We start from the raw sequence: 72089 nt of genomic DNA on the forward strand, positions 1-72089 counted from the left end.
CCCCTTTTACGTCATCTATCGCTGGGTTCATGTCTTTTTCCAAGACCGGCCCACCCTCCATGCCCAAGACTTTCCAATCTATTTGACCCCAAAAATTTCTTAGGCCACTGAAATCAGCTTTTCGAAAACTGGCACTTTAACAGAATTTTCTCCTACAGATCTATTCCATTCTATGCTAAATCTGATTTCTTTATGATCACTGTTCCCTAGCTCACTCGGATTGGGTGGATATATATAGAAGCTGCCTCGTATGCGCCAATAGACCTTCTGCAGTTACCTTGTTCTTATGTTCTTAAAATGGCTTGAGTGGTACGCCAAACTAAATCAACCTACATCCTTGTGTGACATCTGGAGGCAGATCAACAAGGCCAAAGGAAAATCGCCTCCTGCTCCGCTTCATCATGTTCATCCAGAGGAAGAAGCAGAAAGGTTAGCAAATCTATTTGCTTCAAGAGCGAGTTCCACTCAAGTTTCTTTAAGCAACTCTGACTCACCAACTAAATGGGGCCTAACCAGAGCAAGATATAGCTGAAGAACAACACCAGGGGTCTTCTTACTAACGCTTCGATTAATAAATCCCAGTGTCCTATTTGCCTTATTACGAACACTCATTCATTGATCTTTTGGTTATAAATTCTTACTAATCATAACTCCCAGATCCCTTTCGCAATCCGACTTCGCAATCTCAACACCATCTAGCTAGTATCTTGTAACTCTATCATCATTACTTAGCCTCAAATCTTTACATTTATCAGTATTAAACTGCATTTGCCAATCTTTTGACCATTTCAAAACCCTATTTAGATCGATTTGAGGTGATAGTGAGTCTTCTTCCGTGTTAATTTCCCTACCGATTTTTGTATCATCGGCAAATTTGCAAATGTTGCTACTCAAACCTGAATTGAAATCATTTATTTATATTACAAACAACAGAGATCCCAGGACAGAGCCTTGAGGCACTCCACTTACAACATTTTCCCACTCTGACTTAACCTCATTTATATTAACTCTCTGTTTCCTTTGGAATAGCAATGCCCTAATCCAACTTAATATAGCACCCCCAATACCATGAGCCTCTATCTTTTTCATCAGTGTTTCATGTGGCACTGTATCAAAATCATTGGTAAAGTCAAGGTACACAACATCGCAAACCTTACCACTATCAACTGCCTCAACAACCACTATCAAAATTGCTATCATAAAATGATAGCAATTTTGATAAACATGATCGGGCATTTGTAAAACCATGTTGTGACTCATTTATTAATTTATGTTTTTCAAGATGAAGACGAATGGTATTTGCAATTATCGAGTCATGTTACTTTCACACAATAGACGTTAGGCTAATTGGTCGATAGTTTGACACAAGTGATCTATCTCCTTTGTTAAAAATTGGTACCACATTAGCTACCTGCCATGGCTCTGGCACTCTGCCTAACTCTATTGATTTATTAAATATGGTAGACAATGGCTCGCAAAGCTCCTCTTTGCATTCTTTAAGCACCCTGGCAAACACTTCATATAAGGAAGGAAGGAATAGGAGGAAGTAGGAGGACGAGGAGGGCGAAGAGGAAGGAGGAGGAGGAGGGCGAGAAAGAAGGAGGAGGAGGGCGAGGAGGAAGGTGGAAGAGGACGTGGAGGAAGGAGGAGGGCGAGGAGGAAGAGGAGAGCGAGTAGCATGGAGGAAGAGGGCGAAGAAGAAGAAGGAGGAGAGCGAGGAGGGGGAGGGCGAGGAGGAAGGAGAAGGAGGCGGGGAGCGAGGAGGAAGGAATTGGAGGTCGAAGAGGAAGTAGGAGGAGAAGGGAGAGGAGGAAGGAGGAGGAGGGCGAGGAAGAATTCTTTTTTAAGAAAGAATAAGTAAGATAAGGTCGAGGAGAAAGGAGGATGTCGAGGTGGAAGGACGAGGAGGAAAGAGGAAGAGGGCGAAGAAGAAGAAGGAGGAGAGTGAGGAGGGGGAGGGCGAGAAGGAAGGAATAGGAGGTTGAGGAGGAAGTAGGAGGAGGGCGAGGAGGAAGGAGAATGATGTTGAGGAGGAAGGAGGAGGAGATCGAGAAGGAAAAAGGAGGAGGAGATCAAGGAGGGAGGAGGAGGTCGAGGCAGAGGAGGAAGAAGGGGGAGAGGAAAGGAGGAGGAAGAAGAAGGAGGAAATCAAGGAGGGAGGAGGAGGAGGAGGAGGTCGATGCAGAGGAGGAAGGAGGAGGAGAAAGAGGAGGAAGGAGTAGATCTAAGAGGAAGGAGGAAGAATTAGGTAACGGAGAAGAGGAGGGGGAAGAATAGCAGGGGTAGGAGTAGTACTGGTAAGAGGGGAAGGAGGAGGAGGAGTAAGAGAAGGGGGAACAGGGGAGGGGGGAAATGAAGGGGAAGAGGAGGGAGAGGGGTAAGAGAAGGGGGGATGAGGAGGAAGGGGAAGAGGAGGGGGAGGGGTAAGAGAAGGGGGATGAGGAGGAAGGGGAAGAGAGGAGGAATGAAGAGGAGGGGGAAATGAAGGGGATGAGGAGAAAGGGTAAGAGAAGGGGGAATGAGGAGGAAGAGGGGAGGGGTAAGAGGAGGGGTTAGAGAAGGGGAAGAGGAGGGAGGAGGAGTAGGAGAAGGTGGGTAAGGAGGGGGAGGGGTAAGAGAAGGGGGGATGAGGAGGGGTAAGAGAATGGGGATGTGGAGGAAGGGGAAGAGGAGGGGGAGGAGTAAGAGAAGGAGGATGAGGAGGAAGGGGAAGAGAGGAGGGGCAAGAGAAGGGAGGAAGGGTAAGAGGAGGGGGAGGGGTAAGAGAAGGGGGATGAGGAGGAAGGGAAAGAAAGGAGGGGCAAGAGAATGTAACACGGGGAGGGGGGGTTCTTGTGTTCTATTCTCCCCCTTTCTCTCTCTGCCCGTATTTTAACTCTGTTCTCTAAACCAAGGGACCCCAAAACATTCACTTGAACCGACCCCGCGCCACGTGGTCTTAAGACGATTGACCGACTTAAGATTCTACAACCTGTATGACGTGACATAGGCTTCTAGCAAAACCCTAGGGTCGCCTTTTCGCTGCCACCACCAGACCAGCAACACTGAACAATGATCGAGGTCTGGATCGATCATGCTAATCAATAACTTTGGGGCTTGATCCCCACTAGTAACATATAACTTGGATCTTACGTTAAGCTTTGGAGATATTAAAATCAAAGGGAATAACCGATCTCTTAATCTTTGTATTAGGCTTTGCGCCCCAATGAAAACTCGGCCTCGTGGGGACCACGTGACAAGGACATGAGAATGGAAAACATGAAATGAAATAAAAATGCCAATTACTAACTAATTAATTTATTCAAAAACTAAAACAAAATCTAAAGAGGTGCACTCCCTAAGCTTAACACTCCCTGGCAATGAGCTGACCTATTCCCTATAACAACTCGTAAAGCAACTCTACCTTTTTGGCGACCATCTAGATGTTCGTGCTAAGGTCTTGAGAAGAGGTGGAGTGGGCACCTTCCCTGTGTTGCTCCTGAAACCACACTGTCCCTGCTCGGCTAGTCCTACCCAGACCAGAGCAGTGTATTGTTGTGCCTGGTATCTAAGTTACTTGCAAGGCTTAAGTTTAACAATTAACCTCTGTTGCACTGAATGATCCAGATTGGTTGAATTATTTTAACTGAAATTAAGCAACACAATCATCTTAAGGAAGAGCTATTCCCAATCACAAAATGGCTATTTAACCTTTGAGAATTACTGAATGGGGAAACTCCGCTGACCTGTGACTGCCAGGTCACTGAGGTCATTCTGCGCTACAGCCTAGTCCTGGCTCGTGACGTCACTGATGGTGACTTAACTCATTCTCCTAATAATTAGAATACTCTTGATACTATAACCATGAATATTATACAATACAATTTTAATACAAAATGAATGAAGGCTAATTTCTCTAAATATGTGAATACTTTAGAATGATTCATTATACGAAACTTGTGAACAAAGGCGCCAGTTATTTTCTCCATCAATCCCCCCAGGGGATGCTCCCAGGTCACCACGTGGGTCCAGCTTCCCATTCTCCCTTGTGTAAATAAACATTCTGGATAATTCTTACAAGAAACCTAGTTTGTTACAAGAAGGGGGAAGGGTAAGAGATGGGGGATGAGGAGAAATGGGAAGAGAGGAGGGGTAAGAGAATGGGGATGTGGAGGAAGGGGAAGAGGAGGGTAAGAGAAGAGGGGAAGGGGAAGAGAGGATAGGGCAAGAGAAGGGGGGATGAGGAGGAAGGGGAAGAGGGGGAGGGGTAAGAGAAGGTAGGGGAAGAGGGGGAGGGGTAAGAGAAGGAAGGGGAAGAAGGGGAGGGGGTGATGGTCACGCGCGGGTATAAACACTGACCCACCACGGTGATGGTCAGCTGGTTCTGGGGATCAATGAACCCATGGGTCGGTCTCGATAAGGCCTAGTGGTTGGTAGTTAAGTTAATGCTGATGCTCACGGTCAAAATTCCAAATATAATTCTAAACAATGTGTGTACAAAGAACTTTAGACATAAGCTCTTTGTGGTGGGGACAATAGTTACATATACAGTACTCAGCCAGAGCATCTAGGCCAAACAGTGTTTGTGTGCAGGCGATGAGTCACAATAACATAGCTAAAGTATGTTGACCAGACCACACACTAGAAAGTGAAGGGACGACGACGTTTCGGTCCGTCTCAAGTCGATTGTGAATGTCGTTATCAGTTAGATAACTGATACGACGAAAAGATGAGTAGTATTTTTAATAAATATTTTATCTCTGTATTACTAAAAAGGAACTTAACAATATGCATTCAGCCGAACAAGTCTATGTGGGTGGGGACGGGGACAGGTTGACTAGTTTAGCAGTAACCAAGGAGGAACTTATTAAAAAAATAGTGAAAATCAATCCAAACAAATTCCCAGGGCCAGACGAAGTGTTTGCCAGGGTGCTTAAAGAATGCAAAGAGGAACTTTGCCGGCCATTGTCTGCCATATTTAATAAATCATTAGAGTCAGGCAATGTGCAATAGTCTTGGAAGGTTGCTAATGTAGAACCAATGTTCAAGAAAGGAGAAAGATAACTTACATCAAACTATCGGCCAATTAGCTTAACATCTTTTGTGGGAAAGTAACTTGAATCGATAATTGCAAATACCATTCGTCTTCATCTTGAAAAACATAAAATATTAAATGATTCACAACATGGTTTTACTAATGTCTGTTCATGTTTAACAAATTTGCTATCATTTTATTCCTACACAGTTGAAGCAGTTGATAGTAGTAAGGTTTGTGATATTGTGTATCTTGACTTTAACAAAGCTTTTGATACAATGTCACATGAAAGACTGATTAAAAAGATAGAGGCTCACGGTATTAGGAGTGCTATATTAAGTTGGTGTGACGGTGTTCCACCCCTATATTTCTTCCTTCCCAGCTTAAAAGAGTCATATCTCCGTAACCTGAGTATTCTCTGACGTTCAGGGAACATTTTCATGTGTGGGAAAGCATGGAGCATGATTAAGCTGGTTGTAAAATAGCCAGTTAAGTTTGATACTGCAAGGGGCTTATGCCCTTTTGGGGCACAAGACGGTGCCGAGCCATCCTGTTTCCCGCCAAGACGGGTTGACACCTCCCGGCACCTGATTGGCCAGATGAGGTCACGTGCCGGAAGTGACCAATGACGAGAGCCCTTGGGCGGTGTGACGTCACGAGACGGAGGGCTCTCAGGGCGGCTGGCGCCTGGGCGGGAGAGAGTACGTCACGAGCCGCCCTAGAGTGTGGACGTGCTCGAGTGAGCTCCGGATCTAGAGGCTAGAGAGCCCTTACCAGTAGATTTAAGCTTCGCTTCAATACTGCAGATAATCTGGGAGGCCATCCAACTTCTGTAGAGTGCCCAGAAGCGAAGACGGGCCGGATTAGAGAGCCAAGAGCTCTATCAGGAGTTTGCAGCAGGGATGAACGTTGGGGCTGGATATGTCTGGGACGCCCAGCGGACCGCATTACACATATCAAGCGAGAAGCTACGGCCGGGCCGAATCTACTGGCAGTGAAGCGAAGGGAACTGTGCTGGACTGCAAGGGTTGGCAGTGCCAGTGAGAGTGGAGGACGACGATGGAGGTACCTGTCTACAGTACCCCAGAGAAGAGGAGGAGGAAGGCAGTACCTGTCGGGAGTGAGCACGGCGAGGACGCGATACCACGAGGACGACGGAAGAACCTGTGTGTGCGGGAACTGATTGACGAGAGACCAGAAGCTAGGACCAGAAACCTCAACATCCCCCAACAGAGGACGAGTCGGCTACGTGGTTGGAATGAAGTAAGGTAGATAATTGTCCCTCCCTTTACCCCTTTGATCTAGGCGAGCTAGGGTATTTTATATATTGTGAACATTTCTACTTATCATTTTATTGTCTAAGTGACAGAGTGTTAGGCTAGGAGCCAAGAGCTCATGTAGGCTTGATGGTGGTGGAACATAAATGTGTTGATGCGGTGATGTTAGTGATCCTGGAGGTAGTAGCTGGTTTGCAAGGAGCCAGCAACGAACTTTGAAACGCCCAGCTGATCGCGTTGCCACAGGCGCGAGGTGTGTTCCGCCACCTGACAGTTGGAGCCGTCAGCTGATCATGTTGCCAGAGGCGCGAGGTGTGTCCCGCTGCCTTACAGGTGGATCCAGTCAGCTGACCATGTTGCCAGAGACGTGTCATCAGAAGTGTTGCCGACAGCGGACGATTCTACTTATAGACATTTCTTTATGCAATTTATATGTATATATATATACCTTTTCTTCAGTAAACTTTTAAACTAACTGATGAGTTTAAGTGAGCCTCCATTCTCTAGGACTTTTTTTGAGTGAGGTCATTTTATGACACCTTGCACTGCACATGATATTGCATCTGTTGGAAATTTCCAACACCGAATACAACACTGTTGTATTCTCATTAAATATTACTAATTCTACTAATCATTGTAGTAAGTAAAATTAACACAACGTAGAATTCACATGTACTAATAATTACATCTGTACAATAGGCTAGAATTCTTACGTCACCCGACGCCAGTATTGCGTCAGATTTCATTGTAATAAACACATTTATGTCCAATGTGCCTGAGAATTGAATTTGATTCTCTATAACAAACGGTGTTCTGTGTGATAATTAATTACAGATAAATTGACCTCCAACTAAAGCCGAATAGAGCGTTAAAGTCATAACAGTTATCTAGTAATAAAAATTAACGTCACACGTGAATGCCCTGGAGAGACATTAATTCTTCTCCATTATATGTTCACTCTCACTGAACTGGCAAATAATAATATTTAACTCTTCCAAATGATAAGCCCGTCCTAACTCGAGCATTTCAAGCACAACCGCGAGAAATGCTAATACCCATAATAATAACTTGGTTAATGAAAGCAAGACGCGGAGCGGGGAGGGAGAGGACGCCAGTACACGTGTTGAGACGCTCCCGAGCGGACCTGTTCACGTGGTGCTCACGAGGAGACGCCATTACCCAGCCATCAGGGTAAACGCTATCCATTCTCCCGAAGAAAGTCGCCACTGTGAGGCGTGAAGAGCCTTGCAGACAATATCTTCACCTGGTGTCAGTGTCATACAAGAAACCTATTTAATCTGGTTCTTTGTGACTCCACGTGACCGGCCAGTGAAGCGCGTCATTATCCAGGATAGGCTAAGCCAGAGCCTGGGACGCGAATTTCGGCAAACTTAAACTTACACAGTGCCCATTTTAGCTAAGTATCTTATCCTTATTTGATGCATCTGATAGGGTGTAGAATTATAGCTGGGTAGTTTGTCGTGACGATGCATAACAACAACAAATCACAGGTCATTATCCTTCACCCATTATTAATATTAATTTATTGAACATAGAAACCCAGTAGTTTAATTAGTTGCTACTGAAAACATTTATTTTGCAGCATGTGAGAAGAATTCTCCTAGCTGCCCACTCCCATGTTATCCAGTTCCTAAGGGTTCCATGCCGAGCCCAGGAGAATTAGAGGAAGCGTCGTGACTCACGTTAAAGAATCGTCATTAAGCTAAGATTCCTTTGTATTCCTCTAATTTATTATTTGTAATTCTTTATATGCAGAACTCTGTTTATTGGATTGACATGCGTTTATTATGATTATTATTATTATATTCGTAATCTATGTTCCCATTAATGATAATGACAATGATTTCACAATTATTCATAGGATTAGATTATTATATCTTGGATTAGCGAACGAACCACACTAGTTCCTGGACGTACTGAGTTCCAGTAATAACCCCCCAATGTAGGTGTTTTAGGTTTGATTCATTTAATTATACAGCCCATTAATTATTTCTATGATCATATTCTCTAGTATTTTATCCATAGTTACTGGTTCATCTAGGAATTATCAAATGATCATAATTTCTCAGTTTCCCTCTTTACTATTAAAGCGGGTGGTCCTTCGTAATTTAATTTACTACATTAATATTTAAATAATTAGATTCAAGCCCCAAATGTCCCACATTATGGTCCTTATCGAACCGGATAGGCATTAAATTTATAATTAAAATATTAATCATTAATAACTAATCCTTGTGTGACATAAGCTAGATTAACTATTTAATTAATTGTGTCAACTAACAGTGTAACACATCAGTTAGTCTAGATCACACTAACATATTGCTACTTTCACCTCATGTATAAGGTAGCTTTAGTGGGTCATAGCCAATTACCCACAACACTTAGACCTATACCTCACACAGAGGTGAGAATTTTTAGGTCACCAGAAGCAACAGCTCATAACTTTTATAATAACCCCACACTAACACCTGCGTTAGAGTGGCCTCACCATCTAACCATTATATACTTAGGTGGTAATGACATCCATCCCACTCGTCATCCAGCTGAGGTGATCAAACCCCTCAAAGCCATAATTTCTTCTTTCAAGCTCATCAGTAAATCGGTAGTATTCACATTAGTGGAACCTCGCCAACCAAGTCAAGATAATCGTTGGGGAGTAACCCCAGAATACTACCAGAGAGCTGCTAAGTACATAAATTTCAGGCTGAAAAAACGAGTGAGATTGGATGCCACATATATCCAATTTACAGCCAGACCTTATAGACAGAACCTGACCAGAGATGGTGTACACTTGTCAGGTGAGTCTAGGTTGCATGTGGTTGACAAGTTAATTAATACCATCAACCATCACAAACGGCTGTGGCTGGCGAGCCAAACTTAACTGTACATAATTGTTTCACCTGTGTGTGCAAGAGCACTCTTATAAAACAAAAAAAACAAAAATACAGCACAACTATATTCACCTTACTGCACCACAATAATCTTTACCAATGTTATTAGGTAGAATTTAGGCTGAGATTGTGCTGAATTTCGTACAAGCCCAGACTAAATAACTTTATAGTTCTTAGTTAGGAATTATCACGACTAGTCCTAAGCTAGTCAGTACTGTATGTATTATACTATTTGTGCTGACCCTAAACAGGGTGGGATTAAATTTTGAGATAACTCTGATTGGAGTGTCTCCATAATATTTCTCTTGTATGCATTATTTGTGTATCTATTTTGTGTATTGCTGGATAATCTCCATTAACTCTGATGGTGATATAGAAGAGCTAACCGGACGAGAACTAATGGTGAAGTTCAGACAGTGCATAAAATATCTAGCTATTTGTTGTTAGGTAGGTAGGTACATTCAACCTCAAGTGAGGTAAAGTATAAATAGCCACCTTAAATTAGGCTTCATTTAATGTTACTTGTTCACTAATGAACAAGTACCCAAGCTTCATTAGTAATACATATACAAATCCCATGAAGTTTGGACCTAAGCCCAACATGGCTACTCCTGAGCAATTGAGGAGAACCTACATTGGCCTTAAAGGTCATTTGACCAGATTAATTAACAAGGCTGAGGGCTTAACTAAAGATACTCCCATTGACTCTTATCACTTAGAGACATCAGTTAGAGTGGCTGATCTGAAATTTGATCAAGTCAAATCTGCAGGTCAATCTTACCTTGATCTGCTAAATACTGTAGAAATCGATCCTGATCAAGTAAGTCAGATTGTAGACGACATCTCCCAGTATGAAGATGAGACCCAAGATATAATTTTCAGGCTATCTAAATTAGCAAAACAATCTGGATCCAATACCAGTAACACAGGGTCTCACTTCAATAACCAACTAACAGAGGTTCGTTTACCTACTTTAGACTTACCTACATTTTCAGGATTAGATACAGAAAATTGGGACAATTTTTGGACTTCCTTTGAAGTTCACATCCATAAGAAGCCGTCTCTAGACAAGGTTTCTAAATTTTCATACCTACTTAGTCTTCTCAAAGGAGAGGCTAAAAAGGTCATACATAACCTTACTCTTGATGAGAGTAATTATGAGGAAGCTATAAAACTCCTGAAGTTGAACTATTGCAACAAAGAGTTAAGTATAGCTACCCTCTATTATCAATTGCTAGATCTGAATGCACCAAATAGTAGACCAGAGTCACTTCAAAGCTTCAGACTAGAAGTAGAGCCTCTAGTAAAGGCCTTAGGTACTAAAGTTAATATACCTGCTTCAGAATGGTCTATCAAGTTACTATTACAGAGGAAATTACCTCGAAATGTCTTGACAGAGCTCTGCTCACATTATAATACCGAGTTTCTCACTCTTGACCAAATTTTCGAGGGATTGAGGATCACGGTTAACAGGTTGAAGACTCATGATAAAATTAAACCTGAGTCTAAACCAACTAGTACTGATATTTCAGTCAAACCTAAACAGACTCAGAGTAAGTCTAATAAATATAAATCCAAAACTACTCCATCCACTGGGAAAAGAAGTGGAAATGTAAGTACATATTCGGTGTCTCCTTCTGAGATAACCAATGACTTGTCTACTAAAGAGACTAAGTCTATTACCCAGAGAAGGTGTCTGTTCTGCAATCAGGGACACACCACTTATCAATGCTCTGTTTATCCTACTTATAATGTTAGGGTTAAAAGGTTGCAAGAATTGCACAAGTGCACCAAGTGCATGGGCTCTCATGATCCCAAGAAATGTGCAGTGCAGCTACGTTCCTGCAACCGATGTAACCAAGGTGTACACCACTACGCCTTATGTAGAAAATCTTCTACACCAACCATGACCACTGGGGAGAATTCCACGAATTCTACCGCAGTGCAATATTGCAAAGTGCATCAAGAAGTAAATGTACTTGCTACTGAGTCAGGCAATAATACTACTCTGCCTACAGCTCAACTTAAACTAATAAACCGAAAATCTAGAATTAACACTAGAGGTCTTTTTGACCAAGGTTCACAGAAAACCTTCATTACACAACAGTTGGTAGATGAGTTAAATTTAAAACCTGCCAAAAGTGTGAGGTTAAATATTTCTGGTTTCTTGTCAAATAGTGGACCTCGTGACTACAAGGTAGTTAAAGTATTAGTAAGACTTGGATCTTCTACTAGTCCAATACAAGCGGTAGTAGTGGATAAACTTCCTACAGACCTACAGGTCACAGGGTTAGCTCGCACTGCGAGACATCTTAAACGAAACCGCATGAGGCTAGCAGATTATAAAATAAATTCTGACTACCTCACAGATGTTGGAATACTTATAGGCGCGGATCATTATTACAAGTTTATAACTGGATGCACTAGACAACATGGAATGAATTTGTTGTCGTCCGCAGGAGGCAAATTGCTTACGGGACCGGTGCTTTTCAGACAAGGTCCAGCGTCCACAAACCAACAATCCAATAACATAATCGTGGCGTGACTAGGCTTGGAACAGTCACCCCTACGTTTCAGGGAAATATCTGAGGATATTGAGTCTGACCCACCAATACATCGTTTGTGGGATTTAGACACTTTAGGCATTATCCCTGAACAACCAAGTCCTGATGATACGTGGACTTACCAGCAATACCTGGATACAGTTGTCTATTCAAATAAACAATACTGGGTAAGACTCCCATGGAAGTTGGATCATCCACAACTTCCAGTTAACTATTTTATGGCAGCCTCACAATTGCAGTCTCAATTAACACGACTACAGAAGCAGCCAGACAAACTGAACATGTATCATCAACTTATCCAACAACAACTTAACAGTAAATTCATTGAAGTTGTTGAACACGATGACCGGAAAACAGGTCATTATTTACCTCATCAAGCTGTGGTGAAAGACTCATTGACAACACCTATTCGTATTGTCTTTAACTGCAGTGCTAAAGTAAAGCCAAGCAGTGTGTCTTTAAATGAATGTCTCCAAACGGGACCTAGCCTAACACAAAGGCTACATGATGTGCTGTTACGATTTCGCACAGGCATTTTTGCCTATACAGCTGATATCAGCAAAGCCTTTCTCCGAGTAGGTTTGCAGGAGGAAGATCGTAACTACACAAAATACCTCTGGATTAAGGATCCACTGGATCCTAACAGTGAAGTAATCACCTATCGTTTTGCCTCAGTATTATTTGGAGCTACGTCCTCACCGTTTCTTTTGCAAGCAACATTAGACACACATTTGAGGAAATCAAACAGCCCCTATAAGGCAGACATTAGCGACAACTTGTATGTCGACAATTTCCAGGGGACAACTAATGATCAAGCTGATCTGGTAGAAATCTACCATGAGGCTAACCGTGAACTATTAGGAGCCAATATGCCACTACAGTCATGGGCCTCAAACAATAAACTGCTTAACCAGGTAATCGAGAAAGAATTTCCAGATTATCAGGTACCCAGTCAATTAAAGGTTCTAGGCGTGGAATGGAACACCAGCACTGATGAGAGGAATGTCAAGTCAGTGCAAACTGATAATTCAACCCTTACCATAAGAACACTGCTCTCGTTTGTCAGTCAACCATTTGACCCTTTAGGCCTACTTAGTCCTATATTAATAAGGGGCAAACTCCTAATGCAGGAGTGCTGGCAGAAACATATGGGATGGGATGATCCGTTATCAAGTGAGTTACAAGCTAAATGGCAAATACTCTCAACGGATTTTAATCAGTTAGGCGTTTTGAAATTTCCTCGTAATGCTTCAGGACCAAACTTACCCACCAATTTGCACGTTTTCTGCGATGCCTCTGGCAAAGCATATGGCGCAGTAGCCTATTTAGTTAATAGTGCACAATCAATTTTGCTCACATCTAAAGCAAGAGTTGCTCCTATTAAGAAGAGATCTTTACCTCAGATGGAGTTGACTGCATTGCTGGTGGGAGTAAGATTGGCTCATTGCCTGGAAAGACACTCAATAATATACACTTTGGTGAGATTGTAGTGTGGTCAGACAACGAGGCAGTCTTACAATGGGTAAGAAACAATAACAACAAAACTCCCTACGTCAGTAATCGTGTCAGGGAGATTCATGAGTTATCTGCTGGATATAAATTTAGACATGTTCCTACTAAGGACAATCCTGCAGATTATTTATCTCGAGGGTTAACGATAAAACAACTTGTCAAGTCTTCGCTGTGGTTCAATGGACCTTCATGGCTTGTTGGTGGTCAGTGGCCCAAACAAAAGCCACAAGTCATAGTGACCAATATCACCACTCCCATGAAAGAACCAGAACCTCAACGAATATTAGCCGTTGATCCTCACCATTATTCTAACTTAAGCAAATTATTACGAGTGACTGCACATGTGTTTGATTTCCTTGCTAAGGTAGGAATTCGACATAAGTTTCCCAATCCTATCCTCTACTGGATCAAACGTGCACAACAAGAGACATATGGAAGCGAATATGAAAATCTTCCAGATAAATTAACTAAGTCTCTAGGTATCTGGTATGATGCCAACACTCATAACATACTACGATGTGGAGGACGTTTGCTTCATGCAAAAATTGACTTGGACACAAAGAATCCAATTCTTCTACCTCGTCACCACATCATCACTAAACTTCTTGTCTTACATTACCATCAATATGGTACTTTACATGGTGGAGTGTTAGATACTCTCACCAACCTGAGACAAAAGTACTGGCTTCCTCAAGGTCGTCAGACAGTTAAGTCAATTATTAAATCTTGTGTAATCTGTAAGAGATACGACGCTAGAGTATGTCCTTACCCAGGACCTCCACCACTCCCAGAAGAGCGAGTGGTTCATCTTCGTCCTTTCGAAACCACTGGTGTTGATTACACAGGAGCCTTACTTCTCACTGGTAACCCAGATAATATACCAGTGAAAGCGTACATTTGTCTCTTTACGTGTGCTACAACCAGAGGCGTACATTTAGAAGTCACTTCAGACATGAGTGCTGAGGCCTTCATCCAGGCTTTCCGCAGATTTGCTGCTCGCCGATCTTGTCCCAAATTAATGATATCGGACAATGGTTCCAATTTTGTGGCAGGAGAAACTTGTTTGCGAGAAGTCTGGAACCACCCAGAAGTACAGTCGGTCCTACAGAGACGACAATGTCACTGGAAATTCATTGCACCGAGAGCCCCTTAGCAAGGTGGGTTCTATGAGCGAATGGTAGGCACAGTCAAGAAGTGTCTAAGGAAAACTTTACACCGACAAAAAGTCAGTTACTCAGAACTCCAAACTATTGTTGTGGAAATCGAGGCGCGAGTCAATAACCGCCCAATAACCTACCTGTCTGATGATTTCACCCAGAGAGAACCTCTGCGCCCCTCACACTTGATCCATGGAGGTCTACTGAGCCCTCTCATCCCTTTAGCCGAAGAGGACCCTGTAGACCCGTCACATGTGACCAGAGGAGACTTGGTGGAAAGCTACCAGCATCTCTCCAGAGTTATTAACAGGTGGAATGAGGTGTGGACTCGAGAGTACCTCACAGCTCTACGAGAGTACCACTACGGAGCTTCGAGTCCTTACAATAAAGTACAGCTTAAACCAGGGGACCTAGTACTAGTCGACAGTGATGGACCATGGTCAGAGTGGCCCATAGGCAAAATTGTTGCCATTCATCCAGATCATCAAGGTGTCCTGAGAGTAGCGAAAGTTTTATGCCGAGACAACACTACTCTAAAAACTTTAGAGAAGCTGGTTCCTCTCGAATTGACTGAGCAAGAATATCAGCCAGATCCAGTTTCCCCAGTAATTTCCGAGGACAATAATCCTGATCCTCCAAGCAACCGCCCCACTAGAGCTGCTGCTCAACAATGTAGGCGGAATTTGCAAGCCTATTACAACTCTGAACAAGAGTAATTCCCTTTACATTCCACTTAGATAACTATGATGATGCTGCAATGTGATATCCCGTAACAAACCATTACAAGTCACTATGACCCAAGATATTCCCATCGCAGTAGATTCTGTTGTTTAAATTGTGTGATTTAAAATCATTAATTACTGTGTAGGCTATAAATAACATGTTTCATTTGACATGTAAATAGCAAGACTTGAGTTCTTGTAAGTCCTTGATAAATACGGGACGTTTGTTATGTGTGTACTAACATACTAACATATTAACCTACTAGTAGGCATCCTTCAGTCTCGGGAGACTATGGAGTTGCGCCCTAGTTGTCAATCCTGGTGCAGCGTCTGGTGTGACTGATGAGGCCAATCCGAGAGTGGCAGTCCATCCCACACCGAGCACAAACGAAGTCCGATTCTGGTCTGTCTTCCTGGTTACCGGCTTTCCTTCTCTGTCTCTTTGCCTCCGATTCCTTGGCAAGTGACTCCTCGAACTTGGAGAGACCTCGTTGAACAGACTGCCTCCAGGCTGAACGGTCTGTAGCCAGAGTCTCCCATATAGCAAGATCGACGTCCATGGCTTTCAGGTCCCTTTTGCATACGTCTTTGTACCGTAGCTGGGGCTTGCCTACTGGACGCTTTCCCTGCCTCAGCTCTCCATACAGGAGATCCTTGGGGATCCTGCCGTCGCCCATTCGCACAACGTGCCCGAGCCAGCGCATTCGTCTCTGTTTCAGCATTGTGTACATGCTGGTGATTCTTGCTCTCCCCAAGACGTTGTTGTTTGTCACCTTGTCCTGCCAGGTGATGTCCAAGATGTGTCGAAGGCAGCGCATGTGGTAGGCATTCAGCCGTCTTTCCTGACGGGCGCGGAGTGTCCAAGACTCACTGCCATAAAGGAGAGTGCTCAGGACACAGGATCTGTAAACCTGAATCTTAGTATACTCAGTTAGCCTATTGTTGGCCCACACTCTCTTTGTCAGTTTGGACATGGTAGTAGATGCCTTACCGATGCGTTTGTTTAGCTCCGTATCAAGAGAGAGGGAGTCAGAGATTGTGGAGCCCAGGTACACGAAGTCGTGAACAACTTCCAGTTTGGAATCAGAGATGCCGATGTCAGGTGGGGAGTCCACTCCTTGTCCCATGACTTGTGTTTTCTTCAGACTGATGGTGAGTCCGAAAGCCTGAGAGGCCTCGCTGAAGCGGGTTATGAGCCGTTGGAGGTCTTCAGCTGAGTGGGCAGTGACTGCTGCGTCGTCGGCAAAGAGGAAGTCGCGCAGACACCTCAGCCGAACCTTTGTCTTGGCTCTCAGCCTGGCGAGGTTAAAGAGCTTCCCATCCGACCTGGTCCGGAGGTAAATGCCTTCCGTGACAGATCCGAAGGCGTGCCGCAGCATAACTGCGAAGAAAATCCCGAATAGGGTTGGAGCCAGTACGCAGCCCTGCTTTACTCCACTTCGGATGTCAAAGGCGCCTGATGTTAGGCCATCAAAGACCACGGTGCCCCTCATGTTCTCATGGAAAGATCTGATGATGCTGAGGAGCCTGGGTGGGCATCCGATCTTGGGGAGGATCTTGAACAGGCCATCCCTGCTGACGAGGTCGAAGGCCTTCGTCAGGTCTATGAAGGCTACAAAGAGTGGCTGCTTCTGTTCCCTGCATTTCTCCTGCAGTTGTCTGAGGGAAAAGACCATGTCGATGGTGGACCTGCCAGCTCTGAATCCACATTGTGATTCTGGATAAACTCTCTCTGCAAGTACTTGGAGCCTCTTCAATGCGACTCGAGCAAACAGCTTTCCGACAATACTGAGGAGGGAGATTCCACGGTAGTTGTTGCAGTCGCCCCTGTCACCTTTATTCTTATACAGTGTGACGATGTTGGCATCCCTCATGTCCTGTGGCACCTCTCCTTCTTCCCAGCAGAGGCAGAGAATTTCGTGCAGCTCCATGAGCAGGCTACCTCTGCAGCACTTCAAGGTCTCAGCAGGAATGCCATCTTTGCCAGGAGCTTTACCAGAAGCAAGGGAGTCTAGGGCATCGCTGAGTTCTTCCAGGGTCGGTTCACTGTCGAGCTCCATTAACACAGGCAGACACTCAATGGCGCTCAGGGCATCTTCGGTGACCACATTGTCCCTGGCGTATAGCTCAGAGTAGTGCTCGACCCAGCGCTTCAGCTGCAGTGTCTGGTCCTGAATCACCTCGCCAGTGGCAGATTTCAGAGGAGCGGTCTTCTTCTGGATTGGGCCGAGGGCCTGCTTGATGCCGTCATACATTCCCCTTACATTGCCTGTATCCGCTGCAGTCTGTATCTGGGAGCAGAGCTGGAGCCAATAGTTGTTGGCACATCGCCTGGCGCTCTGCTGCACTTTGCAGCGGACGGCCCGAAGGATCTGTAAGTTGCGCCGACTTGGGCAGGCTTTGTAGGCTGCCAAGGCGTTTCTCTTCTCTTCGATTACAGGTGTCATCTCTTCCGAGTGAGCCTCGAACCAGTCTGCCGACCTGCTGGTCTTCTTGCCAAAGGTGGAAATGGCAGCGTTGAACACAGCGTCTCTGAAGTGCTCCCATCTTTTACAGGCAGTGACCCCAGCTGGGCCAGGAAGAGCTTCCTCGAGCACGTGCGCAAAATCTTCCACCTTGTCCTGGTTGCGGGTCTTGGTGGTGTCGATGCGAGGTCTGCCCGCCTTTTTCGAGTGATGAATCTTCTTTGGTTGCATCTTGACCCTGCTACATACCAGGGAGTGGTCGGTGTCACAGACAGCACTCTGGTAGCTACGCGTAATCTTGACGCTGGGTAGACTTGCACGCCTGGTAAGAATCAGGTCAAGCTGGTGCCAGTGCTTGGATCTGGGGTGTCTCCAAGATACTCGGTGTTGAGGCTTTGTGCCGAAGAACGTGTTGGTGACACAAAGACCATGAAGGCAGCAGAGTTCTAGCAGACGTTGCCCGTTCTCATTCATCCTTCCTATGCCGAATTGACCCAGGCAAGTGGGCCAAATGTTGTGCTCGGCACCCACTCTGGCGTTGAAGTCGCCGAGGATGAACAGTGGCTCCTTTACAGGGATTCTCGCTATGACTCTGTTGAGGTCATCGTAGAATTTTTCCTTTGCCTCTGCTGGAGAAGTCAGGGTTGGTGCATATGCACTAATTACATTGACTGGTCCTGTTTGGGAGTACAGTTGCAGAGACAGAATTCGTTCGGTTTCCCCCATCGGTGGCATAATGTGTCCCAACAGTGCATTCCTGACGGCAAATCCCACACCATGTTCTCTGGTCTCATCTGGAGGTTTTCCTTGCCAGAAGAAAGAGAAGGTCCTCTCTCTCACAGATCCTGATCCTGGGAGCCTGGTCTCTTGGAGAGCAACAATATCCATCTGCAGCTTGCTCAGCTCCCTATCGATGATTGCTGTTTTTCGGGCGTCATTGATTTCTTGCAGGTCGTCAGAGAAACCTGGTGTCAGTGTCCTGACGTTCCATGTGCCCAGCTTTAGGGCAGTTGATATTTTCTTCTTTGGTTTGGTATTGCTTGGTGCAAAGTTGTCGGGCCGCTTGTCAGTTTTCACCCTAAACCCCACGCACCCAGTGAGGTTAACGGACCGTGGCGAGGCAACACCTTATTGGCTGGGGTTTGCCCAGCTTGAGGCGGGCGGTAGCTGCCCAGTGGGGCGCGATGACCCCTCCCACCGTCGGAAGCAACCCCTGGCGTCACACTCTTCGCCAATCGAGCAGAAGACTTAAAACCGGTAGACTGTCGCTTCCCGTGTTGGTTCGACGCTGTGAGGCGAAGCTGGAGTGTCCTCTCCAGGGCGCAAAGCCTGGGTAGGTAGATATGGAGGAGAAGCTGTTACCCATGCAGCAGGTCCCCCCTCTCCACGTTGCTGAAATTATCCAATAGAGAGGCAAATGCCAATACGCATGGTTCCAGCAACGTCGCAGGAGCTGCCAGAACGAGGTCGACGTCAACAACGAACTGCCTTAGGGGCTCCAACTCCGGATTTTTCCTCGAGGTTGACTCCTGAAGCCTTCCCAAAAACAAGGGTATGGCCGCAAGGCAGCGGAGGTTTAAAATCAGGGTTTTCCTTCCCCTAGATGGGCTGCCTTCCCAGGCTATCGAGTCCCATCTACCCGGAGCAGCTGGTTTTAAGGCGCCAGAGGCACGCCCTCGCCCCTTCTCCTGTCGGTAAAAGCAGTTCCGCCGGACTTAGACTAAGCCACCCGTGCAGGCCAGGAGTTGGACTTGGTTGTCAGAGGCTATTTGAGACGCATGCCGTATAGGAGCATTTTATAGGTCATGGGAGCTCGTCCCCCATTACCACCCCCTGGCTATGACAACCCCTTGGAACCCACTAATAACCCACTAACCTACTAATATACTAATATTAATACCAACTTCGGGATAGGTCAGTACTCCACAGTACACTACGACCCTAGAATCCTCCCCCCGGAGTTATGTTGGAAATTTCCAACACCGAATACAACACTGTTGTATTCTCATTAATTATTACTAATTCTACTAATCATTGTAGTAAGTAAAATTAACACAACGTAGAATTCACATGTACTAATAATTACATCTGTACAATAGGCTAGAATTCTTACGTTACCCGACGCCAGTATTGCGTCAGATTTCATTGTAATAAACACATTTATGTCCAATGTGCCTGAGAATTGAATTCGATTCTCTATAACAAACGGTGTTCTGTGTGATAATTAATTACAGATAAATTGACCTCCAACTAAAGCCGAATAGAGCGTTAAAGTCATAACAGTTATCTAGTAATAAAAATTAACGTCACACGTGAATGCCCTGGAGAGACATTAATTCTTCTCCATTATATGTTCACTCTCACTGAACTGGCAAATAATAATATTTAACTCTTCCAAATGATAAACCCGTCCTAACTCGAGCATTTCAAGCACAACCACGAGAAATGCTAATATCCATAATAATAACTTGGTTAATGAAAGCGAGACGCAGAGCGGGCAGGGAGAGGACGCCAGTACACGTGTTGAGACGCTCCCGAGCGGACCTGTTCACGTGTTGCTCACGAGGAGACGCCATTACCCAGCCATCAGGGTAAACGCTATCCATTCTCCCGAAGAAAGTCGCCACTGTGAGGCGTGAAGAGCCTTGCAGACAATATCTTCACCTGGTGTCAGTGTCATACAAGGAACCTATTTAATCTGGTTCTTTGTGACTCCACGTGACTGGCCAGTGAAGCGCGTCATTATCCAGGATAGGCTAAGCCAGAGCCTGGGACGCGAATTTCGGCAAACTTAAACTTACACAGTGCCCATTTTAGCTAAGTATCTTATCCTTATTTGATGCATCTGATAGGGTGTAGAATTATAGCTGGGTAGTTTGTCGTGACGACGCATAACAACAACAAATCACAGGTCATTATCCTTCACCCATTATTAATATTAATTTATTGAACATAGAAACCCAGTAGTTTAATTAGTTGCTACTGTAAACATTTATTTTGCAGCATGTGAGAAGAATTCTCCTAGCTGCCCACTCCCATGTTATCCAGCTTCTAAGGGTTCCATGCCGAGCCCAGGAGAATTAGAGGAAGCGTCGTGACTCACTTTAAGGAATCGTCATTAAGCTAAGATTCCTTTGTATTCCTCTAATTTATTATTTGTAATTCTTTATATGCAGAACTCTGTTTATTGGATTGACATGCGTTTATTATGATTATTATTATTATATTCATAATCTATGTTCCCATTAATGATAATGACAATGATTTCACAATTATTCATAGGATTAGATTATTATATCTTGGATTAGTGAACGAACCACACTAGTTCCTGGACGTACTGAGTTCCAGTAATAACCCCCCAATGTAGGTGTTTGAGGTTTGATTCATTTAATTATACAGCCCATTAATTATTTCTATGATCATATTCTCTAGTATTTTATCCATAGTTACTGGTTCATCTAGGAATTATCAAATGATCATAATTTCTCAGTTTCCCTCTTTACTATAAAAGCGGGTGGTCCTTCGTAATTTAATTTACTACATTAATATTTAAATAATTAGATTCAAGCCCCAAATGTCCCACAGCATCCTTGATTAAGATAACTAATAAAACCACGAAGTGTCCATGTAGCACGGGCTATGGTAAGCCCGTAATTGAGTTTGGTTATACATAATAACCTTTTTCCTGTGATATTTGGGTCTAAGTTTAAAATGGAGGAGAGGACTTCTCCTTTTTCCCTGCTTATTTATCGCTTCTGTTTTAGTGCACTGGTTTTAATCTTGTTTTATTAACATTATCTTGGTGGCGGATGTAGATGCAGAATGCTCACTAATGAGTCCCATTCCTCAACAGATTTTCTAACCATTGTAGTCGCGGTGGAATGTGCATCTAATGCAGCTGCTGTCCTTGGATTAATGTTGGATTTGATGCGCAGGGGTTCAGTAGCTTCACATTCCACTAAGTTGTGCAATAGTGGCGCCTTTGCTTCAGTTTCACAGATGTGATAAAAAAAATAGATATTATTGCACTTACCGAAACGTGGATGAAAGTTGAAAATAGAGAGCTATTAGCTGAATATCAAATAAATGGATTTAAATTATTTCACACAGATAGATATATTAGACGAGGAGGGGGAGTAGCCATATATGTTAAGGACAATTTGAAATGTAGTCTCAAAGAGGGAATCAAAACTGGAGTTATATATAGGCCACCAAATTTAGACAAAATGGAAGGAAAGCATCTATAGGATGAAATATCTAGAGCATCTAGATCTAACAGTATTTATGTCATGGGTGACTTTAATTTAAGTGGAATAAACTGGATGAACAAAACAGGGAATAATGAAGCAGAAGATTTTCTAGAATTAATTGATGATTGCTTTCTTACGCCACACATTAAGGAACCAACGCGGGGAAATAATATTTTAGATTTAGTGTTAACTAACAGGGAGCCACAAATTAAGGACATCGAAATAGGGAGTGAGCTAGGGAACAGTGATCATAAAGAAATCAGATTTAGCATTGAATGGAATAGATCTGTAGGAGAAAATTCTGTTAAAGTGCCTGATTTTCGAAAAGCTGATTTCAATAGCTAAGAATTTTTTTGGGTCAAATAGATTGGAAAGTTTTGGGTATGGGGTGTGAACCGGTATTAAACATAGACGTGAACCCAGAGATAGGTGAAGTAAAAGGGGGTTTCGATGTGGATTCAAAATATAACCTATTTAAAAATATTCTAAGCAAAGCCCAGGAATGTAGTATACCATATAAATTGAATAGATCGAATACTAATGATCCAAAGTGGATAACAAAGGATCCAAAGAACCTTATAGGTAAAAAGAGAGCGTGGTACAAAAGGATTAAGAATGGGGAAGTCAGTTTAGGACAGGAATTCGTACAACTGGTTAGAAATACTAAAAAAGAGATAAGGAAAGCAAAAATAAACTATGAAGTTCGCATAGAAGAGCAAGCGAAGACAAATCCTAACGGTTTTTTCCAGTTATACCGGACAAAGATTAGGGAAAGGATAGGTCCATTAAAAACTGAGACAGGTCAAATAACAGACAGTGATGAAGAGATGAGTAGTATTTTTTATAAATGTTTTATATCTGTATTTACTAAAGAGGAACTTAACAATATGCCTTCAGCCGAACAAGTCTATGTGGGTGGGGACGAGGACATGTTGACTAGTTTAGCAGTTACCAGGGAGGATGTAATTAAACAAATAATAAAACTCAAACCAAACAAATCCCCAGGGCCGGATGAAGTTCTTGCCAGGGTGCTTAAAGAATGCAAAGAGGAGCTTTGCGAACCACTGTCTACCATATTTAATAAATCGATAGTCAGGCAGAGTGCCAGAGTTATGGAAAGTTGCTAATGTGCTACCAGTTTTTTAGGAAGGAGATAGATCACTTGTGTCAAACTATCGGCCAATTAGCCTAACGTCTATTGTGGGAAAGTTACTCAAATCGATAATTGCAAATAAAATTCGTCTTCATCTTGAAAAACATAAATTAATAATTGACTCGCAACACGGCCGTTCATGTTTAACAAACTTGTTATCTTTTTATTCTAGCATAACTAAGGCAGTTGATAGTGGTAAGGATTGTGATGTTGTGTACCTTCACTTTAGCAAAGCTTTTGATACAGTGCCACATGAAAGACTGATTAAAAAGATAGAGGCTCATGATATTGGGGGTGCTATATTAAGCTGGATTAGGGCATTGCTATACCAAAGGAAATAGAGAGTTAGTATAAATGGAGTCAAGTCAGAGTGGGAAAATGTTGTAAGGGGAGTGTCTCAAGGCTCTGTCCTGGGACCTCTTTTGTTTATAATATATATAAATGATTTAGATTCAGGTTTGAGTAGCAACATTTGCAAATTTGCCGATGATACGAAAATCGGTAGGGAAATTAATTCGGAGGAGGACTCACTATCACTTCAAGTTGATCTAAATTGGGGTTTGAAATGGTCAAAAGATTGACAGATGCAGTTTAATGCTGATAAATGTAAAGTTCTGAGGCTAAGTAATGATGATAGAGTTACAAGATACGAGCTAGATGGTGTTGAGATTGCGAAAGGGATCTGGGAGTTATGATTAGTAAGAATTTAAAACAAAAGGATCAATGGATGAATGTTCGTAATAAGGCAAATAGGACACTTGGATTTATTAATCGAAGCGGTAGTAACAAGACACCTGGTGTGGTTCTTCAGCTATATCTAGCTCTGGTTAGGCCCTATTTACATTATGCAGTTCAGTTTTGGTCGCCGTACTATAGAATGGATATAAATTCATTTGAACGTGTCCAGCGTAAGATGACAAAGTTAATTCCCCAAATTAGAAATCCTTTATATGAAGAAAGATTAACAAAGCTTAAATTGCATTCACTGGAAAGGTGAAGAGTTAGGGGTGACATGATAAAGGTTTACAAATGGATGATTGGACATAACAAAGGGAATATTAATAAGATATTAAATATATCAACACAAGACAGAACACGAAACAATGGGTATAATTTGGATAAGTTTAAATTTAGGAAAGACTTGGGAAAATACTGGTTCGGTAACATGGTTGTTGATTTGTGGAACCAATTACCATGTAACGTGGTGGAGGTGGGGTCCCTTGATAGTTTCAAGCATGGGTTTGACATGTATTTGAGTGGAATTGGTTGGTTATAAATAGGAGCTACCTCGTATGGGCCAAAAGGCCATCTGCACTTACCTTTGTTCTTATGTTACGATTGTAGTAATATTATTATTGCAATAATGGAAGGTTTGGTGAAGGAACTGATGAACCTAGCTGGAGCTCTGAGAGCAGAGTTGTATTCCCTACGGTGGAAGGTACGACAGCGGAAACAGCATCAAAAAGAAACGAATGAGGAGACCAATATTAAAAAGACTTCGTCGTGGAGAGTCGTAAAGGAAAGGGGTCTTAAGAAGACCTTGACAAGGCCGTCGACAGACGTCCTAAGGACTTCTAATTCATTTGCCGTGTTAGTAGACGAGTGCTGTGGTGAGCCTGCGGTTCACGCGAAAGGGAAAGCAACGAAGCGCAAGCCCTTCAAAGAGTAAAGGAAGTACCTAAGCCAATTTTAGTTGTGGGAGACTCCCAGGTACGGTATTTGGATAGAACTTATTGAGCCCGAGAATGGGGGAACATGATAAGGGTTTGCTATCCGGGAGCTGGAATTGGTGACATTGTGAACAACATGAATGATATTATGGTTGAAAATGCGAACAAACCCATTATTTGCATCAGTGCTGGTGTAAATGATGTTGGATGAGTTAGAAGTGAGGAACTGATACAGAGGTTTGAGACAGCCATAGAAGTAGTTAGGAGCAAGGGAGGAATTCCGATCATATGTGGCATTCTTCCAAGAAAGGGTGTTCGAAATGAATGGTTGTTGAGGGCACATGGTGTCAATTGGCCTCTGGATAGATATTGCAAATCAAATGCAATATCTTTCATAGATAACTGGGAACACTTCTATGGAAGAAATGCATGTATGCTCGTGATGGGGTGCATCTATCCAGGGATTGGGTTGGTGCTGTTGCCAACACGTTGGAACCTGTGATGGGAGAGATTTGTTTGGGTTTAAACTGTTAGTAGATAGTGGTATGGGAATTGATATGGCGAAAGAAGGTAATAAAGATACGTGTTTGCTGGAGAAACAACTAGGCAAAATGATAAGGGAAGGAATGGAGCCACAAAATAACAATACACTTAGGGTATATTATACGAACAATAGAAGTCTATGAAACAGAATAAACGATTTAAATGCTCTTGTCTGTACAGAAAAAATAGATATTATTGCACTTACCGAAACGTGGATGAATGTAGAATATAAGGAACTATTTGCTAAAGCCATATATGTCAGGGATAATATGAAATGTAGACTCAAAGAGGGAATCAAAACTAAGCCACACACAGAAACTATTTGGATAGAATTAAACGACAAAGCACATAATCTTTTAATTTGAACTATATACAGGCCACCAAATTTTGACAGATGGAAGCAAAGTAACTATGGGATGAAATATCTAGAGCATCTAGGTCTAACAGCATTTGTGTCATGGGAGACTTTAATTTTAGAGGAATAAACTGGGTGAACACAACAGGGAATAATGAAGCAGAAGACATTCTAGAATTAATTGACGATTGCTTTCTTACGCATCATATTGAGGAACCACCGCTGGGAAATAATATTTTAGATTTAGTGTTAACTAACAGGGAAACACAAATTAAATACATGGAAATAGGGAGTGAGCTAAGGAACAGTGATCATAAAGAAATCAGATTTAGCATAGAATGAAATATATTTGTAGGAGAAAATTCTGTTAAAGTGCCTGATTTTCGAAAAGCTGATTTCAATAGCCTAAGAATTTTTTTGCATCAAATAGATTGGAATGTCTTGGGGATGGGGTGTGGGCTAGACGTGAACCCAGTGACAGGTGACGGAAAAATAGATTTCGATGTGGATTCAAAATACAACATATTTAAAAATATTCTACACAAAGCCCAGGAACGTAGTATACCATAGAAATTGAATAGATCGAATACTAATGATCCAAAGTGGATAACAAATGATCTGAAGAACCTCTTAGGTAAAAAGAGAGCGTGGTACAAAAGGATTAAGAATGGGGAAGTTAGTTTAGAACAGGAATTCGTACAACTGGTTAGAAATGTTAAAAAATAGATAAGGAAAGCAAAGAGAAACCACGAAGTTCGCATAGCAGGGCAAGTGAAGACAAATCCTAAAGGTTTTTTTTCAGTTATATCGAACTAAGTCTAGGGAAAGGATAGGTTGATTAAAAACTGAGACAGGTCAAATAACGGATAATGACGAGGAGATGAGTAGTATTTTTAATAAAAATTTTATATCTGTATTTACTAAAGAGGAACTTAACAATATGCCTTCAGTCGAACAAGTATATGTGGGTGGGGTCGAGGACAGGTTGAATAGTTTAGCAGTTACCAGGGAGGATGTAATTAAACAAATAGTAAATCTAAAATCAAACAAATCCCCAAGGCCAGATGAAGTGTTTGCCAGGGTTATCTTGAGGTTATCTTGAGTTGATTTCGGGGCTTTAGTGTCCCTGCGGCCCGGTCCTTGACCAGGCTTCCCCAGGAAGCAGCCCGTGACAGCTGACTAACACCCAGGTACCTATTTTACTGCTAAGTAACAGGGGCATAGGGTGAAAGAAACTCTGCCCATTGTTTCTCGCCGGCGCCTCTGATCGAACCCAGGACCACAGGATCACAAGCCCAGCGTGCTGTCTGCTCGGCCGGCCGGCTCCCCCAGGTGCTTAAAGTGCTTAGGGTGCTTAAAGAATGCAAAGAGGAGCTTTCCGAGCCACTGTCTACCATATTTAATAAATCAATAGAGTTAGGTAGAGTGCCAGAGTCGTAAAAGGTAGCTAATGTGATACCAATTTTTAAGAAAGGAGATAGATCACTTGCATCAAACTATCGGCCAATTAGCCTAACGTCTATTGTAGGAAAGTTACTTGAATCGATAACTGTAAATTAAATTCGTCTTCATCTTGAAAACATAAATTAATAAATGAGTCGCAGCATGGTTTTACAAATGGCCGTTCATGTTTAACAAATTTGCTATCTTTTTATTCCAGTATAGTTGAGGCAGTTGATAGTGGTAAAGATTGTGATGTTGTGTACCTTGACTTTAGCAAAGCTTTTGATACAGTGCCACATGAAAGACTGATTAAAAAATAGAGGCTCGTGGTATTGGGGGTGCTATATTAAGTTGGATTGGGGCATGGCTATTCCAAAGGAAACAAAGAGTATAAATGGGGTTAAGTCAGAGTGGGATAATATTGTTAGTGGAGTACCTCAAGGCTCTGTCCTGGGACCTCTGTTGTTAATAACCTATAAATTATTTAGATTCAGGTTTGAGTAGCAACATTTGCAAATTTGCAGATATACAAAAATCGATAGGGAAATTAACACGGAAGAAGACTCACTATCACTTCAAGTTGATCTAAATAGGGTTTTGAAATGGTCAAACGATTGGCAGACGCAGTTTAATGCTGATAAATGTAAAGTTCTGTGGCTAGGTAATGATAATAGAGTTACAAGATACGAGCTAGATGGTGTTGAGATTGCGAAAAGGATCTGGGAGTTATGATTAGTAAAAATTTTCAAACAAAAGGATCAATGCATGAATGTTCGTAATAAGGCAACTTATACTTAGGAAATGAACGGTATGGCAAACAACACAGCCGAATTCCAACACACACTGTCACACAAAATAATTCAATAAAAATTAAAATAAATCAAAATCTATGAAAATTTAATTTATCAATGCAATCAGAAACATTGAAATAGATTTCATAACATGTTTAGTATAGCGTGTGTGTTGCTATTACGTGCAAACAGATGGCGCTGTTTTTAAAAAAAAAAACATGTTTTTACCTGTACCAGGTGGAGCATCTAAATAGTAGGTATATAAAAACACGGGCATATACAAATGGAACGTTGTGACAGAATTTCAAAGCAATTGGTGAAGAACTTTGGGACATTACAGGGTGTGTTGCTCTTACATCCAACAGATGGTACTGTTTTTCAAAAAAGCCAGTTTTTTCCTGTCACAGATAATGGCATGTATATAGTAGGTATATAAAAAACACACCTATTTGAATGCAATGTTGTGACAAAATTTCGAAGCAATTGGTTAAGAGGTTTCAAAGATTTCTCTCACATGATTTTTTTTTTTTTTAAAAAGCACGTTTTTTCCCGTCACAGACGTGATATCTATATAGTATATATATATATATATATATATATATATATATATATATATATATATATATATATATATATATAAACGCTTTTATGTGAATGGAACATTGAGTGAAAATTTCAAAGCAATTGTCAAAGAACTTTTGGAGATTTGCGATTTTGAACAAACGAACATTTTTATATTTATTTATTTATTAGCTGTACCCGACCACTCGTTGCTGTGGCTTAGCAATGCATGTGCATTGCTGATCAACAGCAAACCTCCCCCTGTCTCCCAGTCCTTCAAACTATTCCCCCTCCCCCAACCTCTGGCATCCCACCCATTCTGCAGCTCCCTGTCCCCTCGTCCTCCCAACTATTCCCCACTCCCCTGTCCGCTCGTTGTCCCTGTTACGTACTCCTAATAGATACGTAAGTAAATATATTAATATGTACATTTATAATTGTATGTAAATTACAAGCATGTATATTGATATACTTATATGTTCTATGCAAATGCACATTCATGTTACAGTGTTGGCGTTAGGCCCAACGTATCGTGGGAATGATTGTTTTATTTCTTTGTGTGATCAGTTTTCCCACGGGAACTAATGATTTATATGTGATCATAAGTGGGTAACAGAGGTGAATAATAATTGAGTGAACTGTATCTGGCAAATTGTAGTGGGATCGTCCGTTGCTGGGGTGCATGCCATTATTCTCTTCTGTATGCATATTTTAATTACTATGTAAAGAAACAATTGCTTTGTTTTTGTATATCAATATGTATTAATTATTCATTAAGTTAGTTTAAGATTACTCTTGTCACAATGTATTGCTCCATTGTTGAAATAATAAATATTGTAACTTTGGCAAATTGTTCGCGGGGCAAGGCAATCTGTTTTGACTCCCGCGTTATTTTATTCAGTAGCTGAACGGGAACCAGAGAGATAACATCTTGGAGTTAAGTTATACATTTTGTTCTGTCATAGCCATATATATTATAATTGTAATTTAATGTCTGGAAGATACAGTGATATTTTTAATGTGATATATTGTGACCATATAATCATCTGTTTGCTATTGAGATTTATTTAATATATATGTGAATAAGATTGTGTATCTATTCTTCAGTCCTAATGAAGATTTATTTTGTGCTCATTACTTATCAAGGGGTTATACTGGTGATTCGCTATTGAGAACAGCAGTTGTGTCGTATCCCTAGACGTAATTAAAGTTTGGCTGCTGTAGAGTCACGAGCCGTAACGTACGATAGGTAACAAAGAGTTATGGGGGCCTGTGCCGGGAAATATCGTTCCCACTTTAACTTAACTATGCTAATCTAACCTTGCCTTCCTAGGTACCAGTGTGTCAAGTGTCTCTGTGTGTTTCGTAAGAACTATTCCATGTGCCAAGCAAGCCTTCCTGTGTGTCAAGTAACAACGTTTCACGATTTTGAAGTCATCCTATATATTTTGTTTGTGCAGTGAGGCCAAGCGAATTTTCAGTGTGGTGACAATTTTACAGTGAAGTATAGTGCAGTCCCATTGTTTTAATTATTTTTGTGAATCAAGTGCCAAGTGTTAGTAACGATGGAGGAGAAAGTTGCAGCGTTGGTGGCTCAACCAGACTTTGAAGGGATTCAGAACCTTAAAAAGACTGAGTTAATACAAATGGCAAATCAGTTGGATTTGACCGCCAGCAATAGAATGGTTAAAGCCCAAATATTGAAAGTCATTGTGACGCATTTTGTTGAGAATGGGGAGTTAGAGGAAGAAATTCTAGAGGAGTTAAGAGAGGAGTCGAGTGATCAGATGACGTTAAAGCGTCTTGAGTTAGAAGCGCAAATAGCCAATGCTAAGCTTGAAGCTCAAAGGGAACAGAAAATATTAGAGGCTGAAGCTCGTCAAAGAGAGATTGAAGCTCAACAGCAACAGAAAATATTAGAGGCTGAAGCTCAGCAAAGGGAGCTGGAGACTAGGCGTTTAGAAATTGCGGCACAGTTGCAAATAGAAGCCACAAAGAAGCAACAATTAGAGATTCAACAACAAATGGCTAACACTAACTTCAGGCTTGAAGCACAGCGTATGGCAGCTGGGCATGGAAATACTAGTAATGTTTCAACAAATAGTGATAATAATCCCATCAGGATGAATAAGTATATAGAGTTGCCCAAGTTCAATGAGGAGGATCCTGAGGTTTTCTTTGCACATTTTTATAAAATTGCCATCAGTATGAACTGGCCAAGGGATCAGTGGGTAGCCATTATGCAGTCTCAATTTAAGGGGCGTAGTCAGGAGGTTTTCACATCCCTACCTGACACTCATAGCTTTGATTATGACTTTGTAAAGAAAAGCATCCTAAATGCGTACCAGTTAAATCCAGAGGCACACAGGCAAAAGTTCAGAAACCTACGGAGGATAAGGGATCAGACAATAGCAGATTTTACTCGTCAGAAGACGAATTTTTGCAACAGATGGTTAAAGTCACTTGCAATCACTGATTTTGATGCTCTAAAGAATCTTCTTATAATGGAAGAAGTATTGTCATGTCTCCCAGACCAGTTGTCTACTTTTATGGCAGAACAAAAGAATGTAACAGATATTGATGAGCTGTCAAAGCTCGCGGATGAGCATGAGTTGCTGACTAAGGCCCCGTTTACGGCCACTTCACCTAAGTCTAGTCGTAGAGTAAATTTCAATGCTCACCGAACTCCTTATCAGTATAAGTCTCCTCCTGGTGCGACAGTTACTCCCGTGAACTCTTCTCTTACTAACCCTAAGATGGTTACTCCATTGCCAGGATCATCTAAGCCTAGTAATGCTAATTCTAAACCGGCAGTTGGTTCTACCAGTGTGTCCACTGTCAAACATTGTACCCATTGTAAGAGAAGGGGGCATGTGATTTCTTCATGTTTTAGTTTGCATCCTGAACTACGACCAACTGGTCTTATTATGAGTAAAGGAGTGCAACCTATTAATTCTTCATGTATTACAGTCAGTCCCAATTGAATGGCTGAATTCAAACCCTATATTTCCACAGGTACCTTATTATGTACTAATGGTAGACATAAGACTGTTCAATTACTCCGTGATACTGGAGCTTCACAGTCTCTTATTACCCAGAAGGTACTTGATGATGTTGACACCCGAGATCTGGGTGAAGTTGTGCTTCTCCAAGGTATTGCCGGAAGTGTGCAACCAGTGTCCTTATTGCAAGTTAACCTTGATTCTAAATATACTTCAGGATGGTGTAATGTTGGTGTAAGTAAACAACTGCCCATTCCTGGGGTAGACATTATTCTAGGTAATGATTTTGGCAACCAAATGGTTGTAGGGCCCAAGTGTCCCATCATGTTAACTAAACCCCATAATGTCGTGGGCTCAACCGGAAGCAGATGATGATATTATTTACCCTGCTTGTGTTGTTACTAGATCAATGGGAAAAACAGGTGAGAGTAATCCTGTCTTCACTGAGGTTGCTGTTCCCAAGACCAGGACCCCTTCAGTAAAAGAGTGGGAGGTGGATCTTGAGGATTCTTTTATGACTCGACTGGATGATGAGAGTGAGGCCGTAGTAGAAGCCCCGCCGAACCTAAATCACAAGGAAAGTGAAGGTGAGGAGGCTGAACTATCTGTACCTTGCCCGCTTGTCTCCAGTGCGCCAGTTGTCGAGAGTGAGGCCGAAGTAGCTATGACTCCATTTTATTCTGATCAATCGGGAAAAGAGATCAAGCTACTAGGTTCTTGCCCGCTCGCTCGCTGCTGAGTCTGAGTCATTGCCCTTAAGTGTTGTACAGACTACTGATCCTAGTTTAAGTAAGTGTATTTCTGAGGCTCCTGATAATATTGATGCATTGGAGGAAGGGACGGGTTTCTTCTTCAAGGATCGACTTCTGATGAGAAGGTGGAGACCCAAGGGAACTCCCTCTTCAGAGGATTGTGAGATTAGAACCCAACTCGTTGTCCCCAATGATTATCGTAGGCAGGTCCTGCAGGCTGCACATGATGACCCCATGGGAGGTCATCAAGGTATCACGAATATGTACCATAAGATAAGTAAATATTTTTTCTGGCCAAAGTTAAAGAAAGACGTGGTCAGATATTGTCATAACTGTATACCCTGTCAAATTGTTGGTAAACCAAATCAATCTGTACCTAGAGCACCATTGCAACCTATTGTAGTTCCTGATGAACCATTTACTCATGTTGTAATTGATTGTGTGGGTCCTTTACCTAAGACTAAATCGGGTAACATGTTTTTGTTCACTCTCATGTGTATGACTACTAGATTTCCTGAAGCTTATGCTCTACGGAATACCAAGGCTCATAATCTCATCAAGTGTCTTGAAAGATTCTTTTCGTTGTTTGGAATGCCTAGAGTTATTCAGAGTGATAATGGGGGAAATTTTGTTTCTAAAGTTTTCAGAACTTTTTGCGAATCCCGAGGGATTCGGCACAAATTATCCAGTCCATATCATCCCCAAAGCCAAGGTGGACTTGAACGTTTCCACCAGACTTTGAAACAAATGCTGAAGACAACCGGAGAAACTCATCCACGTAATTGGGATGAGAATCTCCCCTTTGTGTTGTTTGCTGCTAGAGAAGGGCTACAAGAGTCATTGGGCTGTTCACCCTTTGAACTAGTGTTTGGTCACCAAGTAAGAGGTCCTCTTAAAATGCTACAAGAAAAGTTGTTGGGAGATGTCTCTGTTCATCAGAGTGGATTGTACTTGAGTGAGGTCAAGGCAAAGTTGTGTCGGGCTCGTGAGTTGGCGAAAGAACATCTGGGAAGGACTCAACAAGCCATGAAAGTAAGATATGACAAGAAGTTCAAAGCTAAGCTAAGGTCGTTTGATGTCGGAGATTTGGTGTTGGTGTTGAAACCTCGTATGGGGACTTCCATGTCCCATAAGTTCGCAGGACCCTACCAAGTGGTAGACAAGGTGGGAGACCTAACTTATAAACTAATTAACCTTAATCTTTCAGAACCCCAAATGACTGTGCACATTAACAGATTAAAAGCTTATGTTGGACCTGGTGTAGTAGCTTGTTTTAGTCGGGAAGAGTTACCACCTGAGGATAATTGTAGTGAGAGACATGATGTTAATATCCAACTTCTCTCTTCCAGTTCCAAGGCAGGGAGATGCTATGTCATTTACAGGAGGAACAACGTGATGAGTTCCAGGTTCTGCTGGACAACCATACATCTCTGTTTGGGGAGGTTCCTACCCAGACCCACCTCATCACACACGACATTCAGCTCCTGGACAGCACCCCCATTCGACAACATCCGTACCGAGTGAATCCCGAAAAGAGGAAAATTATACAAGCAGAAGTGGAATATCTGCTCCAGCATGATTTCATTCGGCCAAGTCAAAGTACTTGGAGCTCTCCGTGTTTGTTAGTGCCAAAACCAGATGGAACCTGGAGATTGTGCGTGGATTACAGGAAACTGAACAAGAACACTACAGTGGACGTTTTTCCTTTACCCTTGTTGGAAGAATGTATAGAGTCCATAGGTCATGCCGAATATGTAAGTAAGCTTGATTTGTCAAAAGGGTATTATCAAATTCCATTAACAGAGTATGCTAGAGAGGTTACTGCTTTTGTTACACCTGATGGTGCGTATGAATTTAATGTCATGCCATTCGGGTTGAGAAATGCACCTGCTACTTTTCAAAGACTCATGAATTTCTTACTCAAGGATGTGCCAGATTGTAGGGCCTACCTTGATGACATTGTTTTGTACAGTAAGAATTGGGCCGATCATCTCTTAGGCCTTAAGAACTTGTTTACAGTGTTGAAAAACGCAAAGTTAACCATAAACATGAATAAGTGTAGTTGGGCAAAAGGTACGATAACTTATCTTGGACACGAGGTAGGACAAGGTAAGATTATCCCCTTACAAGATAAGATTCAAGCCATTGTGGACTACCCAGTGTTGACCAATAAGAAAGGAGTCCAACGGTTTATTGGTATGTGTGCATACTATAGGCGTTATTGTAGAAATTTTTCAACAGTAGCTGCTCCTTTGACAAACTTGTTACGCAAGCAAGTAAAGTTTCAGTGGACACAAGATTGTCAGAATGCTTTTCAGAACCTAAAGGGCATATTGTCCACCTCACCTATTCTTGCTAGTCCCCAATTTGATAAACCATTTATATTACACATTGATGCGTCAGATGTTGGAATAGGTGCTGTGCTTATTCAAGTTGGTTTAGACCAGATTGAGCATCCTGTGTATTATTATTCTAGAAAATTTAATGCAGCTCAGAGAAATTATTCCGTGGTAGTAAAGGAGGCGTTGGGTCTTATATTGTCAATTAAGAAGTTTGAGATTTACTTATCAGGAAATAAAGTGTTAGTATTTACAGACCACAACCCCCTTATCTTTATAAATATGATGAAAGTCAAGAACCAACGAATTCTGCGCTGGTCATTGTTTTTGCAGGAATTTAATGTAGAAATCAAACATATTCCAGGCAGACAAAATGTTATTGCTGATGCTTTGTCAAGAAGTTTTGATGTACCATAAATGAAATGTTTCTTTTTACTTAACATTTTTACTTCGGAAAAAATGCCATTGATCTTCAATCCATTGCATTTTTTTTCTTGGAGGTGGAAGTGTTACGTACTCCTAATAGATACGTAAGTAAATATATTAATATGTACATTTATAATTGTATGTAAATTACAAGCATGTATATTGATATACTTATATGTTCTATGCAAATGCACATTCATGTTACAGTGTTGGCGTTAGGCCCAACGTATCGTGGGAATGATTGTTTTATTTCTTTGTGTGATCAGTTTTCCCACGGGAACTAATGATTTATATGTGATCATAAGTGGGTAACAGAGGTGAATAATAATTGAGTGAACTGTATCTGGCAAATTGTCGTGGGATCGTCCGTTGCTGGGGTGCATGCCATTATTCTCTTCTGTATGCATATTTTAATTACTATGTAAAGAAACAATTGCTTTGTTTTTGTATATCAATATGTATTAATTATTCATTAAGTTAGTTTAAGATTACTCTTGTCACAATGTATTGCTCCATTGTTGAAATAATAAATATTGTAACTTTGGCAAATTGTTCGCGGGGCAAGGCAATCTGTTTTGACTCCCGCGTTATTTTATTCAGTAGCTGAACGGGAACCAGAGAGATAACATCTTGGAGTTAAGTTATACATTTTGTTCTGTCATAGCCATATATATTATAATTGTAATTTAATGTCTGGAAGATACAGTGATATTTTTAATGTGATATATTGTGACCATATAATCATCTGTTTGCTATTGAGATTTATTTAATATATATGTGAATAAGATTGTGTATCTATTCTTCAGTCCTAATGAAGATTTATTTTGTGCTCATTACTTATCAAGGGGTTATACTGGTGATTCGCTATTGAGAACAGCAGTTGTGTCGTATCCCTAGACGTAATTAAAGTTTGGCTGCTGTAGAGTCACGAGCCGTAACGTACGATAGGTAACAGTCCCCACCATTTCCGTCCTCAACCATTCCTATGTTCTTCCCAACATCCCCCGTCTTCTCACCCTCCTAACCATTCCCCACTCCACAGACCCTTTGTTCTCTCCACCATCTCCCACTCCCCTGTCCCCACGTCCTCCCTACCATTCCCCCTTCCCCCGTCCCCACGTTCTACCCACGATCCCCCACTTCCCTCTCCCCTTGTCCTCCCCCATAATCTCCATTCACCTGCCCCATCCTGAACTCCCTCGTCCTCTACACCATTACCCCCTCTCCTGTCCCCTCGTTCTCCCCACCATATCCCACTTTTGTCCCCTCATCCTTCCCACTGTTCCCCACTTCCTCATCCGATGCATTCTCAAATGATCTGATGTTCCCATCAGAAAATTGGGAACATCAAATGATCTGATGTTCCCATCACTGATATATAAGCAAAACAATTAAAAAACTAAATGAAAAAAATGAAAAAAATAAAAAATAATAATCTATATTCAAGAAATGAGCGGTATGGTGAGCAACAAAGCTCAATGCCAACGCAATGTCACACAAAACAACGAAATCAAACTAAAATAAATCGAAATCTATGAAAATTCAATTTATCAATGAAATTGGAAACATTGAAATGGATTCGAAACATATGTAGTATAATGTAAGTGGCTCCTACGTGCCACAGATGGCACTGTTTTTAAAATAAATTATGTTTATACCTGTCATAGGTGTGGCATCTATACTTATACTCATGAAATGAATGGTATGGTAAACAACATAGCTCAGTTCCCACGCAATGTCACTCAAAATAATTAAATCAAAATGAAAATAAATCGAAATGTATGAAAATGAAATTTATCTATGCAATCGGAAGCATTGAAATGGAGTATGTAACATATTTAGTATAGCGTGTGTATCTCTTACGTGCAACAGGTGGTGCTGTTTCTTAACAAAACGAGAATGATTATCCTTTCACAGGTGTGGCATCTATAATTATATTTACGAAATAAATGCTATGGTAAAAAACACAGCTCAATTCCAACACATTGTCACACAAAATAATTAAATGAAAATTAAAATAAATCGAAATGTATGAAAATTAAATTAATCTATGCAATCAGAAACATGGAAATTCATTTTGTATCATACTTAGTATAGCATGTGTTTGTTGCAATTTCATGCAACAGATGGTGCTGTTTTTGAAAAAAAAAATGTTTTTACCTGTCACAGGTGTAGCATCTATATAGTAGATATTTAAAAACACACGCATATTCGAATAGAATGGTGTGTCAGAATTTCAAAGTAATCGGTGAAGAACTTTAAAAGATTAAAGAACGTGTTGCTCTAACATCCAACAGATAGCGCTGTTTTTCAAAAAAGGCATGATTTTCCTGTCTCAGGTGAGGCATGTATGTTGTAGGTATATAAAAACGCGCGCCTAATCAAATGCAACGTCGTGTCAAAATTTCATAGCAATCGGTAAAGAGGTATCAAAGATTTCTCTCACACGAAAAACATATGAAAAAAAACAGTTTTTCAAAAAAGCATGTTTTTTCCATCACAGACGTGACATCAATATTGTATGTATATAAAAACCCGCTCGGATGCGAATGGAACATTGTGTGCAAATTTCAAAGCAATAGGTGAAGAACTTTCGGAGATTAGCGATTTTGAACAAACGAACATTTCCATTTTTATATATATAGATTAGCTGTGCCCGGCCACTCGTTGCTGTGGCTCAGCAACGCGTGTGCGTTGCTGAGCAACAGCAATCCTCCCCCTGTCTCCCAGTCTTCCAAACCATTTCCCCTCCACCAACCCCTACTCCTCCCAACCATTCCTCACACCCCATCCCCTCGTCCTCCCAACCATTCGCCATTACCCCGTCCGCTCGTCTTCCCCATCATTTCCTCCCTCCTCCATCCCTATGTTCTCCCCAACATCCATCACTCCACCATCCTCTCGTCCTCCTGATCATTCCCCTCTCCACAGACCCCTTGTCCTCTCCACCATCTACCACTTCCCTGTCCCCTCGTCCTCCGTACCATTCCCCCTTCCCCACGTTCTCCCCACCATCCCCCACTTCCCTCTTCCCTTGTTCTCCCCCACCAATCTCCATTCCCCTGCCCCCTCGTCCCCATCATCCTGAACTCCCCCATCCCTCGTCATCCACTCCATTACCCCTTCTCCAATCCCCCTCGTCCTCCCCACCATTCCCCACTCCCTCGTCCGATGCATTCCCAAATGATCTGATGTTCCTATCAGAAAATAGGAACATCAAATGATCTGATGTTCCCATCACTGAAATATAAGAAAAACAATTAAAAAACGAAATGAAAAAAATGAAAAAATAAAACAATTAAACTATACTCACGAAATGAGCGGTATGCTGAACAACAAAGCTCAATTCCAACACAATGTCACACAAAATAATTAAATCAAAATGAAAATAAATAGAAATCTATGAAAATTCAATTTATCCACGAAACTGGAAACATTGAAATGGAATCGAAACATATGTAGTATAGCGTAAGTTGCTCTTACGTGCAATAGATGGCGCTGTTTTAGAAATAAATCATGTTTTTACCTGTCACAGGTGTGGGTTTCGGTGGATATAAATAGGAGCTGAGGATCCCCTCAGCTAAATAGGTGGATTCGGTGGATATAAATAGGACTTCCTCCCCCTTCACATGTCTATATCTGAGGAATTTATCCATCCCCCCAAAAAATAATGAAGTGAAAGAATAGGATGTAGAGCTGGAGATGGAATGGGGGAAGGGAGAAAAAAGGACAGAGGGAAGGAGAAAGAACGGAAGGAACAGAAGACGAAAATAAAGAGAGCGCTCAAAGGGGAGAGCTATAAAAAGAATGAGAGGGCATGAGAACGGGAGAGAGAGTATTAAAGAAACAAAAACAGGAAGCCTGACACAAAACACAAATGTGCACACAAATCTTTGGTACACAGGTTGACCCGAGTTCCACCGGGTATTCTTTTTAGATCATTTTATATTCAGACAATTGTTCAACTTTCTAAGTACAACGATGTGTCTATTTACATTAGAATTTCTACTGATTTTGTGTAGACCAATTCACTTAAGTCATATATTTTTTTATATACACGATACATAACAGAGATCAGAAGGATGACCCTTGGAACACCCCAATGACAACGGGTTCTTGTGTAGGCTTAGATGTTAATGATAACCTTTAGTTAACAAAATTACCACCAATTTCATGCCTACACTCTCCTCATTAACTTTCCATGAGGAACAGAATCAAAGGCTATACTAAAGTTAAGGTTTACAATGTAAATACTGAACCAGTATTTACCCAAGTCTTACCTCAATCTAAACTTATCCAATTTATACCCATTGTTTCGTGTTCCTTTCTGTGTTGATACTTTCAATACCCTATCAACATCCCCTTTGCTATGTCAATTCATCCACTTGTAAACCTCTATCATGTCACCCCCCCAACTCTTCAACCCTCCAGCGAATGCAACTTAAGCTCTGTTAATCTTTCTTCACAGGAAAGACTTCTAACTTGGGGAATTAACTTAGTCATCCTACGCTGGACACGTCTGTCAATTTATATAAATTTCACAATACTGCGACCAAAACTGAAATGCATATTCTAAATGGGGCCTAACCAGAGCAAGATATAGCTTAAGAACCACACCAGGTGTCCCGTTACTAACGTTTTGATAAATAAATCCGAGTGTCCTATTTGCCTTATTACGAACAATCATGCATTGATCCTTCTGTTCCAAATTCTTACTAATCATAACTCCTAGATCCCTTTCGCAATCTCATCACCATCTAGCTCGTATCTTGTAACTCTATCATCATTACCTATCCTCAGAACTTTACATTTATCAGCATTAAACTGCATCTGCCAACCCTTTGACCATTTCGAAACCCTATTTAGATCAACTTGAAGTGATAGTGAGTCTTCTTCCGAATTAATTTCCCTACCGCTTTTTGTATCATTGGCAAATTTGCAAATGTTGCTACTCAGACCTGAATCTAAATCATTTATATAAATAATATATATTATAAACAACAGAGGTCCCAGGACAGAGCCCTGAGGCACCCCACTTACAACATTTTCCCACTCTGACTTGACTCCATTTATACTAACTCTCTGTTTCCTTTGGCATAGCCATGCCCTAATCACGCTTAATATAGCACCCCCAATACCATGAGACTCTAACTTTTTAATCAGTCTTTCATGTGGCACTGTATCAAAAGCTTTGCTAAAGTCAAGGTACACAACATCGCAATCCTTACCACTATCAACTGCCTCAACAATGGTAGAATAAAAAGATAACAAATTTGTTAAACATGAACGGCCATTTATAAAACCATGTTGCGACTCAATTATTAATTTATGTTTTTCAAGATAAAGACGAATTTTTTTTGCTATTATAGATTCGAGTAACTTTCCCACAATAGACGTTAGGCTAATTGGTCGATAGTTAGACGCAAGTGATCTGTCTCCTTTCTTAAAAACTGGTATCACATTTAGCAACTTTCCAAAACTCTGGCACTCTGCCTGACTCTATTGATTTATTAAATATGGTTGACAGTGGGTCACAAAGCTCCTCTTTGCATTCTTTAAGCACCCTGGCAAACACTTCATCCGGCCCTGGGGATTTGTTTCGTTTGAGTTTTACTATTTGTTTAAGAACATCCTCCCTAGTAACTGTTAAACTCGTCAACCTGTCCTCGTCCCCACCCACATAGACTTGTTCGGCTGAAGGCATATTGTTAAGTTCCTCTTTAGTAAATACAGATACAAAATATTTATTGAAAGTACTACTCATCTCTTCATCACTATCTGTTATTTGACCTGTCTCAGTTTTTAATGGACCTATCCTTTCCCTAGTCTTAGTACTATATAACTGAAAAAACCCTTTAGGATTTGTCTTTGCTTGCCCTGCTATGCGAACTTCATAGTTTCTTTTTGCTTTCCTTATCTCTTTTTTAATATTTGTAACCATTTGTACGAATTTCTGTTCTAAAGTGACCTCCCCATTTTTAATCCTTTTGTACCAAGCTCTCTTTTTACCTATAAGGTTCTTCAATTCTTTGTTATCCACATTGGGTCATTAGTATTCGATCTATTCAATTTGTATGGTATACTACGTTCCTGTGCTTTGTTTAAAATATTCTTAAATAAGTTATATATTGAATCCACATCGAAATCCCCATTTACGTCACCTATCGCTGGGTTCATGTCTCGCTCCAAGACCGGCCCCCACCCCATACCCAAGACTTTCCAATCAGTTTGACCCAAAAAATTTCTTAGGCTATTAAAATCAGCTTTTCGAAAATCTGGCACTTTAACAGAATTTTCTCCTACAAGTCTATTCCATTCTATGCTAAATCTGATTTCTTTGTGGTCACTGTTCCCTAGCTCACTCCCTATTTCGATGTCATTAATTTGTGTTTCCCTGTTAGTCAACACTAAATCTAAAATATTATATTCCCATGTTGGTTCCTTAATGTGTTGCGAAAGAAAGCAATCGTCAATTAATTCTAGAAAATCTTCTGCTTCACTATTCCCTGTTTTGTTCAACCAGTTTATTCCACTAAAATTAAAGTCACCCATGATGTAAATACTGTTAGATCTAGATGCCCTAGATATTTCATCCCATAGATGCTTTGCTTCCATTCTGTCTAAATTTGGTGGCCTATATATAACTCCTATTATAATATTATTTGCTTTTTCGTATAATTCTATCCAATTAGTTTCTGTGTGTGGCTCAGTTTTGATTCCCTCTTTGAGACTACATTTCAAATTGTCCCTAACATATATGGCTACTCCCCCTCCTCGTCTAATATATCTATCTGTGTGAAATAGTTTAAATCCATTTATTTTATATTCAGCTAATAGTTCTCTATTTTCTACATTCATCCACGTTTCGGTAAGTGCAATAATATCTATTTTTTCTGTGCAGACAAGGGCATTTAATTCGTTAATTTTATTTCTTAGACTTCTACTGTTAGTGTAATATACCCTAAGTGAATTGTTATTTTGAGGCCATTCTCTTTCCCTGATCATTTTGCCAATTCTTTTCTCCCACAAACACATACTTTTATTATCTCCTTCCTCCAAATCAATTCCCATACCTCTATCTACTAACAGTTTAAACCCAAACAAACACCTCTAACCACTTCTTCCAACGAGTTCGCAACAGCAACAACCCCAGCTCTCAATAGATGCACCCCATCACGAGCATGCATTTCATTTCTTCCATAGAAGTATTCCCAGTTGTCTATGAAAGATATTGCATTTGATTTGCAATATCTTTCCAGCCGGCAATTGACACCAAGTGCCCTTGACATCCATTCATTTCCCACTCTTTTTCTTGGAAGAATGCCACATATGATCGGGATTCCTCCCTTGCTCCTAACTAATTCAATGGCTGTCCTGAATCTCTGTATTAGTTCCTCACTCCTAACTCGTCCAACATCATTACCTCCTGCACTAATACAAATAATGGGTTTGTTTCCATTTCTCGTCATAATATCATTCATGTTTCCAACAATATCACCAATTCCAGCTCCCGGATAGCACACCCTTAATCTGTTCCCCCTATCTCTGGCACAAAACGTTCTGTCAAAATACCTCACCTGGGAATTTCCCACAACCAAAATTCGCTTCGATTCTCCCTTTTCCTTTCGAGCAGTTTGAGGGACCTGCGCTTCAATGCTCCTCGTTACTTTGTCTTTGTCACCTTGTTGAACAACAGGTTCAACACAGCACTCGTTCTCTAATACGTCAAATGCATTAAAGGTCCTTAGGTGTAGGCTATTAGTTGTCGGTTTTGCCAAGGTCTTCTTAAGACCCCTGTCTTTCACAACTTGCCAAGACGAGGTCTTCTTATTATTGGTCCCGTCAGTCTTTCTTAATGAGGTCCGGTCAACACTGGCCTCCTCCTTCGTTTCCTCCCGAAGTCTCAGCCATCGTACCTCCTCCCGCTGGGAATCCATCTCTGCTCTCAGAGCTCCAACCAGACTCACCAAATCCTTCACTAATCCTTCCATTATTGCAATAGTAATGTTATTAGAATCAGAGCTCCAGCTAACACAACCTCTCACTGTGACTGCACCTGACTGACTGCGACTGCACCTGACTTACTGAACCAGTATTTACCCAATTTATTGATGGAGTGGGTAATGAATGGATGTCGAGGGCACTTGGTGTCAATTGCCGGCTGGAAAGATATTGCAAATCAAATGCAATATCTATCATAGACAACTGGGAACACTTCTATGGAAGAAATGAAATGTATGCTCGTGATGGGGTGTATCTATCGAGGGCTGGGGTTGTTGCTGCTGCGAACTCGTTGGAACCAGTGGTTTGAGGTGTTTGTTTGGGTTTAAACTGTTAGTAGATAGTGGTATGTGAATTGATTTGGAGGAAGGAGGTAATAAAAGTATGTGTTCGTGGGAGAAAGGAAATGGCAAAACGATCAGGTTAAGAAAAGGGCCTCAAAAAAACAATTCACTTTGGGTATATTACACTTAAGAAGAACTAAGTTAATTCCCCAAATTACAAATCTTTCATATGAAGAAAGATTAACAAAGCTTAAGTTGCATTCACTGGAAAGGCGAAGAGTTAGGGGTGACATGATAGAGGTTTACAAGTGGGTGAATACACATAACAAACGGGATATTAATAGGGTATTAAAAGTATCAACACAAGACACAACACGAAACAATGAGTATAAATTTGATAAGTTTAGATTTAGGAAAGACTTGGGTAAATACCGGTTCAGTAACAGGGTTGTTGATTTGTGGAACCAATTGCCGCGTAACATTGTGGAGGTGGGGTCCCTCGATTGTTTCAAGCATGGGTTGGACATGTATATGAGTGGGATTGAGTGGTTATAAATAGGAGCTGCCTCGTATGGGCCAATGGGCCTTCTGCAGTTGCCTTTGTTCTTAAGAAGAACATAAGAACAATGGCAACTGCAGAAGGCCCATTGGCCCATACGAGGCAGCTCCTATTTATAACCACCCAATCCCACTCATATACATGTCCAACCCATGCTTGAAACAATCGAGGGACCCCACCTCCACAATGTTACGCGGCAATTGGTTCCACAAATCAACAACCCTGTTACTGAACCGGTATTTACCCAAGTCTTTCCTAAATCTAAACTTATCAAATTTATACTCATTGTTTCGTTTTGTGTCTTGTGTTGATACTTTTAATACCCTATTAATATCCCGTTTGTTATGTGTATTCACCCACTTGTAAACCTCTATCATGTCACCCCTAACTCTTCGCCTTTCCAGTGAATGCAACTTAAGCTTTGTTAATCTTTCTTCATATGAAAGATTTGTAATTTGGGGAATTAACTTAGTCATCCTAAGCTGGACACGTTCAAGTGAATTTATATCCATTCTATAATATGGCGACCAAAACTGAACTGCATAATCTAAATGGGGCCTAACTAGAGCAAGATATAGCTTGAGAACCACACCAGGTGTCTTGTTACTAATGCTGCGATTAATAAATCCAAGTGTCCTATTTGCCTTATTACGAACATTTATGCATTGATCCTTTTGTTTTAAATTCTTACTAATCATAACTCCCAGATCACTTTCGCAATCTCAACACCATCTAGCTTGTATCTTGTAACTCTATCATCATTACCTAGCCTCAGAACTTTACATTTATCAGCATTAAACTGCATTTGCCAATCCTTTGACCATTTCAAAACCCTATCTATATCAACTTGAAGTGATAGTGAGTCCTCCTCCGAATTAATTTCCCTACCGATATTTGTATCATCGGCAAATTTGCAAATGTTGCTACTCAAACCTGAATCTAAATCATTCATATATATTATAAACACCAGAGGTCCCAGGACAGAGCCCTGAGGTACTCCACTAACAACATTATCCCACTCTGACTTAACCCCATTTATACTAACTCTCTGTTTTCTTTGGAATAGCCATGCCCTAATCCAAGTTAATATAGCACCCCCAATACCATGAGCTTCTATTTTTTTAATTAGTCTTTCATGTGGCACTGTATCAAAAGCTTTGATAAAGTCAAGGTACACAACATCACAATCCTTACCACTATCAACTGCCTCAATTATGCTAGAATAAAAAGATAACAAATTTGTTAAACATGACTCAATTATTAATTTATGTTTTTCAAGATGAAGACGAATTTTATTTGCTATTATAGATTCGAGTAACTTTCCCACAATAGACGTTAGGCTAATTGGTCGATAGTTAGACGCAAGTGATCTATCTCCTTTCTTAAAAACTGGTATCACATTAGCAACTTTCCAAAACTCTGGCACTCTGCCTGACTCTATTGATTTATTAAATATGGTTGACATTCGGTCACAAAGCTCCTCTTTGCATTCTTTAAGCACCCTGGCAAACACTTCATCCGGCCCTGGGGATTTGTTTCGTTTGAGTTTTACTAGTTGTTTAAGAACATCCTCCCGAGTAACTGTTAAACTCGTCAACCTGTCCTCGTCCCCACCCACATAGACTTGTTCGGCTGAAGGCATATTGTTAAGTTCCTCTTTAGTAAATACAGATACAAAATATTTATTGAAAATACTACTCATCTCTTCATCACTATCTGTTATTTGACCTGACTCAGTTTTTAATGGACCTATCCTTTCCCTAGTCTTAGTATGATATAACTGAAAAAAACCTTTAGGATTTGTCTTTGCTTGCCCTGCTATGCGAACTTCATAGTTTCTTTTTGCTTTCCTTATCTCTTTTTTAACATTTCTAACCAGTTGTACGAATTCCTCTTCTAAAGTGGCCTCCCCATTTTTAATCCTTTTGTACCAAGCTCTCTTTTTACCTATAAGGTTCTTCAAATTCTTTGGTATCCACTTTGGGTCATTAGTATTCGATCTATTCAATTTGTATGGTATACTACGTTCCTGTGCTTTGTTTAGAATATTCTTAAATAAGTTATATATTGAATCCACATCGAAATCACCATTTACGTCACCTATCGCTGGGTTCATGTCTCGCTCCAAGACCGACCCACACCCCATACCCAAGACTTTCCAATCAATTTGACTCAAAAAAATTCTTAGGCTATTAAAATCAGCTTTACGAAAATCTGGCACTTTAACAGAATTTTCTCCTACAGGTCTATTCCATTCTATGCTAAATCTGATTTCTTTCTGATCACTGTTCCCTAGCTCACTCCCTATTTCGATGTCATTAATTTGTGTTTCCTTGTTAGTTAACACTATATCTAAAATATTATTTTCCCGTGTTGGTTCCTTAATGTGTTGCGTAAGAAAGCAATCGTCAATTAATTCTAGAAAATCTTCTGCTTCACTATTCCCTGTTTTGTTCAACCAGTTTATTCCACTAAAATTAAAGTCACCCATGACATAAATACTGTCAGATCTAGATGCTCTAGATATTTCATCCCATAGATGCTTTGCTTCCATTCTGTCTAAATTTGGTGGCCTATATATAACTCCTATTATAATATTTTTTGTTTTTTCGTTTAATTCTATCCAAATAGTTTCTGTGTGGCTCAGTTTTGATTCCCTCTTTGAGACTACATTTCAAATTGTCCCTAACATATATGGCTACTCCACCTCCTCGTCTAATATATCTATCTGTGTGAAATAGTTTAAATCCATTTATTTGATATTCAGCTAATAGTTCTCTATTTTCTACATTCATCCACGTTTCGGTAAGTGCAATAATATCTATTTTTTCTGTGCAGACAAGAGCATTTAATTCGTTAATTTTATTTCTTTGACTTCTACTGTTAGTGTAATATACCCTAAGTGAATTGTTATTTTGAGGCCCTTCTCTTTCCCTGATCATTTTGCCAATTCCTTTCTCCCACAAACACATACTTTTATTACCTCCTTCTTCCAAATCAATTCCCATACCTCTATCTACTATCAGTTTATACTCAAACAAACACCTCTAACTACTTCTTCCAACGAGTTCGCAACAGCAACAACCCCACCTCTCGATAGATGCACCCCATCACGAGCATACATTTCATTTCTTCCATAGAAGTGTTCCCAGTTGTCTATGAAAGATATTGCATTTGATTTGCAATATCTTTCCAGCCGGCAATTGACACCAAGTGCCCTCGACATCCATTCATTTCCCACTCCCTTTCTTGGAAGAATGCCACATATGATCGGGATTCCTCCCTTGCTCCTAACAAATTCTTCTGAATTTGTCCTGAATCTCTGTATTAGTTCCTCACTTCTAACTCGCCCAACATCATTACCTCCTGTACTAATACAAATAATGGGTTTGTTTCCATTTCCCGTCATAATATCATTCATGTTTCCAACAATATCACCAATTCCAGCTCCAGGATAGCAAACCCTTAATCTGTTCCCCCTATGTCTGGCACAAAACGTTCTGTCTAAATACTTCACCTGGGAATCTCCCACAACCAAAATTCGCTTCGATTCTCCCTTTTCCTTTCGAGCAGTTTCAGGGACCTGCGCTTCAATGCTCCTCGTTACTTTGTCTTTGCCACCTTGTTGAACAACAGGTTCAACACAGCACTCGTTCTCTAATACGTCAAATGCGTTAAAAGTCCTTAGGTGTAGGCTATTAGTTGTCGGTTTTGCCAAGGTCTTCTTAAGACCCCTGTCTTTCACAACTTGCCAAGACGAGGTCTTCTTATTATTGGTCCCGTCAGTCTTTCTTAATGAGGTCCGGTCAACACTGGCCTCCTCCTTCGTTACCTCCCGAAGTCTCAGCCATCGTACCTCCTCCCGCTGGGAATCCATCTCTGCTCTCAGAGCTCCAACCAGACTCACCAAATCCTTCACTAATCCTTCCATTATTGCAATAGTAATGTTATTAGAATCAGAGCTCCAGCTAACACAACCTCTCACTGTGACTGCACCTGACTGACTGCGACTGCACCTGACTTACTGAACCAGTATTTACCCAATTTATTGATGGAGTGGGTAATGAATGGATGTCGAGGGCACTTGGTGTCAATTGCCGGCTGGAAAGATATTGCAAATCAAATGCAATATCTATCATAGACAACTGGGAACACTTCTATGGAAGAAATGAAATGTATGCTCGTGATGGGGTGTATCTATCGAGGGCTGGGGTTGTTGCTGTTGCGAACTCGTTGGAACCAGTGGTTTGAGGTGTTTGTTTGGGTTTAAACTGTTAGTAGATAGTGGTATGTGAATTGATTTGGAGGAAGGAGGTAATAAAAGTATGTGTTCGTTGGAGAAAGGAAATGGCAAAACGATCAGGTTAAGAAATGGGCCTCAAAATAACAATTCACTTTGGGTATATTACACTTAAGAAGAACATAAGAACAAAGGCAACTGCAGAAGGCCCATTGGCCCATACGAGGCAGCTCCTATTTATAACCACCCAATCCCACTCATATACATGTCCAACCCATGCTTGAAACAATCGAGGGACCCCACCTCCACAATGTTACGCGGCAATTGGTTCCACAAATCAACAACCCTGTTACTGAACCGGTATTTACCCAAGTCTTTCCTAAATCTAAACTTATCAAATTTATACTCATTGTTTCGTGTTGTGTCTTGTGTTGATACTTTTAATACCCTATTAATATCCCGTTTGTTATGTGTATTCACCCACTTGTAAACCTCTATCATGTCACCCCTAACTCTTCGCCTTTCCAGTGAATGCAACTTAAGCTTTGTTAATCTTTCTTCATATGAAAGATTTGTAATTTGGGGAATTAACTTAGTCATCCTAAGCTGGACACGTTCAAGTGAATTTATATCCATTCTATAATATGGCGACCAAAACTGAACTGCATAATCTAAATGGGGCCTAACTAGAGCAAGATATAGCTTGAGAACCACACCAGGTGTCTTGTTACTAATGCTGCGATTAATAAATCCAAGTGTCCTATTTGCCTTATTACGAACATTTATGCATTGATCCTTTTGTTTTAAATTCTTACTAATCATAACTCCCAAATCACTTTCGCAATCTCAACACCATCTAGCTCGTATCTTGTAACTCTATCATTATTACCTAGCCTCAGAACTTTACATTTATCAGCATTAAACTGCATTTGCCAATCCTTTGACCATTTCAAAACCCTATCTATATCAACTTGAAGTGATAGTGAGTCCTCCTCCGAATTAATTTCCCTACCGATTTTTGTATCATCGGCAAATTTGCAAATGTTGCTACTCAAACCTGAATCTAAATCATTCATATATATTATAAACACCAGAGGTCCCAGGACAGAGCCCTGAGGTTCTCCACTAACAACATTATCCCACTCTGACTTAACCCCATTTATACTAACTCTCTGTTTTCTTTGGAATAGCCATGCCCTAATCCAAGTTAATATAGCACCCCCAATACCATGAGCTTCTATTTTTTTAATTAGTCTTTCATGTGGCACTGTATCAAAAGCTTTGCTAAAGTCAAGGTACACAACATCACAATCCTTACCACTATCAACTGCCTCAACTATGCTAGAATAAAAAGATAACAAATTTGTTAAACATGACTCAATTATTAATTTATGTTTTTCAAGATGAAGACGAATTTTATTTGCTATTATAGATTCGAGTAACTTTCCCACAATAGACGTTAGGCTAATTGGTCGATAGTTAGACGCAAGTGATCTATCTCCTTTCTTAAAAACTGGTATCACATTTAGCAACTTTCCAAAACTCTGGCACTCTGCCTGACTATTGATTTATTAAATATGGTTGACATTCGGTCACAAAGCTCCTCTTTGCATTCTTTAAGCACCCTGGCAAACACTTCATCCGGCCCTGGGGATTTGTTTCGTTTGAGTTTTACTATTTGTTTAAGAACATCCTCCCTAGTAACTGTTAAACTCGTCAACCTGTCCTCGTCCCCACCCACATAGACTTGTTCGGCTGAAGGCATATTGTTAAGTTCCTCTTTAGTAAATACAGATACAAAATATTTATTGAAAGTACTACTCATCTCTTCATCACTATCTGTTATTTGACCTGTCTCAGTTTTTAATGGACCTATCCTTTCCCTAGTCTTAGTACTATATAACTGAAAAAACCCTTTAGGATTTGTCTTTGCTTGCCCTGCTATGCGAACTTCATAGTTTCTTTTTGCTTTCCTTATCTCTTTTTTAATATTTGTAACCATTTGTACGAATTTCTGTTCTAAAGTGACCTCCCCATTTTTAATCCTTTTGTACCAAGCTCTCTTTTTACCTATAAGGTTCTTCAATTCTTTGTTATCCACTTTGGGTCATTAGTATTCGATCTATTCAATTTGTATGGTATACTACGTTCCTGTGCTTTGTTTAAAATATTCTTAAATAAGTTATATATTGAATCCACATCGAAATCCCCATTTACGTCACCTATCGCTGGGTTCATGTCTCGCTCCAAGACCGGCCCCCACCCCATACCCAAGACTTTCCAATCAGTTTGACCCAAAAAATTTCTTAGGCTATTAAAATCAGCTTTTCGAAAATCTGGCACTTTAACAGAATTTTCTCCTACAAGTCTATTCCATTCTATGCTAAATCTGATTTCTTTGTGGTCACTGTTCCCTAGCTCACTCCCTATTTCGATGTCATTAATTTGTGTTTCCCTGTTAGTCAACACTAAATCTAAAATATTATATTCCCATGTTGGTTCCTTAATGTGTTGCGAAAGAAAGCAATCGTCAATTAATTCTAGAAAATCTTCTGCTTCACTATTCCCTGTTTTGTTCAACCAGTTTATTCCACTAAAATTAAAGTCACCCATGACGTAAATACTGTTAGATCTAGATGCCCTAGATATTTCATCCCATAGATGCTTTGCTTCCATTCTGTCTAAATTTGGTGGCCTACATATAACTCCTATTATAATATTATTTGCTTTTTCGTATAATTCTATCCAATTAGTTTCTGTGTGTGGCTCAGTTTTGATTCCCTCTTTGAGACTACATTTCAAATTGTCCCTAACATATATGGCTACTCCCCCTCCTCGTCTAATATATCTATCTGTGTGAAATAGTTTAAATCCATTTATTTTATATTCAGCTAATAGTTCTCTATTTTCTACATTCATCCACGTTTCGGTAAGTGCAATAATATCCATTTTTTCTGTGCAGACAAGGGCATTTAATTCGTTAATTTTATTTCTTAGACTTCTACTGTTAGTGTAATATACCCTAAGTGAATTGTTATTTTGAGGCCATTCTCTTTCCCTGATCATTTTGCCAATTCTTTTCTCCCACAAACACATACTTTTATTATCTCCTTCCTCCAAATCAATTCCCATACCTCTATCTACTAACAGTTTAAACCCAAACAAACACCTCTAACCACTTCTTCCAACGAGTTCGCAACAGCAACAACCCCAGCTCTCAATAGATGCACCCCATCACGAGCATGCATTTCATTTCTTCCATAGAAGTATTCCCAGTTGTCTATGAAAGATATTGCATTTGATTTGCAATATCTTTCCAGCCGGCAATTGACACCAAGTGCCCTTGACATCCATTCATTTCCCACTCTTTTTCTTGGAAGAATGCCACATATGATCGGGATTCCTCCCTTGCTCCTAACTAATTCAATGGCTGTCCTGAATCTCTGTATTAGTTCCTCACTCCTAACTCGTCCAACATCATTACCTCCTGCACTAATACAAATAATGGGTTTGTTTCCATTTCTCGTCATAATATCATTCATGTTTCCAACAATATCACCAATTCCAGCTCCCGGATAGCACACCCTTAATCTGTTCCCCCTATCTCTGGCACAAAACGTTCTGTCAAAATACCTCACCTTGGAATTTCCCACAACCAAAATTCGCTTCGATTCTCCCTTTTCCTTTCGAGCAGTTTGAGGGACCTGCGCTTCAATGCTCCTCGTTACTTTGTCTTTGTCACCTTGTTGAACAACAGGTTCAACACAGCACTCGTTCTCTAATACGTCAAATGCGTTAAAAGTCCTTAGGTGTAGGCTATTAGTTGTCGGTTTTGCCAAGGTCTTCTTAAGACCCCTGTCTTTCACAACTTGCCAAGACGAGGTCTTCTTATTATTGGTCCCGTCAGTCTTTCTTAATGAGGTCCGGTCAACACTGGCCTCCTCCTTCGTTTCCTCCCGAAGTCTCAGCCATCGTACCTCCTCCCGCTGGGAATCCATCTCTGCTCTCAGAGCTCCAACCAGACTCACCAAATCCTTCACTAATCCTTCCATTATTGCAATAGTAATGTTATTAGAATCAGAACTCCAGCTAACACAACCTCTCACTGTGACTACACCTGACTGACTGCGACTGCACCTGACTTACTGAACCAGTATTTTCCCAATTTATTGATGGAGTGGGTAATGAATGGATGTCGAGGGCACTTGGTGTCAATTGCCGGCTGGAGAGATATTGCAAATCAAATGCAATATCTATCATAGACAACTGGGAACACTTCTATGGAAGAAATGAAATGTATGCTCGTGATGGGGTGTATCTATCGAGGGCTGGGGTTGTTGCTGTTGCGAACTCGGTGGAACCAATGGTTTGAGGTGTTTGTTTGGGTTTAAACTGTTAGTAGATAGTGGTATGTGAATTGATTTGGAGGAAGGAGGTAATAAAAGTATGTGTTCGTGGGAGAAAGGAAATGGCAAAACGATCAGGTTAAGAAAAGGGCCTCAAAATAACAATTAACTTTGGGTATATTACACTTAAGAAGAACTAAGTTAATTCCCCAAATTACAAATCTTTCATATGAAGAAAGATTAACAAAGCTTAAGTTGCATTCACTGGAAAGGCGAAGAGTTAGGGGTGACATGATAGAGGTTTACAAGTGGGTGAATACACATAACAAAAGGGATATTAATAGGGTATTAAAAGTATCAACACAAGACACAACACGAAACAATGAGTATAAATTTGATAAGTTTAGATTTAGGAAAGACTTGGGTAAATACCGGTTCAGTAACAGGGTTGTTGATTTGTGGAACCAATTGCCGCGTAACATTGTGGAGGTGGGGTCCCTCGATTGTTTCAAGCATGGGTTGGACATGTATATGAGTGGGATTGGGTGGTTATAAATAGGAGCTGCCTCGTATGGGCCAATGGGCCTTCTGCAGTTGCCTTTGTTCTTAAGAAGAACATAACTGATACAGGTCAAATAACAGATAGTGATGAAGAGATGAGTAGTATTTTTAATAAATATTTTGTATCTGTATTTACTAAAGAGGAACTTAACAATATGCCTTCAGCTGAACAAGTCTATGTGGGTGGGGACGAGGACAGGTTGACGAGTTTAGCAGTTACCAGGGAGGATGTTCTTAAACAAATAGTAAAACTCAAACCAAACAAATCCCCAGGGCCGGATGAAGTGTTTGCCAGGGTGCTTAAAGAATGCAAAGAGGAGCTTTGTGACCCACTGTCAACCATATTTAATAAATCAATAGAGTCAGGCAGAGTGCCAGAGTTTTGGAAAGTTGCTAATGTGATACCAGTTTTTAAGAAAGGAGATAGATCACTTGCGTCTAACTATCGACCAATTAGCCTAACGTCTATTGTGGGAAAGTTACTCGAATCTATAATAGCAAATAAAATTCGTCTTCATCTTGAAAAACATAAATTAATAATTGAGTCTCAACATGGTTTTATAAATGGCCGTTCATGTTTAACAAATTTGTTATCTTTTTATTCTAGCATTGTTGAGGCAGTTGATAGTGGTAAGGATTGCGATGTTGTATACCTTGACTTTAGCAAAGCTTTTGATACAGTGCCACATGAAAGACTGATTAAAAAGATAGAGTCTCATGGTATTGGGGGTGCTATATTAAGCTGGATTAGGGCATGGCTATACCAAAGGAAACAGAGAGTTAGTATAAATGGAATCAAGTCAGAGTGGGAAAATGTTGTAAGTGGAGTGCCTCAAGGCTATGTCCTGGGACCTCTGTTGTTTATAATATATATAAATGATTTAGATTCAGGTTTGAGTAGCAACATTTGCAAATTTGCCGATGATACGAAAATCGGTAGGGAAATTAATTCGGAGGAGGACTCACTATCACTTCAAGTTGATCTAGATAGGGTTTTGAAATGGTCAAAGGATTGGCAGATGCAGTTTAATGCTGATAAATGTAAAGTTCTGGGGTTAGGTAATGATGATAGAGTTACAAGATACGAGCTAGATGGTGTTGTGATTGCGAAGTCGGATTGCGAAAGGGATCTGGGAGTAATGATTAGTAAGAATTTAAAACAAAAGGATCAATGCATAAATGTTCGTAATAAGGCAAATCGGACACTTGGATTTATTAATCGCAGCGTTAGTAACAAGACACCTGGTGTGGTTCTCAAGCTATATCTTGCTCTAGTTAGGCCCCATTTAGATTATGCAGTTCAGTTTTGGTCGCCATATTATAGAATGGATATAAATTCACTTGAACGTGTCCAGCGTAGGATGACATAAGAACATAAGAACATAAGAACAAAGGTAACTGCAGAAGGCCTATTGGCCCATACGAGGCAGCTCCTATTCTATAACCACCCAATCCCACTCATATACTTGTCCAACCCGTGCTTGAAACAATCGAGGGACCCCACCTCCACAATGTTACGCGGCAATTGGTTCCACAAATCAACAACCCTGTTACTGAACCAGTATTTACCCAAGTCTTTCCTAAATCTAAACTTATCCAATTTATATCCATTGTTTCGTGTTCTGTCCTGTGTTGATACTTTTAATACCCTATTAATATCCCCCCGGTTATGTCCATTCATCCACTTGTAAACCTCTATCATGTCACCCCTAACTCTTCGCCTTTCCAGTGAATGCAACTTAAGCTTTGTTAATCTTTCTTCATATGAAAGATTTCTAATTTGGGGAATTAACTTAGTCATCCTACGCTGGACACGTTCAAGTGAATTTATATCCATTCTATAATATGGCGACCAAAACTGAACTGCATAATCTAAATGGGGCCTAACTAGAGCAAGATATAGCTTGAGAACCACACCAGGTGTCTTGTTACTAACGCTGCGATTAATAAATCCAAGTGTCCGATTTGCCTTATTACGAACATTTATGCATTGATCCTTTTGTTTTAAATTCTTACTAATCATAACTCCCAGATCCCTTTCGCAATCCGACTTCGCAATCACAACACCATCTAGCTCGTATCTTGTAACTCTATCATCATTACCTAACCTCAGAACTTTACATTTATCAGCATTAAACTGCATCTGCCAATCCTTTGACCATTTCAAAACCCTATCTAGATCAACTTGAAGTGATAGTGAGTCCTCCTCCGAATTAATTTCCCTACCGATTTTCGTATCATCGGCAAATTTGCAAATGTTGCTACTCAAACCTGAATCTAAATCATTTATATATATTATAAACAACAGAGGTCCCAGGACAGAGCCTTGAGGCACTCCACTTACAACATTTTCCCACTCTGACTTGATTCCATTTATACTAACTCTCTGTTTCCTTTGGTATAGCCATGCCCTAATCCAGCTTAATATAGCACCCCCAATACCATGAGACTCTATTTTTTTAATCAGTCTTTCATGTGGCACTGTATCAAAAGCTTTGCTAAAGTCAAGGTATACAACATCGCAATCCTTACCACTATCAACTGCCTCAACAATGCTAGAATAAAAAGATAACAAATTTGTTAAACATGAACGGCCATTTATAAAACCATGTTGCGACTCAATTATTAATTTATGTTTTTCAAGATGAAGACGAATTTTATTTGCTATTATAGATTCGAGTAACTTTCCCACAATAGACGTTAGGCTAATTGGTCGATAGTTAGACGCAAGTGATCTATCTCCTTTCTTAAAAACTGGTATCACATTAGCAACTTTCCAAAACTCTGGCACTCTGCCTGACTCTATTGATTTATTAAATATGGTTGACAGTGGGTCACAAAGCTCCTCTTTGCATTCTTTAAGCACCCTAGCAAACACTTCATCCGGCCCTGGGGATTTGTTTGGTTTGAGTTTTACTATTTGTTTAAGAACATCCTCCCTGGTAACTGCTAAACTCGTCAACCTGTCCTCGTCCCCACCCACATAGACTTGTTCGGCTGAAGGCATATTGTTAAGTTCCTCTTTAGTAAATACAGATACAAAATATTTATTAAAAATACTACTCATCTCTTCATCACTATCTGTTATTTGACCTGTCTCAGTTTTTAATGGACCTATCCTTTCCCTAGTCTTAGTACGATATAACTGAAAAAACCCTTTAGGATTTGTCTTTGCTTGCCCTGCTATGCGAACTTCATAGTTTCTTTTTGCTTTCCTTATCTCTTTTTTAACATTTCTAACCAGTTGTACGAATTCCTGTTCTAAAGTGACCTCCCCATTTTTAATCCTTTTGTACCAAGCTCTCTTTTTACCTATAAGGTTCTTCAAATTCTTTGTTATCCACTTTGGGTCATTAGTATACGATCTATTCAATTTGTATGGTATACTACGTTCCTGTGCTTTGTTTAGAATATTCTTAAATAAGTTATATATTGAATCCACATCGAAATCCCCATTTAAGTCACCTATCGCTGGGTTCATGTCTCGCTCCAAGACCGGCCCACACCCCATACCCAAGCCATTCCAATCAATTTGACCCAAAAAATTTCTTAGGCTATTAAAATCAGCTTTTCGAAAATCTGGCACTTTAACAGAATTTTCTCCTACTGGTCTATTCCATTCTATGCTAAATCTGATTTCTTTGTGATCACTGCTCCCTAGCTCACTCCCTATTTCGATGTCATTAATTTGCGTTTCCCTGTTAGTTAACACTAAATCTAAAATATTATTTTCCCGTGTTGGTTCCTTAATGTGTTGCGTAAGAAAGCAATCGTCAATTAATTCTAGAAAATCTTCTGCTTCACTATTCCCTGTTTTGTTCAACCAGTTTATTCCGCTAAAATTAAAGTCACCCATGACATAAATACTGTTAGATCTAGATGCTCTAGATATTTCATCCCATAGATGCTTTGCTTCCATTCTGTCTAAATTTGGTGGCCTATATATTACTCCTATTATAATATTATTACCTTTTTCGTTTAATTCAATCCAAATAGTTTCTGTGTGTGGCTCTGTTTTGATTCCCTCTTTGAGACTACATTTCAAATTGTCCCTAACATATATGGCTACTCCACCTCCTCGTCTAATATATCTATCTGTGTGAAATAGTTTAAATCCATATATTTGATATTCAGCTAATAGTTCTCTATTTTCTACATTCATCCACGTTTCGGTAAGTGCAATAATATCTATTTTTTCTGTGCAGACAAGAGCATTTAATTCGTTAATTTTATTTCTTAGACTTCTACTGTTAGTGTAATATACCCTAAGTGAATTGTTATTTTGCGGACCTTCTCTTTCCCTGATCGTTTTGCCAATTCCTTTCTCCCACAAACACATACTTTTATTACCTCCTTCCTCCAAATCAATTCCCATACCTCTATCTACTAACAGTTTAAACCCAAACAAACACCTCTAACCACTTCTTCTAGCGAGTTCGCAACAGCAACAACCCCAGCTCTCGATAGATGCACCCCATCACGAGCATACATTTCATTTCTTCCATAGAAGTGTTCCCAGTTGTCTATGAAAGATATTGCATTTGATTTGCAATATCTTTCCAGCCGGCAATTGACACCAAGTGCCCTCGATATCCATTCATTTCCCACTCCCTTTCTTGGAAGAATGCCACATATGATCGGGATTCCTCCCTTGCTCCTAACTAACTCTATGGCTGTTTTATACCTCTGAATCAGTTCCTCACTCCTGACTCGACCAACATCATTTCCTCCCACGCTAATGCAAATAATGGGATTGTTCCCATTACCAGCCATAATATCATTCATGTTGTTTATAATATCACCAATGCCAGCTCCGGGATAGCAAACCCTTAACCTGTTCCCCCTATCTCTAGCACAAAACGTTCTATCCAAATACCTTATCTGGGAATCTCCCACAACTAATGTTTGCTTAGGTACTTCCTTTACTTTCTGAGGGGCCTGCGCTTCCTTTCTCTTCGTTGCTTTCCCTTTTGCGCGATCCACAGTCTCTCCACAGCACTCGTCCTCCAAAACGTCAAATGAATTTGAAGTTGCTATGGCGTTTGAAGGCGGCTTTATCAAAGTCTTCTTAAGGCCCCTGTCTTTCGCAACTCTCCAAGACGAGGTCCCTTTACTGCTGGTCTCCTCCTTCGTTACTTCTCGTAGTTTTTTAAGCTGACGCACCTCCTCCCGCAGAGAGTCCAACTCTGTCCTCAGGGCTCCCACTAGAGTAACCAGGCTAAGTTAATGACTAAGTTAATTCCCCAAATTAGAAATCTTTCATATGAAGAAAGATTAACAAAGCTTAAGTTGCATTCACTGGAAAGGCAAAGAGTTAGGGGCGACATGATAGAGGTTTACAAGTGGGTGAATGGACATAACAAGGAGGATATTAATAGGGTATTAAAAGTATCAACACAGGACAGAACACGAAACAATGGGTATAAATTGGATAAGCTTAGATTTAGGAAAGACTTGGGTAAATACTGGTTCAGTAACAGGGTTGTTGATTTGTGGAACCAATTGCCGCGTAACGTGGTGGAGGTGGGGTCCCTCGATTGTTTCAAGCGCGGATTGGACAAGTATATGAGTGGGATTGGGTGGTTATAGAATAGGAGCTGCCTCGAATGGGCCAATAGGCCTTCTGCAGTTACCTTTGTTCTTATGTTCTTATAAGAACAAAGGCAACTGCAGAAGGCCCATTGGCCCATACGAGGCAGCTCCTATTTATAACCACCCAATCCCACTCATATACATGTCCAACCCATGCTTGAAACAATCGAGGGACCCCACCTCCACAATGATACGCGGCAATTGGTTCCACAAATCAACAACCCTGTTACTGAACCGGTATTTACCCAAGTCTTTCCTAAATCTAAACTTATCAAATTTATACTCATTGTTTCGTGTTGTGTCTTGTGTTGATACTTTTAATACCCTATTAATATCCCGTTTGTTATGTGTATTCACCCACTTGTAAACCTCTATCATGTCACCCCTAACTCTTCGCCTTTCCAGTGAATGCAACTTAAGCTTTGTTAATCTTTCTTCATATGAAAGATTTGTAATTTGGGGAATTAACTTAGTCATCCTAAGCTGGACACGTTCAAGTGAATTTATATCCATTCTATAATATGGCGACCAAAACTGAACTGCATAATCTAAATGGGGCCTAACTAGAGCAAGATATAGCTTGAGAACCACACCAGGTGTCTTGTTACTAATGCTGCGATTAATAAATCCAAGTGTCCTATTTGCCTTATTACGAACATTTATGCATTGATCCTTTTGTTTTAAATTCTTACTAATCATAACTCCCAGATCACTTTCGCAATCTCAACACCATCTAGCTCGTATCTTGTAACTCTATCATTATTACCTAGCCTCAGAACTTTACATTTATCAGCATTAAACTGCATTTGCCAATCCTTTGACCATTTCAAAACCCTATCTATATCAACTTGAAGTGATAGTGAGTCCTCCTCCGAATTAATTTCCCTACCGATTTTTGTATCATCGGCAAATTTGCAAATGTTGCTACTCAAACCTGAATCTAAATCATTCATATATATTATAAACACCAGAGGTCCCAGGACAGAGCCCTGAGGTACTCCACTAACAACATTATCCCACTCTGACTTAACCCCATTTATACTAACTCTCTGTTTTCTTTGGAATAGCCATGCCCTAATCCAAGTTAATATAGCACCCCCAATACCATGAGCTTCTATTTTTTTAATTAGTCTTTCATGTGGCACTGTATCAAAAGCTTTGCTAAAGTCAAGGTATACAACTACGCAATCCTTACCACTATCAACTGCCTCAACAATGCTAGAATAAAAAGATAACAAATTTGTTAAACATGAACGGCCATTTATAAAACCATGTTGCGACTCAATTATTAATTTATGTTTTTCAAGATGAAGACGAATTTTATTTGCTATTATAGATTCGAGTAACTTTCCCACAATAGACGTTAGGCTAATTGGTCGATAGTTAGACGCAAGTGATCTATCTCCTTTCTTAAAAACTGGTATCACATTAGCAACTTTCCAAAACTCTGGCACTCTGCCTGACTCTATTGATTTATTAAATATGGTTGACAGTGGGTCACAAAGCTCCTCTTTGCATTCTTTAAGCACCCTAGCAAACACTTCATCCGGCCCTGGGGATTTGTTTGGTTTGAGTTTTACTATTTGTTTAAGAACATCCTCCCTGGTAACTGCTAAACTCGTCAACCTGTCCTCGTCCCCACCCACATAGACTTGTTCGGCTGAAGGCATATTGTTAAGTTCCTCTTTAGTAAATACAGATACAAAATATTTATTAAAAATACTACTCATCTCTTCATCACTATCTGTTATTTGACCTGTCTCAGTTTTTAATGGACCTATCCTTTCCCTAGTCTTAGTATGATATAACTGAAAAAAACCCTTTAGGATTTGTCTTTGCTTGCCCTGCTATGCGAACTTCATAGTTTCTTTTTGCTTTCCTTATCTCTTTTTTAACATTTCTAACCAGTTGTACGAATTCCTGTTCTAAAGTGACCTCCCCATTTTTAATCCTTTTGTACCAAGCTCTCTTTTTACCTATAAGGTTCTTCAAATTCTTTGTTATCCACTTTGGGTCATTAGTATACGATCTATTCAATTTGTATGGTATACTACGTTCCTGTGCTTTGTTTAGAATATTCTTAAATAAGTTATATATTGAATCCACATCGAAATCCCCATTTAAGTCACCTATCGCTGGGTTCATGTCTCGCTCCAAGACCGGCCCACACCCCATACCCAAGCCTTTCCAATCAATTTGACCCAAAAAATTTCTTAGGCTATTAAAATCAGCTTTTCGAAAATCTGGCTCTTTAACAGAATTTTCTCCTACTGGTCTATTCCATTCTATGCTAAATCTGATTTCTTTGTGATCACTGCTCCCTAGCTCACTCCCTATTTCGATGTCATTAATTTGCGTTTCCCTGTTAGTTAACACTAAATCTAAAATATTATTTTCCCGTGTTGGTTCCTTAATGTGTTGCGTAAGAAAGCAATCGTCAATTAATTCTAGAAAAACTTCTGCTTCACTATTCCCTGTTTTGTTCAACCAGTTTATTCCGCTAAAATTAAAGTCACCCATGACATAAATACTGTTAGATCTAGATGCTCTAGATATTTCATCCCATAGATGCTTTGCTTCCATTCTGTCTAAATTTGGTGGCCTATATATTACTCCTATTATAATATTATTAGCTTTTTCGTTTAATTCAATCCAAATAGTTTCTGTGTGTGGCTCTGTTTTGATTCCCTCTTTGAGACTACATTTCAAATTGTCCCTAACATATATGGCTACTCCACCTCCTCGTCTAATATATCTATCTGTGTGAAATAGTTTAAATCCATATATTTGATATTCAGCTAATAGTTCTCTATTTTCTACATTCATCCACGTTTCGGTAAGTGCAATAATATATATTTTTTCTGTGCAGACAAGAGCATTTAATTCGTTAATTTTATTTCTTAGACTTCTACTGTTAGTGTAATATACCCTAAGTGAATTGTTATTTTGCGGACCTTCTCTTTCCCTGATCGTTTTGCCAATTCCTTTCTTCCACAAACACATACTTTTATTACCTCCTTCCTCCAAATCAATTCCCATACCTCTATCTACTAACAGTTTAAACCCAAACAAACACCTCTAACCACTTCTTCTAGCGAGTTCGCAACAGCAACAACCCCAGCTCTCGATAGATGCACCCCATCACGAGCATACATTTCATTTCTTCCATAGAAGTGTTCCCAGTTGTCCATGAAAGATATTGCATTTGATTTGCAATATCTTTCCAGCCGGCAATTGACACCAAGTGCCCTCGATATCCATTCATTTCCCACTCCCTTTCTTGGAAGAATGCCACATATGATCGGGATTCCTCCCTTGCTCCTAACTAACTCTATGGCTGTTTTATACCTCTGAATCAGTTCCTCACTCCTGACTCGACCAACATCATTTCCTCCCACGCTAATGCAAATAATGGGATTGTTCCCATTACCAGCCATAATATCATTCATGTTGTTTATAATATCACCAATGCCAGCTCCGGGATAGCAAACCCTTAACCTGTTCCCCCTATCTCTAGCACAAAACGTTCTATCCAAATACCTTATCTGGGAATCTCCCACAACTAATGTTTGCTTAGGTACTTCCTTTACTTTCTGAGGGGCCTGCGCTTCCTTTCTCTTCGTTGCTTTCCCTTTTGCGCGATCCACAGTCTCTCCACAGCACTCGTCCTCCAAAACGTCAAATGAATTTGAAGTTGCTATGGCGTTTGAAGGCGGCTTTATCAAAGTCTTCTTAAGGCCCCTGTCTTTCGCAACTCTCCAAGACGAGGTCCCTTTACTGCTGGTCTCCTCCTCCTCCTAATGATCCAAAGTGGATAACAAATGATCTGAAGAACCTTATTGGTAAAAAGAGAGCGTGTTACAAAAGGATTAAGAATGGGGAAGTTAGTTTAGAACAGGAATTATTACAACTGGTTAGAAATGTCAAAAAAGAGATAAGGAAAGCAAAGAACATAAGAACAAAGGCAACTGCAGAAGGCCTATTGGCCCATACGAGGCAGCTCCTATTTATAACCACCCAATCCCACTCATATACATGTCCAACCCATGCTTGAAAATATCGAGGGACCCCACCTCCACAATGTTACGCGGCAATTGGTTCCACAAATCAACAACCCTGTTACTGAACCAGTATTTACCCAAGTCTTTCCTAAATCTAATCTTATCCAATTTATACCCATTGTTTCGTGTTCTGTCTTGTGTTGATAATTTTAATACCCTATTAATATCCCCTTTGTTATGTCCATTCACCCACTTGTAAACCTCTATCATGTCGCCCCTAAATCTTCGCCTTTCCAGTGAATGCAACTTAAGCTTTGTTAATCTTTCTTCATATGAAAGATTTCTAATTTGGGGAATTAACTTAGTCATCCTAAGCTGGACACGTTCAAGTGAATTTATATTCATTCTATAGTACAGCGACCAAAACTGAACTGCATAATCTAAATGGGGCCTAACCAGAGCAGGATATAGCTAAAGAACCAAACCAGGTGTCTTGTTACTAACGCTTCGATCAATAAATCCCAGTGTCCTATTTGCCTTATTACGAACATTTATGCATTGATCCTTTTGTTTTAAATTCTTACTAATCATAACTCCCAGATCCCTTTCGCAATCCGACTTCGCAATCTCAACACCATCTAGCTCGTATCTTGTAACTCTATCATCATTACCTAACCTCAGAACTTTACATTTATCAGCATTAAACTGCATCTGCCAATCCTTTGACCATTTCAAAACCCTATCTAGATCAACAAGTGATAGTGAGTCCTCCTCCGAATTAATTTCCCTACCGACTTTCGTATCATCGGCAAATTTGCAAATGTTGCTACTCAAACCTGAATCTAAATCATTTATATATATTATAAACAACAGAGGTCCCAGGACAGAGCCTTGAGGCACTCCACTTACAACATTTTCCCACTCTGACTTGATTCCATTTATACTAACTCTCTGTTTCCTTTGGTATAGCCATGCCCTAATCCAGCTTAATATAGCACCCCCAATACCATGAGACTCTATCTTTTTAATCAGTCTTTCATGTGGCACTGTATCAAAAGCTTTGCTAAAGTCAAGGTATACAACATCGCAATCCTTACCACTATCAACTGCCTCAACAATGCTAGAATAAAAAGATAACAAATTTGTTAAACATGAACGGCCATTTATAAAACCATGTTGCGACTCAATTATTAATTTATGTTTTTCAAGATGTTTTTCAAGATGTTTTTCAAGAAGAAGATTAATTTATGTTTTTTCAATATGCCTTCAGCCGAACAAGTCTATGTGGGTGGGGACGAGGACAGGTTGACGAGTTTAGCAGTTACCAGGGAGGATGTTCTTAAACAAATAGTAAAACTCAAACCAAACAAATCCCCAGGGCCGGATGAAGTGTTTGCTAGGGTGCTTAAAGAATGCAAAGAGGAGCTTTGTGACCCACTGTCAACCATATTTAATAAATCAATAGAGTCAGGCAGAGTGCCAGAGTTTTGGAAAGTTGCTAATGTGATACCAGTTTTTAAGAAAGGAGATAGATCACTTGCGTCTAACTATCGACCAATTAGCCTAACGTCTATTGTGGGAAAGTTACTCGAATCTATAATAGCAAATAAAATTCGTCTTCATCTTGAAAAACATAAATTAATAATTGAGTCGCAACATGGTTTTATAAATGGCCGTTCATGTTTAACAAATTTGTTATCTTTTTATTCTAGCATTGTTGAGGCAGTTGATAGTGGTAAGGATTGCGATGTTGTATACCTTGACTTTAGCAAAGCTTTTGATACAGTGCCACATGAAAGACTGATTAAAAAAATAGAGTCTCATGGTATTGGGGGTGCTATATTAAGCTGGATTAGGGCATGGCTATACCAAAGGAAACAGAGAGTTAGTATAAATGGAATCAAGTCAGAGTGGGAAAATGTTGTAAGTGGAGTGCCTCAAGGCTCTGTCCTGGGACCTCTGTTGTTTATAATATATATAAATGATTTAGATTCAGGTTTGAGTAGCAACATTTGCAAATTTGCCGATGATACGAAAATCGGTAGGGAAATTAATTCGGAGGAGGACTCACTATCACTTCAAGTTGATCTAGATAGGGTTTTGAAATGGTCAAAGGATTGGCAGATGCAGTTTAATGCTGATAAATGTAAAGTTCTGAGGTTAGGTAATGATGATAGAGTTACAAGATACGAGCTAGATGGTGTTGTGATTGCGAAGTCGGATTGCGAAAGGGATCTGGGAGTTATGATTAGTAAGAATTTAAAACAAAAGGATCAATGCATAAATGTTCGTAATAAGGCAAATCGGACACTTGGATTTATTAATCGCAGCGTTAGTAACAAGACACCTGGTGTGGTTCTCAAGCTATATCTTGCTCTAGTTAGGCCCCATTTAGATTATGCAGTTCAGTTTTGGTCGCCATATTATAGAATGGATATAAATTCACTTGAACGTGTCCAGCGTAGGATGACTAAGTTAATTCCCCAAATTAGAAATCTTTCATATGAAGAAAGATTAACAAAGCTTAAGTTGCATTCACTGGAAAGGCGAAGAGTTAGGGGTGACATGATAGAGGTTTACAAGTGGATGAATGGACATAACCGGGGGGATATTAATAGGGTATTAAAAGTATCAACACAGGACAGAACACGAAACAATGGATATAAATTGGATAAGTTTAGATTTAGGAAAGACTTGGGTAAATACTGGTTCAGTAACAGGGTTGTTGATTTGTGGAACCAATTGCCGCGTAACATTGTGGAGGTGGGGTCCCTCGATTGTTTCAAGCACGGGTTGGACAAGTATATGAGTGGGATTGGGTGGTTATAGAATAGGAGCTGCCTCGTATGGGCCAATAGGCCTTCTGCAGTTACCTTTGTTCTTATGTTCTTATGTTCTTAAGACGAATTTTATTTGCTATTATAGATTCGAGTAACTTTCCCACAATAGACGTTAGGCTAATTGGTCGATAGTTAGACGCAAGTGATCTATCTCCTTTCTTAAAAACTGGTATCACATTAGCAACTTTCCAAAACTCTGGCACTCTGCCTGACTCTATTGATTTATTAAATATGGTTGACAGTGGGTCACAAAGCTCCTCTTTGCATTCTTTAAGCACCCTGGCAAACACTTCATCCGGCCCTGGGGATTTGTTTGGTTTGAGTTTTACTATTTGTTTAAGAACATCCTCCCTGGTACATGATAGGGGTGACATGATAGAGGTTTACAAGTGGATGAATGGACATAACCGGGGGGATATTAAGAACATAAGAACATAAGAACATAAGAACAAAGGTAACTGCAGAAGGCCTATTGGCCCATACGAGGCAGCTCCTATTCTATAACCACCCAATCCCACTCATATACTTGTCCAACCCGTGCTTGAAACAATCGAGGGACCCCACCTCCACAATGTTACGCGGCAATTGGTTCCACAAATCAACAACCCTGTTACTGAACCAGTATTTACCCAAGTCTTTCCTAAATCTAAACTTATCCAATTTATACCCATTGTTTCGTGTTCTGTCCTGTGTTGATACTTTTAATACCCTATTAATATCCCCCCGGTTATGTCCATTCATCCACTTGTAAACCTCTATCATGTCACCCCTAACTCTTCGCCTTTCCAGTGAATGCAACTTAAGCTTTGTTAATCTTTCTTCATATGAAAGATTTCTAATTTGGGGAATTAACTTAGTCATCCTACGCTGGACACGTTCAAGTGAATTTATATCCATTCTATAATATGGCGACCAAAACTGAACTGCATAATCTAAATGGGGCCTAACTAGAGCAAGATATAGCTTGAGAACCACACCAGGTGTCTTGTTACTAACGCTGCGATTAATAAATCCAAGTGTCCGATTTGCCTTATTACGAACATTTATGCATTGATCCTTTTGTTTTAAATTCTTACTAATCATAACTCCCAGATCCCTTTCGCAATCCGACTTCGCAATCACAACACCATCTAGCTCGTATCTTGTAACTCTATCATCATTACCTAACCTCAGAACTTTACATTTATCAGCATTAAACTGCATCTGCCAATCCTTTGACCATTTCAAAACCCTATCTAGATCAACTTGAAGTGATAGTGAGTCCTCCTCCGAATTAATTTCCCTACCGATTTTCGTATCATCGGCAAATTTGCAAATGTTGCTACTCAAACCTGAATCTAAATCATTTATATATATTATAAACAACAGAGGTCCCAGGACAGAGCCTTGAGGCACTCCACTTACAACATTTTCCCACTCTGACTTGATTCCATTTATACTAACTCTCTGTTTCCTTTGGTATAGCCATGCCCTAATCCAGCTTAATATAGCACCCCCAATACCATGAGACTCTATCTTTTTAATCAGTCTTTCATGTGGCACTGTATCAAAAGCTTTGCTAAAGTCAAGGTATACAACATCGCAATCCTTACCACTATCAACTGCCTCAACAATGCTAGAATAAAAAGATAACAAATTTGTTAAACATGAACGGCCATTTATAAAACCATGTTGCGACTCAATTATTAATTTATGTTTTTCAAGATGAAGACGAATTTTATTAATTTATGTTTTTCAAGATGAAGACGAATTTTATTTATTAATAGGGTATTAAAAGTATCAACACAGGACAGAACACGAAACAATGGATATAAATTGGATAAGTTTAGATTTAGGAAAGACTTGGGTAAATACTGGTTCAGTAACAGGGTTGTTGATTTGTGGAACCAATTGCCGCGTAACATTGTGGAGGTGGGGTCCCTCGATTGTTTCAAGCACGGGTTGGACAAGTATATGAGTGGGATTGGGTGGTTATAGAATAGGAGCTGCCTCGTATGGGCCAATAGGCCTTCTGCAGTTACCTTTGTTCTTATGTTCTTATGTTCTTATTAGTATTCGATCTATTCAATTCATATGGTATACCTGGGCTTTGCTTAGAATATTTTTAAATATGTTATATTCTGAATCCACATCGAAATCCCTTTTTCCGTCACCTGTCACTGGGTTCACGTCTAGCCCACACTCCATCCCCAAGATATTCAAATCTATATGACCCAAAAAATATCTTAGGCTATTGAAATCAGATTTTCGAAAATCAGGCACTTTAACAGAATTTTCTCCTACATATCTATTCCATTCTATGCTAAATCTGATTTCTTTATGATCACTGTTCCCTAGCTCACTCCCTATTTCCATGTATTAAATTTGTATCCCTGTTAGTTAACACTAAATCTAAAATATTATTTCCCCGCGTTGGTTCCTTAATATGTTGCGTAAAAAAGTAATTGTTAGATTTAGATGCTCTAGATATTTCATCCCTTAGATGCTTTGCTTCCATTCTGTCTAAATTTGGTGGCCTACATATAACTCCTATTATAATATTATTTGCTTTTTCGTTTAATTCTATCCAAATAGTTTCTGTGTGTGGCTCAGTTTTGATTCCCTCTTTGAGACTACATTTCAAATTGTCCCATATATGGCTACTTCCCCTCCTCGTCTAATATATCTATCTGTGAGAAATAGTTTAAATCCATTTATTTGATATTCAGCTAATAGTTCTCGATTTTCTACATTCATCCACGTTTCGGTAAGTGCAATAATATCCATTTTTTCTGTACAGACAAGAGCATTTAACTCGTTTATTTTGTTTCTTAGACTTCTACTGTTAGTGTAATATACCCTAAGTGAATTGTTATTTTGAGGCCATTCTCTTTCCCTGATCATTTTGCAAATTTGTTTCTCCAACAAACACATACTTTTATTACCTCCTTCCTCCATATCAATTCCCATACCACTATCTACTAACAGTTTAAACCTAAACAAATGCCTCTAACCACTGGTTCCAACGAGTTTGTTACCATTTCCAACCAAAATATTTATCAACCATAATAACAGTTGGAGCTCCAGCTACACACACACACACACACCCTAACACTGTGACTACCTGCACCTGAATCTATGATGACAAAGTTATTCCCCCAAATTAGAAACCTGTTATATGAAGAGAGAGAGAGATTAACAAAGCTTAAATTGCATTCACTGGAAAGGCGAAGAGTCAGAGGTGACATGATAGAGGTTTACAAGTGGGTCAATGGACATAAAGTTAGTGGGTCAAAGTAGATATTAATAGGGTATTAAAAGTATCAACACAAGACAGAACACGACCAATGGATATAAACTGGATACGTTTACATTTTGGAAAGACCTGGGTAAATACTGGTTCGGTAAGAGGGTTGATAATTTGTGGAACCAATTGCCACGTAACGTGGTGGAGGTGAGGTCCCCTTGATTGTTTCAAGTGTGGGTTGGACATGTGGGGTCCCTCGATTGTTTCAAGCGCGAATTGGACAAGTATATGAATGGGATTGGGTGGTTATAGATAGGAGCTGCCTCGTATGGGCCAATAGGCCTTCTGCAGTTACCTTTGTTCTTATATATATTAGTGGGATTGGGTAGTCATAAATTGGAGCTGCCTTGTATGGGCCAATTGGCCTTCTGCAGTCACCTTTATTCTTATGTTCTTATCTTGTTACATTTGAGGGCCAATTTTCGTCTGGTGTTTGCGTTGCCCTTGAACTCGCTGGGCGAAATGAAGAGCACAGAGCAAATACTTTTGTCTTCGTCCTTGTAGACGGACGCAAGGCCATTCTCGTCGACGTCAGTGTTGGCTCTGAAGATCCTCTTGGTGTTGGTTGCGGGAGTTTCGGGTGGTCCGTCGTCGTAATCGGCACTTTTTTATTATTTTTTAAAATTAGTAACAAGTGAGGCAGCGTCCAGCAGCTTGCAGATTCACCTCACTTTCCTGGAACCTCACATCACATCCACCTTGCACCACCTATATATTAACTTGCAGACAAGAGATCAGTTATTAAATTGCATTTGGATGAGACTTTTTTGAGCTGTAACTCTCTTACTCTTACTTACTTACTTCCAATCTTACTTCCAATCTCCGAGACAATGGATTCCACTGTTCAATGTGATTATTTTCCTAGTCTTCCACGCTCGATCTTGGCCGACGTAAGGACCCTCCCTGAAGAATTTACTGCCGACCAGATTTTAGAATTTATTGACAAGTCAGAAGACAGTCTTATTGTCTTGCATAATAACAATTCAACGATGATATCCGCTAGCAAATTACAGCTTGGAATTTTGTGCGCATTAACTCTTTCCTTGCGTACGCCTTCGGTAAGGATGACTGGGCAATGGGAAGATGTACTTTGGAAAATTACTGACCTAGCAACAGACTGGAAGCCTGAAAATAACATAAATTTAGGTGCACTGGAGTTTACTACCTTGAAACCCTGGATACTAACAATATTCACAGACCCGGAATTGTGCCCTAACCCATACATGCGTCTGAAAATGATTCACTTAATCAACTTTTGGCCAAATAATTTCTTGCAAGATGCCACCTCGGGAATCCAAGCAGTTGCAGGGCTGGTGATCAATAGTAGATATATGGATCTTGATCATTTTATGTCAGATAATCACGATATGACTTTATTTATAAGTTTTGCAAAGATGTTAATAAGCCTATATGAATATGGCCACCTAGCTGCTACTGCTGCAGCAGCCTTAGACCAGGTAAGGAGAATTAATGTCGGTCGAGAAGCTTCCTTACTCTACCATCTAGTGCAGCTCTTAAAGCAAGCGGCAGAGGCTACCCTTGAGGAATATAAACTAGATAAATATGTACAGTATGCTATATGTTTTTTCGAATATCTCTTGTGTCTGTTTAAGATGCTGTTCGCACCGCCCACCAGGAAGGCGTATGGAGGTCCTGGACTGGCTAAGATCGCTGCAGATACCCTAGTTACCATCACGGTTTCCATTGTTACAATTGGTTCGACGTTACAAGATAAGGAGGGAAGCGGTTACTTGAATCTCTTGTCCAACTTAAATGAAATTTACGAAGCAATATCAGTACGCAGAGAAATAAGGTCAGTTTTCCAGGTTCTGCGACATGATCACGCACAGCATCTGTTATCCCTTAGCAAGAAGGCAGCAGATTTCGGCTGTTTCTTCCGTCATTTCCAAATACCGTATCAGGAATCATCAGAAGAAGTCCCGGAGGAGTTCAGAGACAGCGTGACGCAGTCGCTGATGGAGGCGCCTGTACTGCTGCACTCGTCCATGATGGTGATAGACGAGTCGACGCTGGTCCGCCTGTTGCTGGAGTCCCCCTCCGACCCCTTTACGCGTCGCCCTCTGGACTACGGCTCCTACAGTCGCCTTCCCCAACTCCATCTGGACATTCTTGCATGGAAGAATAACACCCAAATTACCGGTTAATATGATGCAAAAAATAAAAAAATTATGGGAATGTTGAAGCATGATAGAGTTTGCCAACGTTGCCAACATTTTTTGCAATTTTATTCGGACATGGTAATGGAGTTTACTGAATCTGAATATGTTGTGCAATTTTCTTTTAATCAATAAACCTACAAAAGTGACTGTTTATTAAGATTTTATTTTCATCTATTTAACAAAATTTTAAAATATCTGTCAGAATCATTGTGAGGAAATTTGAAGAAAGAGAAAAGTTTTGATTTAGATGAGTTAATACTGGGAATTATATATGTTTTAATTTATATTTACAAATTATAATCATTGTCATGCTCAATTAAATTCAAGCATTCCTATCTAATATTAATGACTACCTAACAGGCAACTTCCCTCAGTCTGTACCTAATTCTTTAGATGACGAATACCACAATTCATTCAATTACAAATAATTTCATTACCCCTGATGAGATACTTACCTTTATTTGCCAAAAAAAAATTAAATTCTTCAACCTTTCCTGATTTTCACACATAAGAACAAAGGTAACTGCAGAAGGCCTATTGGCCCATACGAGGCAGCTCCTATCTATAACCACCCAATCCCACTCATATACATGGCTTGAAACAATCCAGGGACCCCACCTCCACAATGTTACGCGGCAATTGGTTTCACAAATCAACAACCCTGTTACGAACCAGTATTTACCCAAGTCTTTCCTAAATCTAAACTTATCCAATTTATACCCATTGTTTCGTGTTCTGTCTTGTGTTGATACTTTTAATACCCTGTTAATATCCTCTTTGTTATGTCCATTCATCCACTTGTATACCTCTATCATGTCACCCCTAACTTTTCGTCTTTCCAGTGAATGCAACTTAAGCTTTGTTAATCTTTCTTCATATGAAAGATTTCTAATTTGGGGAATTAACTTTGTCGTCCTTCGCTGGACACGTTCAAGTGAATTTATATCCATTCAATAGTTAGTAGCTAGTAACGGATATCGACCGAAAAGCATAGTTTTACCTGTTATAGGTGTGGCATTTATACCTATACTTACGAAATGAACGGTATGGTAAACAACACAGCTCAATTCCAACACAATGTCACACAAAATAATTATAAAAAATTAAATATATCGAAATCTATGAAAATAAAATTCATCGATGCAATCGGAAACATTGAAATGGAATTCGTGACATATAGTATAGCGTGCATGTTGCTCCTATGTGCAACAGATGGCGCTGTTTATAAAAAAAAACGCATGTTTTTACCTGTCACAGGGGGTGGCATCTATACAGTAGGTATATGAAAACA

This window comes from Procambarus clarkii, chromosome 81, assembly GCF_040958095.1.
Source record: "Procambarus clarkii isolate CNS0578487 chromosome 81, FALCON_Pclarkii_2.0, whole genome shotgun sequence".
Lineage (NCBI taxonomy): Eukaryota > Metazoa > Arthropoda > Malacostraca > Decapoda > Cambaridae > Procambarus > Procambarus clarkii.